Source organism: Hemibagrus wyckioides, linkage group LG25 (assembly GCF_019097595.1).
Source record: "Hemibagrus wyckioides isolate EC202008001 linkage group LG25, SWU_Hwy_1.0, whole genome shotgun sequence".
NCBI classification, from domain to species: Eukaryota; Metazoa; Chordata; class Actinopteri; order Siluriformes; family Bagridae; genus Hemibagrus; species Hemibagrus wyckioides.
The window spans coordinates 13503337-13560891 of NC_080734.1; the positions used below are offsets into that span (position 1 = coordinate 13503337).

Here is a 57555-nt window from a genome sequence, read left to right on the forward strand (position 1 = left end):
AACAGCCAAAATCAGAAGAAGACACTAGTAAGATCATAAAAGGAAGTGAACAAAAACAAGAAGAATTACATTCTTCACACAGTACAGTAGCAGAGGGTAGAAGCAGAACAGAAATAGATTTAAGTCAGATACCTGATGTAAAGCAGCCTGATTCTTGTATGATACACATGGACAGTGACACCCAAAGTAGTCATGGTGTCCCAAAAGTTCATACCATCCTTCTGGATGTTGTTCAGCCTACATTAAATCTCGAGAAGCACCAGCCAACTGATGATGATGCCTTTGGTCCTAAAAGGTCTGCTACTCAATCAGAGGATCTGAAATCAGATAAGACAAAATCTAGTGAGGATCTCATGCAGTCACTGGATAGTCGAGAGGAAATGCAATCGCCCATGCAAATAAAACCACTGCAACCAAGTGAGAATGAAAATGCTAATCTCCAACAAGTCCAAACTCCTGCTGGTGTTGAAGATTCCTGTAGAGGCAAAGATGTGTCACATCATCAAGCTTCTACATTATCTGACATTGATTCTTTAGAGGCAGATGTGCAGCAAAATCAGACAGTTCATAGAAAAGGTCCTGATGCCATAACCATTTCCTTCCAGCAAAATGATGGCTCTATAGATCAGGACAGAAAAGAGAGACAACAGAAATCAACTGCAGATGAGAAATGTACAAAGAAACTGGACACTAAACACTCTAAAGGAAAAGACAAGCCTTTTCCCAAGCAATCTAGTCCTACTAAGAAAGATCACCAACAACCGGAGCACGAAAGGGCATTCCCAACTGACAGACAAGAATCAGATAAAGAACAGCCAAAATCAGAAGAAGACACTAGTAAGATCATAAAAGGAAGTGAACAAAAACAAGAAGAATTACATTCTTCACACAGTAAAGTATCAGAGGGTAGATGCAGAACAGAAATAGATTTCAGTCAGATACCTGATGTAAAGCAGCCTGATTCTTGTATGATACACATGGACAGTGACACCCAAAGTAGTCATGGTGGCCCAAAAGTTCATACCATCCTTCTGGATGTTGTTCAGCCTACATTAAATCTCGTGAAGCACCAGCCAACTGATGATGATGCCTTTGGTCCTAAAAGGTCTGCTACTCAATCAGAGGATCTGAAATCAGATAAGACAAAATCTAGTGAGGATCTCATGCAGTCACTGGATAGTCGAGAGGAAATGCAATCGCCCATGCAAATAAAACCACTGCAACCAAGTGAGAATGAAAATGCTAATCTCCAACAAGTCCAAACTCCTGCTGGTGTTGAAGATTCCTGTAGAGGCAAAGATGTGTCACATCATCAAGCTTCTACATTATCTGACATTGATTCTTTAGAGGCAGATGTGCAGCAAAATCAGGCAGTTCATAGAAAAGGTCCTGATGCCATAACCATTTCCTACCAGCAAATTGATGGCTCTATAGATCAGGACAGAAAAGAGAGACAACAGAAATCAACTGCAGATGAGAAATGTACAAAGAAACTGGACACTAAACACTCTAAAGGAAAAGACAAGCCTTTTCCCAAGCAATCTAGTCCTACTAAGAAAGATCACCAACAACCGGAGCACGAAAGGGCATTCCCAACTGACAGAAAACAATCAGATAAAGAACCGCCAAAATCAGAAGACGACACTAGTAAGATCATAAAAGGAAGTGAACAAAAACAAGAAGATTTACATTCTTCACACAGTACAGTAGCAGAGGGTAGAAGCAGAACAGAAATAGATTTAAGTCAGATACCTGATGTAAAGCAGCCTGATTCTTGTTTGATACACATGGACAGTGACACCCAAAGTAGTCATGGTGGCCCAAAAGTTCATACCATCCTTCTGGATGTTGTTCAGCCTACATTAAATCTCGAGAAGCACCAGCCAACTGATGATGATGCCTTTGGTCCTAAAAGGTCTGCTACTCAATCAGAGGATCTGAAATCAGATAAGACAAAATCTAGTGAGGATCTCATGCAGTCACTGGATAGTCGAGAGGAAATGCAATCGCCCATGCAAACAAAACCACTGCAACCAAGTGAGAATGAAAATGCTAATCTTCAACAAGTCCAAACTCCTGCTGGTGTTGAGGATTCCTGTAGAGGCAAAGATGTGTCACATCATCAAGCTTCTACATTATTTGACATTGATTCTTTAGAGGCAGATGTGCAGCAAAATCAGACAGTTCATAGAAAAGGTCCTGATGCCATAACCATTTCCTTCCAGCAAAATGATGGCTCTATAGATCAGGACAGAAAAGAGAGACAACAGAAATCAACTGCAGATGAGAAATGTACAAAGAAACTGGACACTAAACACTCTAAAGGAAAAGACAGGCCTTTTCCCAAGCAATCTAGTCCTACTAAGAAAGATCGCCAACAACCGGAGCACGAAAGGGCATTCCCAACTGACAGAAAACAATCAGATAAAGAACAGCCAAAATCAGAAGACGACACCAATAAGATCATAAAAGGAAGTGAACAAAAACAAGAAGAATTACATTCTTCACACAGTACAGTAGCAGAGGGTAGAAGCAGAACAGAAATAGATTTAAGTCAGATATCTGATGTAAAGCAGCCTGATTCTTGTATGATACACATGGACAGTGACACCCAAAGTAGTCATGGTGTCCCAAAAGTTCATACCATCCTTCTGGATGTTGTTCAGCCTACATTAAATCTCGAGAAGCACCAGCCAACTGATGATGATGCCTTTGGTCCTAAAAGGTCTGCTACTCAATCAGAGGATCTGAAATCAGATAAGACAAAATCTAGTGAGGATCTCATGCAGTCACTGGATAGTCGAGAGGAAATGCAATCGCCCATGCAAACAAAACCACTGCAACCAAGTGAGAATGAAAATGCTAATCTTCAACAAGTCCAAACTCCTGCTGGTGTTGAAGATTCCTGTAGAGGCAAAGATGTGTCACATCATCAAGCTTCTACATTATCTGACATTGATTCTTTAGAGGCAGATGTGCAGCAAAATCAGACAGTTCATAGAAAAGGTCCTGATGCCATAACCATTTCCTACCAGCAAAATGATGGCTCTATAGATCAGGACAGAAAAGAGAGACAACAGAAATCAACTGCAGATGAGAAATGTACAAAGAAACTGGACACTAAACACTCTAAAGGAAAAGACAGCCCTTTTCCCATGCAATCTAGTCCTACCATGAAAGACAAGAAAAGCAAGAGTGGAGTGAACACAGATCAGACAGTCACTACAGACGATAGGAAAATTGAAATGACAATCTGCAAAGAAATGAATGAAGGCAGCTCTCTGCATCATCAAACAACTAGCACAAGGCATCTTGATGCTACAGAGACAACTCGGGATGCATGCACAGAAGAGGATGTGCTGCAAAATCCTGGAGGTGATAAATCAAAAGATCTCGTTAGCAAAAGTGTTTCTTACCAGCTAAACACTGTGTCTATAGATGGTGACATGGAAGACAGACATAGAAATGACACTGATACAACTGAATCCACAGAATCCACGACCGTCTTCAGTTTAGATGTTAAAGCAGTGGATGCTACAAAAAGCAGAGATGACATGGAATTCCCAGAGATTGCAGATAGACAGCTGAGTGAAACAAGGAAACAAGGAACCAGCCATACCACTGCCACAGACATTCATCCTTATGGTTTAAAATTAACAGACTTCAACAGCACCATTCAGGAGCAAGTTTTTAATTCAGGAGATATTTCAGAGACATCCAGAGCTGAGTCACAAATATCTGCTGCAGTTCCATTAAAGCTGGAGTTCAGCATCCATGCAGAAGCAGAATCCAAGGATCAGGCTAAGAATACGGACAGCAGTGACTGCTTACAGGTATCATCATATGCATTCACTTTATTTGCTTTACATTGTAGTCATTCATCACCAGTGTGGTCCTCCATGGCAAAACGGTGGGAAAAAAGGCAGAATTGTTGAGTTTTGTCACTGAGTGTGGGATCAGACTCTTGTCAGTTCTTCATTTTAACTGTTCTAGGTGAAGCTTTCACGGGGGTTTTCAGAGCACAGAAAAATGTTTCTCTTTATTGGTTTGACATTTATAAGTCTTTTTTTTAAAGGCAGAATTTTATTAGGTGATCCTGCAGCTATATTTGAATAGTTTTCTGAAAAGGTCATTTGAAATAAATTACAAACATTTAAAGTGTGAATAATCTTTTTTGGTGTACAGAAGTTCCCAGGGAACTTCCTATTTAAAAGAAATTCTCTCGTTGCCATTTCTTGTGGTAGTTTCTCACTGTGACTCTTATAATGCCAAATATAAAAGTATAATGACTTGATATTTAACCTTCAGTAAAGGTAAAATGGGCATTCTGAGCATTTTTGACATGTGAACTCCTGTTTTTGTCACTTCTTTTTAGTGCAGCATGCATTTAATAAGCGTGTTTTAAAACAGTTAGTTGGATGTGTTATGTCTATAACATAACACATTCAGTTAGGTCTGTGATGAGGCCTTGCAGCTGGCAGTTTTTGCATGTGAATGCTTGATGTATTATATTGTATGCAGCAACTAGTTGTACAGACCTGCAGCACAGCTGCTCTCTGGGTTGCTCAAGGCACACCACACCCCATAGGAAACATCCAACTCTCAACAAAGCTCCTTTCCCGCTTCACTTGCCACTGAAAAACATGTATTTACATGAGTTAGGAGTTATAATTTTAACCAAAAAAGCAGTAAACTTTAATGTAATGCAAATGTGTTTACAATTATTTTTAAATGCTTAGACACAAGATATGTCCAAAGCCAAAAACAGAAGTGAAGGAGATCCGTTTGAAGGTTTCAAGGATTGCAGCAAGCAAACAAGGACAGCAAACCAGCCTGCTTTTGCATCAGAACTGGCCACCTTATTGGATATGAGCACAAAGGTTCACTCTGTACTGGATACAAGTGATGTTCCCACAGTAAGTGTTAAAGGTTGTAGTAGAAACATAACTATACAGCAAATATTTTCAGCGTGTACTTACTCTTGTTTTTCATGTTTGCAAATAAGTGCTTAACATATCCCAGATTCTAATGTGTGTTGCTCTTAAATAGTGTAAAGAGGTAACATCATGATGTGTTTCTCAAGTAGATAGGCGTTGAAATATGCTTTCAATTCTGTATTATGATCATTAAATATCTGATAGTAGCTCTGGAAGGCTGCACAGGAAGCAAACTGGCGTCATAGATTTCCTGTCCTCGTGTAAATTCAAGATTTCAGTGGCTATGTTTGTTGTTACATGTTGCTTTTTTGCTTTTTTCAGGGATATAAGACTATGGAGGCAGCATGGCTTCTACAGCCATTACCTACAGAATTGGAGAACCAACTAGGAAATGCTGTTCTTAGGATTTTGAAATGTCGATATAAGCCAGCCCAGCTTAGCACTGAAGTAATGAGTCAGCAACTTCAGGAAGCAGTGGTATGCTTGTTTTATGTTTATAAAGCAAAGATCTAATCAGAAAAAGCAACTGGGATTAGCATAAAAAAGCTTTTTATTGATCAGCATGCTTTAGGCTTTGGGATGCATGATATAATTACAAAGTCCTGAAAATTCCATTGAGTTATTTAGAGAGGCAGTAATTAATCAATTATAACCAGATATTAATCCTTAATCTTAAGTCTTTAATCCGTTACAACCAAGCACTTTAAAGTTTACATCTGTGATTGGAAAGTTGACATTTTGATAAACTGACATTTTGGTGTGTTTCTTCAGAGCTGTAAGCAGTATGTCGAGGAGCAGTTGGCTTCACAGTCTCAGTGTGGAGGCTCGGGTCTCTCCCTGTTCAACCAGAGTATGACGGAGAGATGGAGTTCAGCGCTGTTGGATGCTACAGCCACAGTACAGGTTAAAGAGGCTCAGCTACAACAAGTCACACAATATCAGCAACAAATACAAGCCATCCAAGATACACTTCAGGAACTGGAAGAAGAGTTGGATTCACTGAGCCTGTGAGAGTTTATATAATGTTCAAATAGTGTATAGATAGTTTAATATGTAACAGTTTTAAAAAAAAGTCTGTATTTTTTCCTCTTTTTCTCTGTTTCTATAGGGTTTATTTGAAAAGCAGTGCTGTTCAAGCAAAAAAACTCAGTACATTCATCAAGCAAATGGATCAGAAGAAGAAGATGCTAGAAGAACTGATGCATACATGTTGCCATGTGTCACCGTATTTAGGAGAGGCTGAGGGTGCAGTGGCATGTCTAATCCAGGTTAAGAATTTGCAGAAAAAGTGGGAGATTTTGGAGGGGACAGCAGACAGAACCTTAAGGCATGCCAACCACTGTACATCAGAAGCTTCTATATTAATGAAGGATGCTAAGGCACTTCTTGGTGAATTGGAGGTCCTGCACACAGCCTCTTCCTCACCTTTGACTCAGATAAAAGACTGCCAAACAGCCGTACAAGAAATGCTAACATTCAATGAGTTTGTGGAAATAAATGAACGATACCTGTACCTGGTGGAGTTCTCACAGTCTCTTTTCCAGTGTCCACTAGGGGAGAAGGAAAAGGAAGACATTAGCAATGTTTTCCAAAATCTGAAATCTCAGTTGGATTGTGTCCAGGAGAATCTTTGTGCTAAGTCATCCTGTCTCAGTGATCCCCTACTGACAGAGATCATTGATACTATGAAAAGCTGGTTTGCTTGGGCAAAACAAGCAGATAACAGAATCACCAGGAAAAAGAAGTTATCTCTTTTCTCAGAGGAAGCCAGTCAGCAGGTTAACAGCATGAAGAAACTGCAGTCAGAAATATCCTCCAGGCAATTCACATTGTCCTCTGTGTTTATGAAATTAAAAGAACAGATTGCACGACTTAGCCAGGTGGATTCTCATCATATGTTTTCTGCACTCCAGACTTTAGAGAATGTCTACAGTAAGATCTCAGAGGAGGCAGAGAATGTTTCTGCAGATCTTAACCAAATGTTGCATGCTAGACAGAAACTGGACATGCAGATTTCAGATAATAGCAGGTGGTTGGCCTCACTCTTAGAGAAAGAATCCAATAAAGCTGCAGCAATCCAGCTCGGAAGCTCTATTACAGACTTGCGAGTCTACCAACAAAAGCAGAAAGCCACTTTAAAAGAAGCTGAGAAGAGGCTAGCTACCATTCAGACACTTCTGGATGAGACAAAGGACATGAGTCAGGGTCTCAGTACTGTAGACACTTTCCACCTTATCAACAAACTCACCACCTTGCAAGAAGTGGTCATTGGGGTTATAAAATGTAAGGAAATCAAATGTTGGGAGCTAGAGGAGATCTTGAATGCCCAGAAATCATATACAGAAGAATTTTCTGCCATCCAGAAGAGTTTACGTCAAATAACAACTGACCTCGAGAAGCAAAGATATCCTGTAACACAAGACTCACTTGCTACTTGTGTCCCTGTAAGACACATGCTGATAAAGCATTTTTCTCAAGTGCTGGAATTTCAGCATTGCCAGGAGAACCAGAGAAAAGACCTTCTACAGACTATTATGAGCTTACAGCAGAAAATGAAGCTGCTGGATCAGCAGAGCATGGAACATGAAGAATATCTGACATCTAAAAAGCATTTGGAAAACCACTTTGATGCAGTGAAAAAAAGGGTTCATGAGGTCACAGATAGCAGCAGGAATGTTGATAAACGACTCCATTTGGGTCAGACTCTGCTAGTGGAGATACCCCTGGTGAAGATATACTGTCAGGAGACCGCAGAGCAACTGGAAGCCATTTCTGGTGACCTATTCCCATCACAGTTGAACTCAGAGCGGCAAAAAATTCACAGCATGCCTCAAAGTCTTACTGCCTGGGAACATATTGTTAGCAGTGATGTTAAAAACCAGGAGGACTCCCTACTGGCTAGCAGCTTTAGCAATCTAAGGGAGCTGACTCCAATAACTGAACACTTTATGAGAGTTGAAGAGCAGCTAAAGCAGAACAGCTGCCTGGATCCAAGTTACCAGGCCATTACTGTAGTACTACAAACATACTTGACACTTGAGAGGTCAATGACTTCTGTACTGCGAACATTGGAGAGTTCCAAAGACTGTAAAGCCATTGAAGGCTATGGAAAAACCATCGACATAGGAAGAAGAATTTTGAACGACTGTAAAATGCAGACGGTAAACGCTTTTATATTATTTTATATTATAAGGCTTTAAAGTAATATTCTTCCTGTAGCTTTTGGTTTAGTTTTTTTTGTTAATTAAATACATCTGTATTTGTTGCAACATGTTAAATTACAGTAATAGGTGATATTAGCTACTGTGTGTACACAATACAGTGTATTGTGTTTAGAAAGTGCTAATATGTGTGTGTTTGTAGGAAAACCTTCTCAAGGCTAAGGAAGCCCTGAAAGACTATCACAGAGCTGTCCGGCGAGCTGTTGGACTCCTTCAGCAGATTGAGACTGATCTCTTGGTTCCATCTGCCAGCTTCCAAGACTCTAAAAAAGAACTTAACCACACTCATCAAATTCTTACTAATCTGTCAAAAGGATTCCAGGATCATGTGACTGAGATACAGGAACGATTACCCTCACAAGCATGTTTTTCTCCTCAAACTGAGACTCTCCACATTCAGTTTCTCAGCTACCTCTATGTGACTCATGCCAAATTGCATGCACAAGCACAGTTTAAACTGGAGACCCTTCAGAGGTAAATACATATAGTACATACAATACAACTATAATTACAAGTAGATATAAAAAGGATTGAGGTAAATTGAGGTGAAAAGACTTGTGTGAATCCAAGGACATAACAAAAAACTTGTGGTATTTATTTATTTTTTTTAAATCTTGTGTAAGACAATCAATTGGCTTTAAATTCCACTACAAACACAGAAAGATATATCTGGAACACCTATTAGTCTGAGCACAGTCAAATTGTGCGTATCCGTAATTGTTTTTGTTTGGGACTCTTTCAGGTGCATAATGGAACAAGCCACCCACAAAAAACAGCATGATGATTTCAACCACCTTCTTCGAAACTTTGATGCCCAACTTACAGACAGCTTCAGCCACAAACCAATTTCTTTGGAAGAAATAAAAGACCAGCTTGACAAAATTAAGGTCAGTTAAAATTGTTTTTAAAAGCTATTGTAAATGCATCTACGCAAAATAATCTGCCATATGACTGATATGATAAATAATTAATATGTGAAACTTCGTATAAATCTGTAGGTGCTTCAGGAGGAACTAGTAAATGTGGGTACAAGGCTGGAGGAGCTGAAAGACCAATGCCTACTACTGAACTGTAATGTAGCTGCAGAGAAAACCCTGGGACATCTACAGAGGCATTGGGCCTTACTGCAGTGGCGGCTAGACACACTGAAATCCAGAGCAGCCCATGCAGAAACACAGTGGGTGGAAATTATGTTAAGAGTAAGTTCCTGCAAAAAAGAACAACCCAAAGTCCTACTTAAAGAACAGTATTAGTATTAGTTTGTAGAACTGAAATGACAGAAGATTTTTTGTTGTTAGATCAAGAGATCCAGGGAAGCTCTAGACTATCTTCAACACAGCCTCTCTGAGATCTCCAAGATGAAGGGATCTCATGGGAAGCTTCAGGAGATCCTGGAACAAACCAAACAGCTCCAAAATGAACTGGACCAAGAGCAGCTTACTTTGTTCTTTCTTCAACGCTATGAATCACGACAATTGAGTGCCTTAAAATTTCATAACACTCCCAGTATGATAAGCCTGGAACTGCAATCACTCCTAAGCCGTTGTCAAAGGTATGGCCATGTACAGTTGTAAATTCTTTGCAAAAGTGTGCAAAAGTTTATTTCAATGTAAAAAATAACACAGGTAAAAGAGTGACTGATGCACATTTGTGTCCCCAGCCTAAAAGAACAGAGCAGTGAAATGAGACAGGACATGCTTTCTGAGATCCAGGAGTGGGGTCGCTTTCAGGAAGAATTGAAGGGATTGCAGCAGAATGTTCTTTCTCAGCTATCAGTCCTGCAGAGTCAGTCAGATCCCAGACATATACGGGTTAGTGCTCTATTTGTGAACACCACTGTGCTGCTTTAGATGGTACACAATGATGACATCTACTTTGTAACACTCTTAATGTGTAAAAGCTTGACCAGTAGGCAAGAATACACCAACACCTACAACCCCCTATACACAGAAATTAAATACTGCTGTGCTTGTGTGGTCAATAAAGTAGGCAATGAAATAGAGTCTGTTATGCCTGTTAGCTTTATGAATAACACAATAACATACTAAATCCTTTTCCTCATAATCATGGCAGTTAGTAATATCAACTTTATATCATCTCTGAGGATATCGTAGAGGGGATGTCATAGCTTAGTGGTTAAGGTGTTGGTCAGAAGATCAGAAGGTTATGAGTACCAAGTTTACCAAGCTGCCACAGCTGGGCCCTAGAGCAAAGTCCTTAACCCTCAATGTAAGTTGCTCAGTATAAGGGCATCTGCCAAATGCCAGAAATGTCAACGTAAATAATGTACACCACATGATCCTAATCCTGGTCTTCTAAAACTCTCTGTCCTGCGAATTTTAGAGCTTTACACATTAAACACACTCAGCCAGCTATTAATCATGTTGTACATTATTTGAATCAGGTATATTGGGAACAGACTAAAAACTGTAAAATGTGCAGGACAGGAAGAACTCCAGGACCAGGGGTTCATCATCGCAAGTCTGCATTAGTCTGCATTAGTTAGCAGGCACAACAACTACAGAGAACAACACTGCTTCATTTTGATGTTTCAATTAAAAAAAATCCATTTAGTGTTAAACAAGTTGGATTTCAGTGACCACAGGCTTGTGAGGGTGGTGACAATATGCGTTAAGATGCTAACGGATTAATGAACCTAATACATGAACTAATAAATAAATATTCTATTACTTGTTACACTGCAATACTGATATTAGTGTATTGTTAGTGTTAGTATTACAATTCTAATATGAGTGTATTGTTAGTGTTAGTATTACAATTCTAATATGAGTGTATTGTTAATTGTGGATAGTAGCATCTACTCCCAGTAACCTGAGACCCATTTTTATTATTATATAGAAACATGACATTTAATTTGTGGGGTGAAATCACTTCATTCAAACAATCATGTAATGCAGCTGGTAATAACTTTGTTATTATTACTTAAAAGCTATTAATGCTGAAGTCGATTTTTTTAATATTAACCAATGACAACTTTTTTCAGTTTAGATTAAAAAGTTTAGTTTTAGTGTCTGTTGATGGCAACTGCTTCATCTGTCTGTCTCGTTCCGATAGGAGGTCAGAGCAGAGGTAGACGCTCAAAATGTCAGACTGCAGGACATTATGGACAGAGTGAGGAAGAGGAGCAAAGACCTACCTAAAGAGATCCAGAATCTACAGGACCAAATCACTCTGTCCTTAAAGGAGGCTAAGGACATGGTATGGGAATATATTTCCATTTTTATTTTTATTTCATAGCTATTAGCCTGCCGGTGGTAGCCTGTGTTTTGAATCAAGTGCAATTTTAACTAAACTATGACTGTAAAGTGGAAAATAGTTTCAGATTATAGCATATGATTATAAATAAATACAAATATCTGGATTTGTTCATGTGCACAGCAGTGTACTGACTAGTCAGAGAGACTGCAAAGGTTACAGTTAAGAGAAGAGAAATCATTCAGGGTTTTGGTTGTTTTTGATGTTTTAGGTGGGACAGGCTATGGAGAGCAGTGGCTCTCTTCAGAGAATGAGTGAACATGTGGACAAAGTGACTGTGGGTTTAAGCGGCATCCAGGCCCTTCTGCAGCAGAAGAGTCCCACTGTAAAAGAAGCTGAAAGCATGCTCAAGGTGTGTGTGTGTGTGTGTGTGTGTGTTTATCTCATATCAACAGGTACAAATGGTATAATTAAATGGTATGTTGTATTGTATTATATATTGTGTATTAACACTGGAAAGTTATATTTTCAGCCACTTTGGCAGGTAGTCTTTTGGTGTCCATCCAAAATAAAGGTGTACTATAAGGCATATAGTATGTGAGGCAGTCTGGAAAAACATGTCGTATGTCTCCAAGGATGAAAAGCCAAGAAAAAAGTGAATAAAAGTAGTGTTTAGCCAAAAAAAGCTTTTTTGTGAAATTACAAAACTAGTTAAAATAACAGAACAGACAGCATCTGAGAATCGAATCAGGATTAAAGAGGAAAATGATAATATGAAATTAAATATGTGATAAAATGAAATTAAAAATTAAAACTTGTAAACGGACAGTTTTTTTTTACGGCTGTCAGTGATATGCAGACAAGATAAAAATGTATTATTTGATGCAGACAAATCGTAATCTGTTTTACGAATTTAGTACAGAAATGATTTGAATTCATTATACAATTTAGGGGACTATTGATCTCTCTCTCTCTCTCTCTCTCTCTCTCACACACACACACACACACACACACAAACACACACACACACCATGACCTTGAACAGGATAAAGTAGTTAGTTGAGTGAATAAATAAATAAAACCATTAATTCAATTATTGTTTGAACAAATATTTATACAGGTAGATTTGTGGTGACAAACTTTTGGCTACTAAAAAAAATTTGGCAATTTTTTGGTGAAGCCACAGTGTATGGTGAATCAACAAAACTGTTTTCAAGCACTGCACACTATTATTTGAGAAATCCCTTAAGCCAGTTACTCATAAAAATACTGTATTTTAAGTAGGTCGGTATGTGTTATGTGTGTCCACATGTATAGCGGGTATGGGATGAACTGGACCAGTGGCACTCACGGATCACTGAGCTAGAGGCAGAGGTTCAGGAGCTGGCTGAGGAGCAGCCTGAAAGAGCTCACATACTGATGGATGAGCTCACCAAACCCCTCCAGCTCTACCAGGCTGTAGCCAAGCAGGCAGAGCAGAGGACTGCCTTCATTAACAGAGTGAGTACACTTACATAGTGTCCTGTCATCGTCCTGTACTTCAGAGCACACATGCCAACCCACACTGTCACCTCAGAGAAAGTAGTTAGTACAGGATTAGACTTTATTTGTTTTTTTTTCAGGAGGAAGTGAATATTGACACGGTGCTGTTTTTTTATGCCCTTGCTTATTTGCATCTGTGTGATTGGATTAGATCCCTGCAAGTCTCCAAGAGTATGAGGACATTCGGCGTAGCTCTACATGCTGGCTGGCTGAGACTCAGTCCTGGCTAAAGTCTCCTCAGACCTATACGACTGCCAAGTGTCTGCACAGCCACGCCAACTCCCTACAGGTCAGACCACTGGGACAATTAATTCTGGTTCAACTCTTTCAAGGCATACATCCAGATATGTCCATGGGTATTCTACTAAAATTTGTGACTGTCCAGATACACCTAACCTACATTTTAACACAATTAGTCATTAGTTAATGGCTATGAATTGATAAGCATCACTTTAAAGGAGCTGACTCTTAATATCTGTTTTACATATGTAGAATATGTACACTTCTCCATGCAATCATCTTAAACCTTCTGTTATTGTCATCACTGTTGTCATTTTGTTAAACAATGGCTTAATCAAGGACCCAGCCATTGGTGGTACTTGGATTTCAACCTTCTAATGTGTACCTGAATGCCTTAATCACTGAAACACCACCTTTCATGTCTCATTGACACAGAACCTGCAAGAGTTCATATTTAAATCTGAACTATGTTCTTTTATACATTGATCAGTTTTGTTACTTTTTTTGTATACTTTGTTCAGTCTTCGGTAAGAATTCCCCGGGGCTAGATCCGGACCAACAACTGAGAAACTTCAAAATAATGTAGTGATAAGTCGATGCTAACAGCAGTGCTTATTAGCCATATCTAATTATTAAGTTTTTTTGCCCTCAATAACAAATCCTTGAACAAATCCAGTGGGTCTTACTCAGCCATTGCACTGTGAAGGGCTTCATTTATTTTCTCTCACATGCTCATTTAATCATTTAATGTGAGCTAAGTATGTTGATTTCTTTTTATTCTCTGAACACAAAGTGATAATTGTAGGTTAGAAATGTGTGATTGCATAAATCAAGGCAAACTAATGGTCAGGCTGCACTCCTGCTCACAGTGAAAGGCATATTTTGACCTTCCAGAATTAGAAATGCTTCCACCCACTGAAATAATTATATTAAGCCCAACTAATAGGGGGTATAGCTTAGATCTTTCTATATAGGCACCATGGAAGAAAATGTTCTCATTTTGACTCAACTTTTGGAATGACTGCGAAAAGCATGATGTTTTTTATAAATTGGAAAATAAACTGAAATATGAATTTTATTAAATATATACAGTGGGGACCAAAGTCTAAGACCACACTGAACATTTTGAAAATTGTAAAACAACAAAAGGAATTGTGCAACATCTTGACTATTCATTACGTAAGCAAATTTGTCAAATTGACCATGTTAAATCTTTTGGTCAAATTTTCTGTGTATTATCTCTTCCTCTGAAACATGTGATGAGATGAAACACCAAAGGATTTGATCTAACATGCATCATTCAGGTTTTTGAACAAATTTATAAAGTCTGTGTCAGCTCAGTTGCAAATTGTCAAGATATCTGTAGGTTCATGTGAATATTTTTAAATATGGCAATCCAAAGCCAAGGAATTTTTCCTGACCATGCTTATTATTTAGGGGGAAAATAGGTGTATATATACAAATATATATACAAAGTCTAATGTTGATATTTTTTGTTTGGCAGATGGTGTTGGATGAATCAGAAGGAATACAAGGTTCTCTGGAGGCTTTTGGGCCTTCACTCCAGGAGATCTCAGCTGTATGTGACACCAGCACTTTGGAGCAGAACCTTTTGCAGATCCGCACCAGCATTAGCCACATGCAACGCAGCGTTCTGGAGCCACTTTCACAGCTCCAGCATGCAGCAGAAGTAAGCACCAGAGTCACTGGTTACACTTTGATGAAGATTTAAGACTGATTTTAACACCATACTAATATTAATATGAAGTAATTAAGACATTTCCAAGCACTTGATCATATGGCAGCAGTGCATAATATCATAAAGATACAGGTCAGAAGCTACAGGTAATGTTGATTAAATACATTTCGATTGCCTATTTAGGAGATGGATGCAATTGAAGGAGAGGTTAAAACAATGGAGAAGAGCATCGCGAAGATCAGAAGTATTTTATCTACTGTGGAGACCGAGAACATACCACCAGAGGAGCATCTTCAAAACAGACAGGCAAATCCAACCGCTGCAATAAAATAATTTAAAGCAACTGGTTAAGGAAAATGTACTCCCTACTGATGATGCTTTATATTTTGATTTACAGGTAATCCTAGAAAACCTGCAGGCCATGCAGAGGACCTTGGCTGAGATCGAGAGGTGCAGGGATAGCCTGGGTCTGCCTCGAGGAGCCGAAATCAGTCTCTCGGCCTTCCACAGAGCTGAGCAGCTTCATCCCCATGTCACTGAACTCCAGCAGCTCACTGAGGAGCAAAGCACTGCATTCAGGGTCTGTACTATTCTACACATCTCTGTATGTGATTCTTAGCAGTGGAAAAGATTATTTCTTTGGCACACTGTTGTGATTATATGAATATTACTATTAAGTTATTAACTATTAAGTATTTCAAGCATATAATGCTTTACTGCTACATGTCCTCTGAATATCAAGCACAGTCAACAGAAAAGCTTTAACCCTTTCTTTCTAACCAAAAGCATGAAACTTATTTCATTATATTATATTATATTGCCCAAAGTGGAGATCAAATCCGAGAGGTGTGTAATTACCTGGGGAGACTTTCACTGTCCCATTAGCCTGGTTAAATCAAGCCTGCAGTGTTGCTTCTTATCAAACTGTTTCTTTTTCTTAAAACCGCTGGTGGTGCTGTTGCACTCAGTTTCACAAAAAATACGAAACATTTCTCTGTAAAACATTTAATAACCGCAAATATGACAATGCAGATACCAAAAATGAAACCTTATATTGCTTTTTCATAATGCCCTAGATTGTTGTAATGCTTTTCCTTAAAATTCACTTAGCTAACAATTTTCATGCAATAACATTAGCGAATTTTCAATTTTAATGTTAACAAAATACCAAAGTAAAAAAAAGAAAAAAAGATTTGTATTGTTGTATTATATCCACCTGTACTGGATACATTTATTTTAAATCTATGACGAAAAATGACAAAAGCACAGCACTTAATTTTAATTTGATATCTTATTGAACACTGGTCAAAGTTAGAGCATGTTATTCACTCTTAATTCATAATGTTTCTTCATAATTTTGCAAATTAAGATAAAGATCATAGTCTTCTTCTTCTTCTTCTTCTTTCGGCTCTTCCCTTCAGGGGTGTCCACAGCGAATCATCTCTCTCCACCTATCCCTATCTTCTGCATCCTCAACACTTGCACCCACTAGCTTCATATCATCATTTATTACATCCATATACCTCCTCTTTGGCCTTCCTCTTTGCCTCCTTCCTGGCAGCTCCATGTCCAACATTCTCCTACCAATATACTCACTCTCCCTCCTCTGAACATGTCCAAACCATCTTAATCTGGCCTCCCTAACTCTGTCCCCCAAACGTCCAACATGAGCTGTCTGATATACTCGTTCCTAATCCTGTCCAACCTTGTCACTCCCAAAGAGAACCTCAGCATCTTAAGATAAAGATCATACTGGTTGTTATTAATTATTAACTGTTTAATTGATGGTGTGAACATTTTTAATGCAAGTTATAATTATTTATTAATGTTTTTTATGAATCCACTAATTACAGGTAACCCTTTTTACTCGTGTTTTATATTCTACTTTTAGTGTGATCTCTGTCTGACACCAGTCTGAACCTGAACAAATCACACTGCTACTGACCCATATACACAAAATAATGATGATTATGGCTAGAACCATGCCACCTTATAAAGGGTGATGTGGAACTGAAGGTTAAAAAGTGCACTGAAGTGTGTGAAAAAGAAGTGGATGGCTTTGTGCTAAAGTTGCATTATTTTTTCACTTTTTAATGCCAGTCACTTTGTGAAAATTGCAGGCTTTGTGGCTGGCCAGGCATATATCATCTTGGAAAAGAGCAACACTTCACTTAAATGTCAAGCCTGATTGATTTAAAACTTGCATGAATTTTGCACCTGACTATTAAGACTGATGCTGCATCACCACATATCAGCTCTGTGTATATACAGAATATGCACTCACATGAATGGTCTTTTATGATTGTTTATCTGTTGGCGTTAACTTAGACCTTTTAACCACATATGTCTGTCCTTGGCATTTTTATAGCTGCTGGTAATATCTGAGTCTCTTACATGAAAGCATTTTGAAAAACTCTGACCTCCAGAGATCTGTCTTGAGAGCTTTAATTATGTTTTGGGCCAATAATAAATGGGTGATTGAAGAGATTCAGTGAAGTGCATCTCTCACAGCAATGATAATTACAAAAATAGGAATTTGCTATGTAATATCTGGCAGAAACACTGTTTTGAAACATGTAAAAATTTTCTTTTAATATTAATAATGCAAACTGTCAAGTCCATTATCAACATATGGCAGAATTTCCCGTGTTTCCTCATGACCCTCCTCATGACCTTTGGTTCTGTTTGGCATGCTGGGCTGATATAATATAGAGGAAGCAAGCATCCTCTTGGGTTCAGAAGACGTTCAGTAGAAAAAATCTACAGGAAATAAGAATATTTGCTGGAGTACAAGTTTTACTTACTTATTAACATGAATGTGATTTTATCCTACTTTCCTTCAGACAATAAAACCTTGTGAGCTCTCTTTTTCCTTAGGCTGCTATTGGTCACTCCGTGGCTGTTATCTCGCCCTCTGATGGAGGAATGGTTTCCAGTCTCGCCCCTCAGTGCTCTGGGGACATGATGGTGAGTTCAGTGTCACACTGATCAATCAAATGCATTGCTAAGCACATTTCGGATATTCTCAGATGTGCTTTGAATAGGCGACTACAAATCGAGTGCAATCACAAAAACTCAGGCAGAACCATTTCTGTGAACTGACTTCAAATGATGGGATATTTTAGCTAAGGAATGAATTAAAGACAATGAGGTTGATGAAACAGTTAAACTTTGGCCACAAAAATTCTTGGAACTGTCAAACAGGTGCCTACGGAAACAGCATACTCAAAGGAAGAGGATGATGATGATTATGAGGATGAAGGCAGTCACTCTTCGTCCTCAGAGACTCTCACTTGCAGTGCTCCGGAGGTACAGGAGACATCAGTCTTTATGTTGGCTCTAGTTTCTCTGCCACACCAGAACTGCTGAAATTGCTTTTCTCTTCCACTTTTCACTAAACTTTCTAGACTGCCTATGGCTATTCAAATTTTCATCATTTCAGCTTTTTGTCTAATTACATTTTTTCCATGCTGTCTCTATGGGTACACAAATCAGATGTCCTTCACATCCTTGTCACATCCCTTGTGTTCACTTGCCGATTCTCAGACATTTTTTCATCTCTTAGGAAAAGCTTTTACAATTGAACAAATTACATTTCCTCAACTATATGATTAATGCATGATTCATCGCTAATGTACTGTTTTAAGAAAGATATTGTTAAATTACTGGAGACAGTGGAAGTGATGATACTTTTTAGAGGCATGCATGTGTTAAACTATACCTAGAGATTTCAGACTTCTTCTTTTATTACTGTTTGATTTTAATATATGCTGAGATCCAGTTTTTAAATAATACTGTATGTGTTTGTTTTCTTACATACAACAGTAATTTGCCATTCTAATTAACGCTGTCAGATTCAGCTGCTCACCTCATCTCTCTGAAGTATTCTCCAGTCTGTATTCTTCTGTTTTAATAACCTGTTTCAATTTTATTGCTTTACTTTTTTCCCCCAATTCATCCTGAATCCAGGACCAAGATGAGATTTCAGTGGGTGAAGATCCTGGAGAAACCAGTGCTGCCACTGTCGTCGAAGTGTCTATCACTAAGGTAATTTTAATAAGAATTGTGTGAATTGAATATTAGCACCTGTCTTGAAGAAATCTGGGTCTTGGTCTTAACTCCTGAAACTTCAATCTACAGGAATCTTTTACTGGAGCAAGAGAAAGACCAGTAGAGACTACATTAGAAAATGTTACTTTACCTACACCTATAATTTCAAATACAACAAACAGCAGGTCAGATGATGTTGATGGTGATACAACTCACGTGCCTGTTACAACTCCAGAGACATTATTACCTCTGACAGTCAATCCTGCTATGCAACTTAACATACTAACTAAAGAAACTGAGGAAATACTGGAGGATATTAAATATCAAGAAACAACAGCGATGCCAGAAGGAGTGACACATACAAAAGAACTAAAACCAAAGCAGATAGGGGCATCATCAGTAAAGCCTGTACCGGTTTGTACAAACGACATGGGCATAGAAGAGTCCAGCATTCAAGAAATATTAACTGATCAATTCAAAGAGTCAAGATCTGAACCTCCTGAGAAAGATCATATGACATGCTCTACAGTCAGTGAGGATCATAAGCAAGTTGAGACTAGAGCTCCTACGCAAGAAACAAAGAGTGTCTCTAAGGAGGACAAAGCACTGGTAACTATTTTATTACAATCACTATGAAGGTCTTAGTGTCTGACTTATTGTTTCAAAATATTTACATACAGTGTATTTATTGCTAAACTCCTACACATGGTCTGTGACAATTAAATACAAAGAAAATGACATAGTGGATTGCTCACTTTAATATTATTTTGGCAAAAACCTTTTTAATAGTGTTTAGTAGATAATAAGATAAATACAGCCCACTTTGTGTTTGTGCTTTTTACCTTCATTATCTGATAGTAGAGTACACACATGATAATAATTTCATTAAAAGAAAGAAAGAAAGAAAAAACACTTGGTGCTGTCAGATTCAGCTGTCCAGCTCTCCTGGCTTCCAAAGACAAGAGACAAAAGCTCTACCGTCAGCCATCCAGTCTGTTTTTAACAATCTGTCACTGTTTTATTCCATTTAAACCAGAGCCCTGATGAGACTCCAATGAATAAGGCTTCTGCTGAAATCACGGCTGACACTGTGGTCCAAGTGTCTGTCACTAAGGTACCTTCTTCTTTATATTGCATTAACGGATTATTCATTTATATTTTTTAGAGAGTCATGTGTTTTTTTAATGTTAAATTTACAGGAAACTCTTCCTAAAGAAATCTCCTCTTCTGAAAAGTCAGTGGAGTCTGTATGCTTGAAAACTGAGACTAAACGTGAAAATAGTACTGCATCTACACAAATGTTCATTGCTAAGGATGCTGTTCCTGAATCTGCCACCGTTTGTCCACCATGTCTTGATACATCAATGCCCGTAACAACTGATCCTGTTGTGCAACTTAGCATATCAACAAAAATGAAGGGTAAAGAGACTGAGGAAACACTGAAGGCAGAAGCAATGGAAAAGCCTGAAGGAGTGACACAGAATGATGCACTAAACCAAGAGCAGATAGAGGCATCTAATGTAAAGCTTGGACTAGTTAGTAAAGACAAGGACAGTGTAGGCATGGGGACTGAGTCCGACCTTCAGGAAATGTTGTCCAAGTCCAAACCTACAGAGAAAGAAACAGTGAGACAGTCTACAGTCAGTGAAGACCAACAGGGAGCTGTCTCATTCATGGCTGCTGTACCTGTATTGGAAACAAACACTACTCCTCAGGAGGATACAGCACTGGTACACTAAACTATTACACATAATATAGCTGATATTGATGTCAGCAACAGATACCGCATTGATTATAGTAGAGTACTTTAATTTGAGAAATGGTAAACATAATGTATAACTGATCTCTTTCTGCTTCTTCTACAGCAGCAGGTGCAGAAGGAGCTACAAGAGCAGAGAGATCTAATTCAAGCCATTGCTCACCACAGCAGTAGCTCTGATTTGGAGCAGGAGGACCAGACCAAGTCCCTGAAACATACAAGGTATGACCCAGATGCCATGTTTTGAAATTCCGCCACATGGTTGCTTTGCTTACTTTTCCTGTAAGCTGTAAAAATATCCATGACTGAGGAATCACGTTAACAACATTTTATGATTTGGCATCTTATAAATTTAGATCCGTTGGAGGGAGTCTATATGTTCCTGAACAAACTCCAGGGATGAAAGTGACCTGGGTCAAGCTTCTGTCCAGCCTAGACCTTCTGCTGGACTCTGTAACCACTGAGCAAGACAGAACTAAATTAGAGGTCAGTGTTAAAAACTCAAAATATGTGGAACCAGGAGTCTAGTCTTTACTGGACCCATTTGAGAGACATGAAGCAAATAGTTGTAGGTTTCTCTTCTAATAATTGCAAAAATGGATAAAAAAAAGTTTTTTCTATTATTTACTATTATTTAGCACTGACTGCATGTTGTCTGTTCTTTATGCAAATATTAATTTACATATCCTGTCCAATAAATAAAAGTTTTTTTAAGGTCTGCTTAAATTTAGGCAGCGTTGAACTAAATTTGTCCAAATAGAAAGCTGAACAAAAGTATTAATTTTACTTATTTGGACTAGGCAGACAGACTAATATGTGAAAAACCAGTCTGAGTACAGTTAACAGTTTTTTCATAAGGTAAAAGCCATTGTGTTGCGAAGCTATTATTCTGTGACTTTCTCTCCAGGTGAAAAGTGTAGGTGAGGTTAAAGTGGTTAGTGATACTGGATCCTCTATCATCCAGGAAATGCATGGGCACGTTGAGCAACTTCAGTTTATCCATCAGAAGAGACTCGCCCTGGACACTCCAGTAAGTTTGAAACTGTCCTATTGCAGAGCTAAGAGCATTAAAGATACTTACAGACATTTGGATTGGGTCTTACTTGCATACACAACACTTAGATACATACTTAATTGCATTTGTTGGATTAGATAAGTGATTATGCTCATCTGGCAGCTAAAACCTATTGCTGATTATTCCATTCAGGCTGGTATTGATGAATCTGAACTGTGTGAGGCCTTGAGTAGTCTGAGGCACACACTCACCAGAATCACACACACACTTCCGTCTACATCAAAGATGAGCAGAGAAACCAGCCAGCTCCATCTGCTCAATCTACAGGTAGCATATGTTACCACCTTAGTTAGGTATGTGTTATTAATATTTTGGTTACAGTAGTTTGACTCCACTCTTTTCCTCAGTGTCTGTCATCACAGCTGGCATCTATAAGCAGTATGATAATAAGCATGGGCCAAGAAATCACTCTCTCTGAGCTCCCAGATGCAACTTCCTGTCTGGAGCGAATCAGGTGCTGCATATCCTCCATTCAGAGATCCTTGTCATCTCAAGAGGAGCTGCTGAGTAGGCAGCTAGGTCATAGTCCACAGCTTCAGGTTTGTCCTTCACAAGCACCTCCAATGTTTTAGAGGTCTAAATGCTTCAGTATGTTGTTGTTGTTCTTCTTCTTTCGGCTGCTCACTGTTCGGGGTCGCCACAGCGGATAATTTGGTCCACATGTTTTGATCTGGTACAGGTTTTACGCCAGATTAAATGCTTCAATGTGATTAATGTTTATTCCATGTCATATAGACTGGAGAGCAGTTGCTTGAAAGTCCAGTATCTGTGTTGGAGGGTAAAGGAGCTGAGCACAGTAAATCAACCAGCTTTACTCAAGATCTGTCCAGCCTACAGGTACATTGTCGTTCTCCTTCCCACATCAGAAAGGAAAAAAACCTGTAGTGGACACTTATCCTCTCTTTAAGGTAATCATGGTATTACTGACTAGTGTGTCATCTTGTGCTATGCTTTCAGGGTGAGCAGGGCAAGGTGTGGAGTTTCATGAGAGAGGACAAGAGGACACAACAAGAGGTTTCAGCACTGCAGCGTTGCTATCAGGCTAATCTACAGGGCCTGAGGGATCTGTTGGAGCTGGGCTCTGAGCGACTTCAACACAGCCAAGTCACGCATCAGCACAGCTGCAGCCAACTCCAGAGCCTGCTCAGAGGACACAAGGTGTGCACAATCATGCATGCATGCATGAGCATCTGTCATCTTAGTAATTTTATTACAGTGTAGCCACAAAGACAAGAGAGATGGAAGACATTAGGTTCAATGTTTTTTTAAATTGTTGTCTTCATGTTATTGTCGTTCAAGCTGATGATAATTAACACTAGTATTTAATGTCTAGTATTAGTCTTTCATGTCTTGTACAGAAGATGGGCTCTAGATTTTGTCTTCTATTGTTAGTATCATTGAACGTAATTCATAACTTGTCAATGCTGCGTTTGTAGTTTTATCTATCTATCTATCTATCTATCTATCTATCTATCTATCTATCTATCTATCTATCTATCTATCTATCTATCTATCTAGACAGACAGACAGAAACAGATAGAAAGAGGAATCGATATATATAGCCTATATTTTGTTCAAATCATTCAATCGCCTTATTTATCTGACATTTAAAGTCTAAATTTTTTGACAGAGGTACTTCAAGGATTTGAGGTGGTATCATGCGATGATCCAGCATCTATCCAAGCAGATACCAGAGGAAGCACTGCAAGATCAAGAAGAAGTTCAACAGTTGGTCTCAGAGCTGGTTCAGCAGGCTTTAGTACAAGGAATTCAAATACAAGACAACTCTGAGGTAGGGATGTAACCAAACATGAATGCATTATTTAGCTTGAAAGCATATGTTCTACTTAGACACAAATACAGATATGAATATGAGACACAATTTTTCAGACAGCTTACAAGAAAAGCTTAAATAAATCTTGATAATTGATGGATTTAAGTAGAAAATTTACTCTTAAATGGCACCACAGAAAAGTGTCTGCTTTATCATAAGGAGAACGCAAGTTCTTGGTGAATCTTGATGATGCCACAGCCATCCAGGGCCGAAACCAAAGGAGAAAATTTGGCCATGCTCTTGTGGTACAAGATGGCCATACTCTCTGTAGCTTGTTTGTCATAGTGACACTAGCCAATCGTGGGAATGTGTAATCTCATATATGTGAAGAAGGCGGATAGCGTTGTATTTAATGTGAGGCAGCCAGTTTCTAAGGGATATGGTTGACTAGCTTTGTGTGTCTTGGAGGAAGCACAAGTTAGCCTTCACCCTCCCTAGTTGGTACTTGTCATATGTTAGGGGATGAGCTTGCTGGTGAGAATTGGCAAAGGACCAGTTTGTGGAGAAATAGCGGACAATACTAATTAATGTTGTTTAATAACATTGATGCAACATTTTAACTCACCTTTTAAATAATGTAAGAACATTGAAAGAACATTGAAAACTCACTTTTTGTAACAAGTGTAATTTCTGTATAAACATCCTTGCTTCAGGAGCACTCTCGATTTGAAGAGATGGGAGTGAAACTGGGGAGGCAGCTGGAAGAGCTGGAGGCAGCGATGCCCACTAATGATCTGAACTCAGAAACTGAACCACAACTACGAGACCGGCTGCAGGCCTACCAGGTAAGATCTACTCCTTAATATTTTCAAAAGAAGAATGTGCAAAATCCCATTTCTTTAATTACTGTCTGGATGAGGTCCTACAAGTGTAGATTATTCACACAAATCCCAATTTTAATAGACACAGACAACTTGATTTACCTAGTTATACTTTCCCTTTCATTTGCCTTCCCTTGATCTCTCATTATTGCATTTTTATCTGGTGATGTTCATCTCTATCTGTGCCAAACTCATTAAACTTGGTGATATGGAGGACACGAGGAGGTCCGTCCTGTTCAGACGAGTTATTTGGCACGCCCTCTGATGAACTAGTGCAAGCAGCTTTGGTAGATGAGGCATGAAGGAGATGGGGGAGAAGGGCCTTCTCTTTGTGATGGATTTATTGGATGTGGGTTGCATGGAACCCTTTTCAGCACACTCTATTCCAAATCAAATTACTTGGATAGGCTGTTGCCATGTCTGTGGAACTCCATGTTCTCCCAGCCACTTTGACTGCTCTTGTATTATTTCTTCCACCACAATTACGGAAGCTCATTTCTCAGCCCAATTGACTCATGCATAGTGGTGAGCGGTGCCTATTGGACAGCCGTAATAGATTTATGCTGAGCTTTATTCCCATTCCTCAGTCCTCAAGAGGAAGGAGTTTCTGGGGGGGTTGATGTTACCATAGCACTGAAAGGGATGCAGAGAGAAAGAAAGATTGGGGGCCAGGGCTGAGTACAGGTGATGAAAAGACCATCTTTATTTTTCTTTTTATCTTTTTTTCCTTTCTCTTTTTCTGTTCATCTCCTCACCTTTCACTGTCAGGAGTTGCAAAAGCTCCTTGAGGACAGCAGGCCACAGTTGGAGATGCTGCAAGCCCAGGCTTTGTTTCCTGAGACAGTGAACCATGCTGGTCCAATTTCAGAGCTTCAGAATAACTGGTTAGCTCTCCACAGACAGCTGGAGCAGGAGATCCAGCGCACACAGGAAATGCAAGTCAGCTATAATAGGTGTGTGTCTAATACAAAATTAATACCTGCTTAAGAGTTCTTAATCTTACTGTTTGTGGTTGCTCTGCCCTAACACAGCTGATATAATTATGAAATTTTACATTAACATATAATCTTGATTACCATGCGAATGTTTGAACACAAATATTTTCTGTAGGTTTCAATGCAGTTCTGCTGAATTGGAAGCGTGGATTGCTTCTGCACTCGCAACCGCGCAAATGTGGAACAATCTCTGTGATCCCACTCCACAGGATTCAGAATCTCTTCTGTCAAATATCATGGTGATTATAAGTCTACTTACTGTGTAAGTGAAAACAGATGGCTTCTTATCTGGGATTTAACTTTATGCTATATGTTTTAGAACTTCTTCAAGGAGCTGGAAAGCCAGTCTGTTCAGAAGGCCAATGCAGTGAGAGCAGGCACGCAGGTCCTGCAACTGTCAGACACAGAGGCTCATGAACTACGCCAACATTTGTTTCAGCTTGAGAAAGACTGGACAGAGCTCACTAATGCTGTACCCTCTGTTCAGTGCAAACTGCAGCAGGTAGGCTTCACTCACACCTTGTTTTTCTAGTCTCATGTCTGTCAGTTGTAGTAGAAATGGTATTCTGGAAGTAGGTCTGATCATAGCAGGTATATTGCTGTATTTCCAGCTTGCACTGTTAAAGCCATACGTCTGTTATAGTGTATATAATATATGAGTGATTAACATGAATAGGAATTCACATATTCATTTCTTACATTTCCTTATCTAGTCTTTCTTTATAATGATTAAACAGGTTTTCTCTTCAGTACAAGAAAACATGGAGTTATTTCTAATGGTGATATGATCATTTCTAATACGATAAATAGCTTTAATTATTCCTAAATGATAATAATGTAGCAATGTAGTGTAGTACAAAGTCTCAAGAGTCATCTTTCTTCTATGTTGATCATGCACCTCTTTGAAGGTGTATATTACACTTGAAGGGTACTTACGCAGTGAGTAATAAGCATTGCATAAATGTGTTATAAAGTGAAGAAAAGCCTTTATGACAGGCTTATGTTCAAACTATTAAAGTTGACAGAATGAAAACCAAGCTCCTTTTTAGACTGTGCCTAATAAACACTTCATAAAATATGTATGCAATGCTTATGAATGTGTTATATTCCCTACAAATGAAGTGATACCAATAATTACATTTTGTGTGCTTTTGTAAGCAATGTGCATCACACTAAGTATTTTCGTCATGCTCTGGTTCCATGCTAGCTGCTGGCAGTTCTAGGTCAGAGTAAGGTCAGGGTTTATCTGTCCTCCTGGCTGGAGCAAATGAAGACCAGACTGGAGGAGGAGAGCTCAAGAGAGCATCATGTCATGAGCTCTACCGAGCTCACCATGCTTTTGCAGAATCTGAAGGTATCACTTTATTCAGGATAGTTACCTTTACTTTAATTTAGTCTCATTTAATGGTTTAAATACAGTGTGTAAAGCCATAACTGCACTATGGTGGTATTCCTCAGGACTGTAAAGCAGAAATGACAAGCCGACAGCCATGTATAGACTTCCTCAACCACTCGATAGAAGAGACTGGCTTTGCAGATGATGCAGCTATTCGTAATGAGCGGTTGACCCTTGCAGAGCAATTGGGAGCTCTCAATCTTGATTGGATCCTCCTTCAGAGAAAGATTGACATCAAGGTATGTATAGACTGCAGTTAGTACTTGTCATTAGTTATTCTTAATATACTGTAGCTCTTAGCACAAAAGCATACTTTTTGTCTCAAGGTGCGAGAAATAGAGCACACGATGCAGGACTGTGCACAGAGAGAGGAACATCTGCAGCGTCTCCACAGCTGGATCTCAGTGCAGGAAAAGAAGATGAGAGTGCATGGGAGGCCAACTGGCAGGATACAGATACAGCAAGCTTTAAAGGAGTCTGAGGTCTACATTTCAGCGAATTGAGAAAACTACTTTTTAAAGCAATGATATGCAAACACAAAATAAACAACTTAATCATTTGTGTCCAGGAGGAGGAGGAAAAGTTCAAGCTGAAATCCAACGAGCTGCTGCACATGAGAACTCTTCACATTTTAGGGCAGAAAGATGGCCAGCACCCAGGAGATCAGGCATTCTCGTCACAGGTGGAAAGCACCAGTGAACAGTGCCAGACTCTGAGGCAACAGGTATGTCCTTATCCTACACTGCACATGGAACAGGAAGGGGGAAGGCTAACACATGTGAAACATGAAGCCCGTCAATCACAAGCCAGCCGATTTAGCAATACTTCAATATCGCACCTGTACTCTAATCATGAGTCTCATCTCAGCTCTTGTCTCTTGCAAGAAATATAGAGAACTCTGCAAAAGAAAATGTGTCATTTTGTAGGATGTCCATCAAATTTCACAGGTTGGGCTATGATCAGCAAGTGGGATGCTGAAAGAGTTAGATATTCTGCTACTGCTATCATATGACATGATCTCTCCTGCTGCAGATGAGTGCTGATCGGGCTCTTCTGGTCCGGCTGAAGGAGCAGTGGGCTCAGCTGGACGCAGGACTAAGAGATGCAGCGCTGCTTACTGTCAGCATGGCCAATAAGCTGGAATGCAGCAAGATCCCTACGTTGTCACTCCAGCAGAGCAAAGAACATGTAGATCAGCTTCAGGTAAGAACAAAATTTAAATGGGGAGTGGCTAAATCGTATCACCTAATAAAAAACTGAGCTGCAGTTTAAGGTGTGATGCTTGAGAGACTCCAAATAACCCTGTAAATATTTCTGACTTTAATGGTACGAATTATCCACAGGAGCTTCAGATGGAAGTAGAAAGATCAGAGCAGACTTGGACGAATTTGGCCAGGCTTTTATCAGACCTGAAAGACAAAATCCACCCTGGTGCTGCTGTACTTCTGTCTGATGAATTGGATCAAAGGAAAACACGGTCAGTAAGCTAATTCTACAGCACAGGTCCCTTCCTCTTTGGCCACTTTATGTAGCTTTGACGTTAACTGTACTGTATTTAAACAGTCAAAAATGTATCTGTTGCCATTTTAATAAGAATTGTTAAGAGCCAGCACATAATGCTTACCTTTACAAAAAAAAAAAACCTGTTTTCTAGTCCATTCCACTGAAGTGTCCATGCCTCAGCCAATAGGTGACACTTACAGGGTCTGTCTTATATCATTTGTGCTTAGATGGAGAGGAAAATAAAGGATCATATATAATATCTGTGCAGTAAAAACTCTACAACTCTAAAACCAAAACAAGGGCAGCTCAAGGCAAGCCTCATCTTGCCAGTATGTGGACGAAATAAATGCATTTCACTTAGAATTAATCTCTGCCCACAAACAAGAAAACAAAAGACCCACGCACACGCATAGCAATGAATTTTCTGATGAATCAAAAATTCCTTGTGCTGTAATGCTGCAAGGGAAGCATGTCCCAAGCATTACTGTTGCTCATATGACTGACAAGCACACGTCCTCTAGAATGTATTAAAAGGCATTTAGTCATCTGAAGTTGCTTTTCTGTTCTTTCCTTTCTCCTCGGCCCACTTTCACTCTGCAGAGTTTCTTGCCGCGTTGATTTATGGAACCAATGGGGGATACAGGTTCCTGGAAACAGTAAATCTGCCAGGGCTGACTCACATAGAGAACATAATATGAACCTTTGTTCATATTATGTCTCAAAAAGCTTTTAATGACTACTGTACACTTTTATGACTACAAATTATTAATATTATGGATTTTTCCACACTAAAATTGATTGTACTTTTTGCTGTTGCTTTTGGATGACTGGTTTGGTTAAACTGGTTTGGAATGCTTGAACCTTTGAAACAGAACTGTCCTCGTGTAAATTATATAACAGATTCTATGAGCACCGATTTTTTGTGTTTGAGATTGTGAGAGAGTGTGTAAATTAGTGGTTTAATGGAGTTTGTATCTGTCTTGGTATGGGTTTAGTACTCTTTATCAGTATTGGTAGTGACATGCATGCTGCATTTGGCATTTGCATGCAACTCAGAAAGGGGAAGCCGGTTTTGTTAGCAACAAGCTAGCCAGCTAACTGTGATGAGCGATCTATGTTTTCCTCCTTGAAACAGTGATGTGTATAGTCAATTTTTTCTGTTATCCATTTAATTGACATTTTCCAATTGAGATTAAAAACAGAAGAAATCTTTCTGAATACAATGCCTATATAATGCCTATACAAGATTTAACAAGAAAATGTGTCTGTTGATTGATCTAAATCAAGTAAAGTACTATATATACAGCATAACTCATTTAAAGAGGTAATTGTTTACTGACAATGTGCCATGTTATGTTGATGTCACTTGTTGAATTTTTAGAGAAAGTCCAAAGAATTTTTTAAACCTGGTTGAGGTTGGAAATTGCGAGTTACAACCTATAGTCAAGTGCAGCAGTAAAATAACAATGGATGTGTCCTAAACAGAAGGGTTTTTGCTTTCTTTTGCTTTGTTTTAAAAATTAAATAGGAACCCTGTTGCTACGCCCCAGGAAATGCTTGAAAATGGTGAAAAAACCAACCCAGACCTAGAATTGCCAACACCAAAAGCTGTGAATTCTGGCTCTGTCAATTTCTTAACCTCAAATCATTCAAGAGTTATGTGCAGAACATTTTTAATCCCACTTGTAGGGTTAGTATTTGTCCCGCCATCATTTATGTCATTTAAGCCATATTGTGGTCAACTTGCTCATGCCTGCATGAGCATAAAATAAAAATGCCCCGCTCACATGACTGTTTTGTTTGTTCTCTTTAAAAAATAGTGGACCTCCTACTGTCCTACTCTATATTTGTATCCTTTTAGTACACATTATCTGTTCGATGATGTATTCTTATGTTGTTGCATCCCTGGTGTAAAGTGAAATAGCCTGTGTGTGTTTGTGTATCAGGTGGGCGGATGTGGTGTGTGACGTCAGCTTGGAGCTGCAGAAGGCTCAGGTGGAGCTGCGTCTCTGGCAGGAGTACAGGCTGTTATATGATGGCTGCTCTGAGCGTTTGAACCATTACTGGGAGCAGTGTGAGGCATTTTTAAGCCTTCCGAAAAAACAGGAATATGACGTTGAGCTGCTTCAATGCAGGATCAACAACATCCTCGTGAGTGATTCAGAAGCATCTACACCACACCACAACAAAAGTAGTTTTTATTCTACTTAAAGACACCAGTAGGCATGATGATGGTTAAAGGAAAAAAACATGATTTACATACTTCATACTGATGACAAGATTTAGAATTATATGAAGTTAAAGATCAAAATAATATATAAATTAGTATATGTAAAGAGCAGGAGTAAGATTGAAAGAGTTTTAAGTACTTAATGGTTTTTGGGCATCCAGTGTATTAGTCTAATAAGGACTGTGGTGCTTTTGAGCCTGGAGGAACATTGAGTTCTGAGTAAGAGAATGGCGTTGCTTATAGGACTAAAAATACCTCCAGGGTCTCTAGCCCTGCTTCACAACCAGCCAGATTGAAAACAGATGCATACCTCTCTAAAAGGGAAAATTCAAAGAAGTACCCTGACTAATAGGTTTTTAAAAAAATGTATCTGGTGTGGTAAACAGGATACTCTGTAGGAATATAGTTCAGAGTAGGAGAACATTACCTGCTAAACTAGAACTAATCGAGTGGGAATTAGGATATTATTTCATTTGCACAGTTTACGCAAAGTCTCTGATATGAAAATGACTTGACCATTAGTATGAAAATGTATCACCATATTGATAGTGTAAAGCTGTGATGCTGAAGGTAAAAGGTCTATTCATTACAGCATGTGTTTGGATGTCAATTTCATATTTCTTTTTTATTAAAACATTTATTTTATTTATGCTTTATATATTATGCTTCTCTTCCCTAGGAATTGGAGGAAAAATTAGAAGCATTGCATGGAAATGCTGGAAATGTATTAGAGTCCTCTAAGCTTCTCCTGGCACAGTTAGAGCCTCAGGCAGCTACTGTGATCCAATCCGAGGCCAGGCTTCTGTCACGTGACCTTGTGCATCTGAGCCAGGCACTAGTTAAAACACGGGGACAGCTCCGGGTAACAGATTTAATTACAGTTCCACAAGTAACACAAATAATATCAGTTTGCATAACCTAGGGAATACCAAGGTAATAAAAACACTGATGAGTGTACATGTTTACATATTCATGTCCCATAGGAGGAGCTGGAAGATCGTGTCTGTTTCAGTACTGATTTGAAATCACTAATGCAGTGTCTCGAAAGATCGGAAAGTGTGTTGACGTCTCCTAATGCAAGCACTGAACACCTAAAGGTGAACCAGTTAACTCCACAGTTGTGGTGACTTTCAGTATTTACAGTTAATTATAAACTTTTTAACCTGCAGTAATTTGCTTCTATCTTTATTAACAGGTAACTATAATAAGTCCACATACATATTAAACATAGGTGTATTTAATTCAAAGATAATCGAATAATAACAGGAATAGTTGATTTCTTTTTAAAGACCAAAGATCAAAAATGCTTTTTGTTTGTAAAAAAAAGTAATTATAATAAAATTAGCAAATAAAGGTTAAGGAAACCTGTAAAATGTAAAATGTCATCCAAACGTGACATATATATTTTTTATGTGAATTATTCAGTAAAAAAAATTCTCACCTAATCCCTTCCACTATGAATTTACATTTTTCTTTCTCTCCTTGTGCTGTGTAAGCTGGCTCTTCTGGAGTTGAGTGCACGAACCCCTGACCTTGGAGCTCTGAATGAACAGAGCCTCAGATTGTCGCTTGCTGTGTCTGATGCTAATCAGCTGCAGGTCCTCAATACACAGTGGGTGCAGGTCTTCACTCAGGCCATGAACAGACACAGGTGTGTGCTGCAGAGATTATTATATATTATATGATATTTTTTATCTATTTTTTATCTGTGTACCTTTGTGAAAAATCAGTGCCAGTGATCTAATGCCAGAGATTGGTAGATGGTATCTTCACTGCCTGAGACTTACTGTTAGGTCTTTGAGAAAGGGTTTTAACTCATTTGCTTAGTTGCATGCTTGGTAATTAATTCATTCATTCATTCATTCATTCATTCATTCATTCGTCTTCATTAATGACTCTATCCTGGTCAGACTTGTGGTGGTTTAGGAGAAGACTGGACGTGAAGTGAGAAAATGGGGCATACAGACATTTTCACAGACACTCATTTACAAATAAGGGTGCAAATGTTTGTGGAAACAGAATTCCCAGTCTAAGAACATATGAAACTCTGTATAGACAGTAACCCAATCTCAGTAGTATAAAGACATTTTCTAGATGAATAAATGTAAATCTCATGTAAATGTAAATCTTGAGGTCAGCTTTGGTTTTTGCACCTTTTTATTCTGTCAAAACAGAACTGTGATTATGTGCTAACCCTTTCTTTAATGAAGTGTGTGACAAATGTTGTGTTTTTTTAGGGAAATATATAGTGCACAGTTGTGTGATCACAGCTTCCAGCAGAAGTGCCAAGCTTGGATGGATCTACTGGAGAAATTGGAATCCGGGCTCTCCAGCGACATTTCTGGAAATGAGTCTTCTGCAAGAGAACAGCTTGCTGTACACCAGGTTAGATGTGTTTTTCACTCTTTCTTCCTCCGGGCACTTTATGCTCACTTAATGTTTAAACAGCTGTCAAGTTTTACCGATGATTACTCCTTGATGTAAAATCCGGCTATGAAAGAATGTAATTATATATATATATCATCATGGCTGATTGCTAAAATCACTGAAATTTTAGTTGAACAGATCCCCGTTTAGGTTTCTGTCATTGTATTTCTACAGAAGCTGAAGATGGAAGTGCTGATTGGCCAGCAGCTCCTCGATGCTGTGGTCAGTGAGGAACTGCGGCTTTTGAATGAAAGTCAGGTAGAAGACAGGTGAGATACACTGAATGAAAATATCAGCACATTCCCTCAACCTACATCATAAATAATCATTCAGACTCATGATTATTTCCTTATTAAGGTTTAATAATTAAGAAAAACTTTTATTGTTTATAAATTAAGTCTTTTGAACAGCAGTTTTATAATCATTTATTTCTTAAAACTGGGTGCTTATCTCAGTGTACACTTTTAGTCTTATCTGATGTTGATTTCCTCAAACGAAAATGTAACAAATAATTACACCACATAAAAATACATATTCAGACAGCGAGGCAGACATGCAGCAAAATGCAAGTACACAACCAAAAAAGTGCTGAAGAGTTATGCTGAAGATCAACAACAACTGGAAAGAGGGTCTGCAATAGAGTTTTATATAGTATTAAAAAAATCATGTCCCCTATGTTCTATTTCGATGTGTTTATTTCTATCTTCATACTATAAAGAAATTGGTTTAGAATTGCTTTTAAGAAATGAAATATAAACGATCTTATAAATTACACTTGGTTGTATGTAATAACTGGGACAAAGCAACACATCTGCAAATCAGAATACTGTATGTTAGCTCTTTTAAGTGCTCCATTTATATTATGTTTTTATATATTCATATACAGTATACATATACTAAAATAAATAAGAATAACAAAAGTAGTATACAGAGCTAAAATGATTTGCCTTATGGTCCCCCTAAATGTAGCCCAGAAAATGTCTTAACACAGCCTTATGTTAACAAAACATCTATAAGTGTTTTTTCACAGGATGAAAACTGAAGACGCCACAATACTGGGATGCTAAATCAGAGATTATTTTGGTTTCTGTGATGTTCAGGAAAGGTCTAATTCTGAGGTTGACCCAGCTGAAGGAGCGATGGCAAGGAACACTGTGTAGGGTTCAGCAGCGTAGCAGGTGCCTGGAGCAGCAAACTGAACAATGGAGGCTGTATAGAACAGGACTGAAAAGACTTTGGAGACTTCTGAAGGACTTAGATCATTTATTGTCACCTGCTGGATTGGCACCATGCAGCTTTCAACAGCTTCAACAATCCATTAAGGACTATGAGGTAAGACTGCACAGGAGAGTTTTGTAGTGTGTCAGAAATCATTCTTTATATTTTAAATCTAAATTCAGAGATAAAGGTTATGTGGATTGAATGAATTGTGACCCACACTATAGCAAATTATCTTTCCAGGAAGATTTGCATCAGGTTGTCAGGGTCTATGTGACTACGTGTTTTGCAGCTGTTTTTTTTTATGTTTATTGCTCAAATAAATTGTTCCCAGCTAAAACTGAGCTATATTAAAAACACATTCTGTGGGAGCAAGGAGGGCAGTAGTGGAACATTTAATATGGGTAGATGTAATTGATTTGCCTTCTGTGGGTGGCACACCAGACAGCTGCCTGTGGACCCTATATCTAGGAAATTAATCGAATTATGCAATAGTTTCATCTTTGTTTTCCACAGCAAGCTCAGGAGAAGCTGAGCAATCATGAGGCGCTTTACACCCAGACTGTGCAGGTATACAGGCACATCTTACCCCTGGCAGATGTACAAACACAGTCTGAGCTGAAGGCTGAAATTGGGGCTTTGCAGGAAGCCTGGGAGCAAAGGAATGTTCTGCTTGTGAAAAGGAAGGCTCTCTCTGAAACTGTCAATCAGGTATGTGATCAAAACCCTATACACTGGAGCTCATCCTAGAATTTCTGTGAGATTAGATGGTGCAGTCATACAGGCAAATTTAAACCTAGGGTTAGAAAATGTCTATAGATCGTATAGGTTGGACTTGTTATGTAGATGCAGACATATTACAGCAAAAGGTTGATCCTTGGGTGACAGATTATGTTATATGTTGCTGTGGGATTCAAGATTAAAGCAATAAACCAGGAGAGATGGTTGTTAAGGTGTTTTTAAGGGGCTATAATCCAGTGTTTGATGTCCAGTGGCTAAATATTAAGGTAGTCTATGGATGAGCAATGGCTTAAGTGGAAAGGTTTCATTATTTTTCTTAAAACTGGAGCTTTAATACAGAATTCTGTTACTGTGTTGTGTTCATTGGTTCAAAACAGAGCTCAGTCGATTCAGCTTCTTACATAACATGAAGGCATTCACATTAAAGACAAATAAAGCTCTAAAGTACACCAAGTTTTTAAAAACATGACAGGGTTTTTTATCTACATCATTAGGGGTTAAACTCCTTATGAACAAAATTCATCACTGACAGACTGAATCCTTTGTTCACCAAAATCATGAGTCTGACCTACATACTCGATTTTAGTCCATTTCTCTACTCCTGAACAGCAAAGGATTGAATTTGAGCCTTCATGTTGCACTGTTTCACTCATGAGCCTGACACATTAGTGGAAATGAGTTGCAGACCACAGCTACCAACCCACATTGTAATTAAGATCATCTACAGTTGGGATCGATTTGCATAATTTTGCTAAATCAGATCTCTCCATGAATAAAAAACACTTTTTTCCTGAACTATTATTTAAATGTCATTTTCACTCAAGCTCACTAACATGAATAAGTCTATTGTGCACTACTGATGAGTGATTATTACATTATTCAGCTCTTACACTGTGATATAATGCCCATGTTACTACCATAAAATCAATTTAGAAATATACATAATTCTATTTAATGAGTTTATCCTAAACCTGACATTGTTTACCCAAGTAGATTTTGTTAAGATTGCATATTTTACTTATACAGTAAAAGTATAATTCTACTAAAACTATTTCTGATTGGAATTTTTATGCTAAATCATTCTGTTTGTATTTGGTAGGCAATGATTTTGGTAGGTTTTTTTTTTTTTAAATGAATAAATTTATTTATATAAATTTACCTCGTACTTTCCAAATCCCAAAATCGGTTTCTTCTGTTTTGTTGTAGAACTGGAGTTGCTGTGAGGATGGACTTGCTGATAGTGCGCTCCATCTGAGAGAGATTGCTGTCAGACTGAAGCAGCCACCACCAGATAACACAGAACTTCAGGAGAAGCTCATCAAGGTACTTGGTTTTAACTGGAATAGTGTCTAAATCAGGCGTCTCCAACACGTGGCTCCAGCCCACTTCTGAGTAGCTCACCTAAAGTTTCATAGAATATGTACAAAATTGATAAAATCAAACTCAATAAACCTTTTTAAATTTTATCAAATCAAACTCACAGACATCCCACCCCTTTCTGTTCTGACTCTCCAGACAAATCATGCTCCTCTAGTGCATCCATCCACATCACACACAGTTCAATCCAACTGTTCGTCAATCAATTTCACACACAGCACCAAGACCGGACATGGAAGCGTTATATAACATAAATCTGTAAACACAAATTGAAGTTTGGATAAAGGATGAAGAAAGCACATGGCAGATCCTTTTAACTTGGAAGCTGCTGGGGATTCGACATTGTTAGGAATAAAGCCACACTGCTGCCAAAAGCAAAACCACTGAATGACTTTATCCTGCTGCAGGAAGAGTGTGCTGTAGACATTTCTTATTAGTGCAGCTGGTGTTTCGGAGTAAATTGCTCTTTAATATTTCCCATTAAAATTGCATATAAAAAATATTTAATTCAATACAGTCATATACAATTTCAGGTCTCTGTTTTCAAAATTAATCTCACCTTCAGTGTCAAAATGTTTACAAAAAGTGTCTTTTTCAGTCTTGCTGAAGACTACAGGGTATGTGCCATGGGTCTGTCAGCAACAATTTGCTGATAAATAACAGAACCCATGCGAATGAAAGAAGACTGTCAATAATGACTGATAAATCTAGTCAACAAACCCTTTGTGTTAACTCAGTTAACTCCACTCAGCAGGTAACATGCTGCTTATGTGAATTTAAATTGATTTATTGTAAAATATTACTGTTCGGTATTGACATTTTTTTTTTTAAAGTTAAAAAATTATTATTCAACTGGTTCGGTTTATGGGAACAAGCTATTTAATTAAATGTTACTAATAATATAAGACGAGTAGTACCTGGCCACCTTCCTTTTGTCAAAGTAGCTCTCAGAGGAAATACAGTTGGAGACCCCTGGTCTAAATGCATTGGTGTTGGACTGATTTATAAGGAGGACACTCCAGAGTTGTACTGGCAGAAAAAATCTTGTGTTAAAAAAGCACTAATCAGCAGTAACGAAACATTTGCACTTTCTGCCTCCACACTTCAAAGAAGTTTTTTAACAAGCGTTAACACTTCATGGCCATTAAGAGCACACTTAAATTGATGGAATCACAGTTTTGAAGTTGTGTAATCTTGTCTAATTTTTCAAAGTGATTAAAGGAGGAGTTTTGTCATTATGTGACTCAACAGAAACTCTTTAGCAAAACAAAACATCAGCTGTAGCTCCAAGACGTTGAGGAAAGAATCACCTCCCCTACTGGTCTATTATACATCAGTAAGCGTCCCTCCCTCCCTCTGCCCCTGCCCCCTGCCCACTCATCCGCATTTCCCCCTTTCCGCCTCCTTTCCTCCCCCCTTACAACCATCAGGCCTTAATCCTGAATGCTAGTGACAGAGTGACAGAGAGAGTGAGGACTAGGCTTAGCGTGCAGCAGTAGCGGGGATTCAGCTCAGTGTCGGCTGCTCTGTTAATGCAGGAGGACGAGAACTCTTTGGAGCAGTGGGCTGGAGGACTGAAGGCGCTGGACACCATGAAGACAGATATCTCACAGTATGTGCTGCCCACAGACATGGTGCTTCTCCAGGGACATTTGGAGGAACTGCACAGCCAGTGGGAAGAACTTTGTCTGAAGGTGAGTGAAAGAGAGAGGGAAAAAAGAGGAGGCAGTGGTGGTGGTGGGGCAAGGGACTGCTGTGCTGCCACACAATGCACTCACCGTCAGGGCCTCTAGAAATGAGGGGGGGAAAGAATGCACAGCCCATGCATAAGAAAAGAGAGGGAAAGTCTTAAATCTGACTTATTCTGTAAACATTTTTTAATAAAGTTTTTTTGGAATGGTGAAATAATTGTTTCAATTATTGGATCAATGCAATTTAGTTACAGTGTAACTCCAGCGGTGTCTATGCTACCAGATATTTACAAAAAAGTCAGGGTCTTAGAAGTCTTTAATTGTAGATTAATTGTTAAGTGTGACTAAAGTTTTAGGAAAAAAGCTAAGAAATATTTTCAAGTCGAAAAATTTGTACATCCTTTGGAAAAAGCAAAGAAGGTGTGTTATGTTCCACAGCTCTTCCTTTGTTATTGTAAGGAGCAAAAAAAGGTGAAATTGTGTTTGTCATTAAATTATATGGCTGCACACCCTTGTTTCAAAAAATAATTTGCACACCCTTGGGGAAAAATAAAGGTCCACAGCTGTTCCTTTGTTATTGCAATTAGCAAAAAGGTGAAATAGTGTTTATGTCATCATAATGATACTACTGTAAAGTTTGCATCTCCCTTTCTGAATATGATATAAATATTTTCTAATAATGTCTGTGCCTTAATAACTGCTTCGAAACTCTTTTATTACTCTTGACTTCTTATAGACTCTATTCCCTTTAATATTCACCTCCTGGTCTTCTTCAACATATCTGCTTTCTTCACATCTGCAGGCCAAATTTCCATCTTCTTTATTTGGTTCATTTCTCATCTATCTGTTGATTTTACCTTGTTTTGAACTGTTGTCTTTTTGCACAATACACCCACATGTAATATTTAACATTTCGGAAATTGTTTCTTGTAGAAAAATTATGTAATTGAAGTTTAATTTTCCTCTCTTAACCGTAAGCAATGGGGGTGCAGTTTTATTGTTTTGATTTTTGGAGCATGCTGAGAACATAATGTAAGTTTTAATATAGAGAGCAGATGACTGTCCTGCTGGGATCTAAAGTTAAATGCCTCAGTTGCTTACCAATGGAGAGAGGTTTGAACAAACATTTGGCTTGAGTAGTTAACAGTCATGTAGCCTTCTTATGTAGAGATTATAAGAAAGATTGTAAGAGTGTGTGTGTGTGGGGGGGGGGTGGCTTAGATGACAACAGGTTGCAGGTGGAATCGAATAGCAGATGGCTAAGCAGGGCCGTGCTCAAGCTTCTAGGTCTAGATCTTTTGTGTGATTGTGAAAAAGCCACAATGATTAAAACAGTGGGTGTAAAACGAGCCTGATGCTTTGACCCTTGTGGAGCTGGAATATATAGACTCAATTAACTAAGCAAGCAGTTTTTATCTAAATAGAGCTGGTAACTTTCACTTGAAATCTCTTAGTTGCACTCTGCTTATAAATATGTTAGCAGTTAAATAGCTGACAAAGATACTGTAAATTCACTTGCTTTCAAGTTCCCAGGTGTGAAGTTAATGGAACTCTGAGAAAAAGATGCACTTAAGACTCTGTGATATTTGAATGACTGAGGGACTGAGGGAACTGAACCGTTAATATCCCCTACTGTGCTATGGTGCTTGCAGAAACTAATAAAGGAGCCCTTATTGTCAAGCCATGCATGTAGCTGTTGGTGCTAAATTGACTTTTATTTATAGCTGAACTGTATCTCACCTATCTAACTCCATGGCATGCATGTTTTTTTTGGAAATAAAAAAAAAGAAAGAAAAAACATATGTAAGGGGTTTTGAGCTTTTAGTAAGAGGCAGGCCTTCACTATATTTTCAGAAAATTTTTGATTGTGTAACATTTTTGATGTGGGCTGCATTTTTGCCCTGTCCTCTTAAGAGAAGGCTTTTGAGCATTTCTTGAAACCGTAAGGGGTACTCCTTTAGTTTTAGGTAAGATTAGACACTAAAGGTATCATGGTGATGTTTCTTACTCTCTATTAACTTCTTAAAAGAAATTCAATTTCAGAGTAATCAGATTTTATTTACATAGTGCTTTTAACAATAGTGCCAGCTCGATATAATGCCAGATTTTGATTTAGATCCCTAATGAGCAAATAAGAGATGACAGTGTCAAGAAAAACTCCCTGAAATGATACAAGGAACAAGACACAAGAGATTTGAGCCTCTTCTGAGCTGTATACTACAAAGGTGTGTGAAGGAACATACTGTGAATAAGAGACCTGGGCTGAGCACAGGATAGTATTTATGATTACAGCAGCAGCTCTTATGTAGTTTTTTGTTTTCTACAGCATCCGGATGAGATTTTTCCCATGATGTAAGGGTGATACTTGGGCGTAAATTGTTTCGGATGTGTGTTTTTTTTTATGGTATTCCTGTGGGACCATCCACAACCGTTAGAAAGTCGGATTCCCAAATATTGAGAGGACAAAATCAATGATTGTTTTTGTTTGTCTGCTTGTCACACTTTCTGATAAATCTCAATTCACACTGAATTTTTCTCTATGTGAAGGTGTCCAAGCGTAAACAAGAGATTGCTGACCGTCTGAATGCATGGACCATTTTCAACGACAAGCACAAGGAGCTTTGCGAGTGGTTAGCACAAATGGAGAGAAAGGTTCTACACAGCAGTGATTACTTGAGCATCGAGGACATGGTTGAGAAACTGAAAAAGGTAACACGAAAAACATCTAGGGTGGAGCATTTGCATGCTGTCATTCTTCTTGTTTGTTTATAAAGAAAGTAGGGTATGGGTTTGGGGCATCCTGAGGCAGGACTGGGTACAGGATTTTGAAGCTTTTTGATTTAAGGTTTGTAGAAATTTCATTCTGCTATAATCTTTCAAGGTAAGAATTGTAAATAAGCCAACTGTCATGTGTAATAAAATGTCTATGAAAGGATTACTGAGGAACCTAATTAGGTGCTTTATTTTATGCTTTAACAAATATGTAACTTCTTTTGACAAATGTACATTTATTTTCTCATTTCATCTTGTAATTAGACAGAACTCTGTAGGTAGTTAGGTCAAACAACTAAATATGTCAAATTAAAAGGTCAGCACTAGTCATTCATGTAGTATATGGGACTCTTTTGTTCCTTCACAATAATAAAGCCTCTCTCTCATCATCTGTAAGTGTTGCATTATACACAGGACACTCATTAGCACATAGTTTACTGTAGAGGTCATTCACTAGGTTCACAGTGGCCCAGTGATCATCAGAGACCTGAAAGCAGCCATTGTTTTTCCAAGCCGTCGTTACTGGCAACAGCCAGTGGATGGCTGATCAAAATGAGCAAGGCCAAATTGAACAAAACAGGTGAAGCCCCAAAAGCTCAGTAGCTATAGAGAGAAAAAGTGGAAGGGTCAGCAAGGAGTCTTTGCTCCTCCAAATTCAAATGAAGGCATCTTGAAATATTCAGTCTTTTATAAGAGGCCCTGCTGAGAGCCGAGCCACAGTTTTGACAGCTGCTAGGCCTAGATCAAGGCTTTGTTTGAGATAGATTCGTTAACAAGTAAAACATCCCTTTTGAATGCTGTTGGAGCTCACTATTTCTATCTCGCCAGGACTGCATGGAGGAGATTAACCTCTTCACCGAGAATAAGAGCCACCTTAAGCGGCTGGGGGAACAGCTCCTATTTGCCAGCGACCAAGCCAAAGAGGTCAACATCCAGGGCGTCCTGCAAGATGTCAGTGACCGCTGGCAGCATCTGTTTGACAACATTGAAGCCAGGTGAGCAAACTAGGGTCACAATATAAGAAGAGTTGCATTATTAGTCTCGTGTATTTCTATAAATAATACATGTCTGTGTCTACTCAGAGATGCAGCTTCCAGCAATTACAAACTACTCTTAATAGATGTTTTTAAATTAGATGATCCTAGCTTGTGTAAAGCAGTATAGTGAAAACTACTTATCTGCTAATACTGCCTGATTAATTATCTGCTAGCTAGTTAGCCACAAGAGTACAAATGATAACTTGATGTCTAAAATAAGCTTCAGAAAACTGAAACACACTAAACCCTGCAAAAGTAGCATGTGTAAACACAGAAAGGAACTTTCTGGGCTGTTTAGATTTTATTTTATGTATCAAGCTTTGATATTACATAGAATCTATGTTTTGTGTCTTTATACCCTGTGACCAAGTGAGCTTTTACACAAAGCTTTAAATTTTTCCTGACAGTTGGTATTGTTCCCCAGAGATAATTGTTTGCATTTGTAAGAAATAGAACCAGGAAAATGATCTTTGGCAACCTAGTTTTCTACTGAGGTCTTTCCCTTCTGTGTATCACTTCAGGGATGTACTCAGACATGAGGGTGACATGGACAGTCAGACAGATGGTACTAGCAGTGGAGGCAGGGAGATTTAGCTAACATTTACTAGTGTTGGCTTTGCCATATGGCTTGCCTGGATATTGCAGCCACTCCTCCTCTATGTGGAGCCCCATTCTTGTTCATGTGTGGGTCTATGTGGTGGGAAGGGGGTGAGAATACGAAACATGTCATGTCATATTAGCTATGTGACACAATGGGGTCAGGTGAGTGTACACTCAGCTGTGCAGCAGGCCCTGTTCACAAGACCATACTGTCACTTCTGCTCTCAATGGCTTCTGATTGTACCATTGAAATGCACTTTGTATAATCCCCGTGAAGCACAAAGCAGCTGTCAGCCGCTGGCAGAGATGGCTGGGTATGAGCAGAGAGCAGAGGCACAGTTTCCGGTTGAATTTAGGGACAAGCATAATAATAGACAGGATTTTATTTGCTGCTTCTCATAAAGCATCAGCTCTCAGATGCCAGAGCGAATTTTTATTACAGAAAATTAGCAGCTATTATTGTGTTTAAGCTAGGCAAACTGGTATGTTAAAATGCATAAACATTGTTGTAGTGTTAATTGTCTGTTTAAATTTCTTTTTAAAGCACTTTGAGCTGCATTTTATGCGTATTTTACAACAGCATTTATCCTCACACCACCACCATTCTTCTTCTTCTTCTTCTACCTATTATTATTATTATTATTATTATTATTATTATTATTATTATTATTATTATTATTATTATTATTATTATTATTATTATCATCATCTTTCAAATTCAGTTTAACATCTCTTCATATTAAACATTTGTACAAAATCCATCAACATTACACATGTTCTTCTTGACAAAAAAGCTAAAAATGCCTCTTGACAATTTATAATCAGGTTATAATACATCTCTATTCCTGATCCAACTTTTGAGCTGCAGTCTTTGTGTGCTCTGTGTGTGAAGTCAGGGTAACTATGGTTACTTGTTTGAGTGGGGATATTGGTGGTAGTGCATCGCCATGTTGCCATGGTGCCTGTTGAGAGACATGGAGACACCTTGGCCGGTGCAAAGGAGATGAAAGCCTTTCTAAGGACAATGAAGAGAAAACTCCAGTGGACATGCTCTCAAATGTACCTTTGAGTGCAGTGGAGTCTGTTTTGGGTTTATAAGAGAATGAAACTGTGTTACATCTGCCACCTAATATCTGTTTTCAGAGTGAACAAGCTGAAACAGTCTCAGGCTGCTGTGCAGCAGCTAGATAAGAACATGAGTAACCTGCGGAGCTGGCTGTCCCGAATCGAGGCAGAACTGACTATGCCTGTACACTACAGTGTCTGCAGTGGGGACGAGATCCAGAAGAGACTGGAAGAGCAGCAGGCAAGTAACTAGTTTTAGCTTTTAGGGCCTGAAAATATGGACAACAGCAACTGTTTATTTACAAGTCACCAGAAGCAACAGTAAAAGTCAGTGTTCATTGTGTCAGCTCTGCTCCCTACTGAAACGGGAGGATTTATAGAGTCTATCTATCTATCTATCTATCTATCTATCTATCTATCTATCTATCTATCTATCTATCTAGCTATCTAGCTATCTATCTATCTAGTTTACTCATAGGTTAGTGTTTTCTGGCACTGTTAGTACCGAACAGTCCCTTTAATATCAATACATCTGTATGTTCAGGAGCTGCAGCGGGACATTGAACAGCACACAGTGGGCATAACATCTGTACTCACTTCATGCGACATCCTACTGCACGACGAAGACGCCTGCAGCAACAACACTGAAAACGATTCAATCCAGCAGACCACTCACAGTCTGAACCAGCGCTGGAGAAACATCTGCTCCATGTCCTTAGAGAGGAAGATATGGTAGGGACTAGACCTGTGGGCATAGCATATTCACATGCACAATTATATATACTAAACATGTAATATTGTCTAACTTTGCAGGATTGACGAGACATGGAGGCTGTGGTGTAAGTTTCAGGATGATTACTCACAATTTGAAGACTGGCTAAACTTAGCTGAGCGCACTGCTGCTGAACCTGAGTCATCTGATGTCCTTTACACCATGGCTAAAGAAGAGCTCAAAAAATATGAGGTGAGATTTATCTCTAACAAGATGCAAATTATGACATATTTACAGTGCCATACTAACAGTGCAATGTAGAGGCGAGAAGTAGGACACAAGTGTGCACTTTATTGTGGATTATTATATCCAAGAATCATAGGCCAAGTGTATATGTGTATTCAAAGCACAGGCAGGTAGACGTAACCTATTAATAATAGTAATAATAATAATAATAATAATAATAATAATTATTATTATTATTATTATTATTATTATTATTATTATTATAGTGAGAAGCAAGGGAAACTGACTGTGGTTCAAGGAAAAAGCTGTGGACTTAATGACACTCACCAATGTTATAAACACTGTATATAAATAAATATAGAACAGTTTAAGACAGTCACGCAGTAATCCAATGACAAGATAGGTCTAATATAGAAACCAAAGCAAACACAAGCATATTCATGTTCAAAGAAACCAGGGCACATGACAATATATTAAAATCGTACTGAACTGAGAATACTGATATTCCTCTTTCCAGTAAATATTGAATGGTTTGCTGTCATACCTACTTTTCTCTCAGGCTTTCCAGAGAGAGGTGCATGAAAAGCTGGTCCAACTAGAAATGATTAATAGCCAATATCGACGGCTAGCCCAAGAGAACCGCACTGACTCAGCTAACACTCTGCGGACCATGGTGCACCAGGGCAACCAGCGCTGGGACGCTCTGCATCAGAGAGTGGCAGCCATCCTGCGCAGACTGAGGGTGAGTCCACCACATAGCATTAAATTTTCCAGTTGACCTCATTTATTAGTGTTAGACACACAAATAATGATCACTATATTAAGTCGCATTATAGCTCCTTGGACAAATTCTCCTGTCGTTTTTTAATTCTTTAATTACTTGGGTGTTTTGTGAACTGAATTAACGAACTGACACTTTTATGAAACACATATTGATATATTAGCTTCAGTAATACTACAGACTACAGGCCATGGTTTGCATTTAACAGTTTCACCATTTCACCATTTTCTGTGTCTCTGCAGAACTTTACAGCTCAGAGAGAGGATTTTGAGGGGACACGGAAAAACCTGCTGGTCTGGCTGACTGAGATGGACTTGCAACTTACGAATGTGGAACACTTGTCAGAGAGCGACATCGAACACAAGCTGAAAAAGCTCACAGTAAATATAAACTTCTATTACATGCTATAATCGGCTTCGCCATTCCTTTCTCTTTTTTTGGTGCATTTTTGGTGAGTGATGTCCTTGACTGATTTTTGTTGAAATCTTTGAGAAAGAGTTGCTCAGGAAATCAGTACATTAATTGGACTAGTTATTACTCAAACTGTGAATAGTAGAAATAGATATTTACCCTCACAGTAGCATATACAGTATAGGTACACAACTATACTAGGCTTGTCTAGTGTTATTAATAGACCAAAACAGTTTATTAGTATGAAGTAGGGCTTCCTTTTTTGTGAGCAATTCAGCATTAATTCACCTTAGGGAATGACAGCACAGTGGCCAGAGGGATTCTGAGCTGTTCCTCTTGCAGAACAATGGCCAGGTCACTACGTGATGCTGGTGGGGGGAAAAGGTTCCTGACTCACTCTTCCAAAACACACTAAAGTGCCTCAGTAATGTTCAGAACTGGTGACTGTGCAGGCAATGGGAGATGTTCAACTTCACTTTCATGTTCATCAGACCAATCCACCACCATTTCATTGGTCTTGCTCGTGTATTGGCGTATTATCATCCTGATACACGGCATCACCTTCATGGTACAATCTTTGCATATGATTTTATATCGTGTGTCAAAAAGGGTTCCTAGCAGGGTCTTTGGATAGTTAAAGGTTTTTGGCTTCCCAAAGTGCTGTACTTGGAATCCTCTCTTGTAGAGTTTTACACTGTATGTTTAGAATTCCCTTCATGGGACATCCCAAAGGTACGTGAGCAACATTTTATTCATACAGCTGTGCTCCTGTGTCTCTCTATGTGTAAAGGGTCTCAAGAAGAAGATAACTCAGAACACAGATAAGATTGACGCTCTGATTGTGTTCGGTGAGGGTCTGATTCAGAGGAGTGCTCCACTTGATGCTGCACTTATAGAGGAAGAGCTCGAGGAACTGCATTCCTACTGCCAGGAAGTGTTCAGCCGAGTGGGCTGCTTCCATCAGCGCCTCACCAGCCCTCAGCCTGTAGGCTACACTCCACTATCTTCAACTGCATTACACTCTCTGTCCTACATATTGGACAGATAGATGCTTATATATTCTATTAATTTCTTATTAACTGTTTCAAAAGGTGTTAGTTAATGAATAATTCACTGTGACATGTGGGGGTTGGTATAAACCAACCTCATTTGAGATGCATTTCATGTTCGCAGTATGTGCAGAGTGCATTCAGGCATTCATCTCTAAATATATTACACAAAAATAATAACAATCAGTCTGTCTCAAGAACTAAAATGACTAAACGTAAAACGAAAGAAAGATTTTACTAAAATCCCACAAAAAACTAAACCCCAATAATAAAACTATACTAAAATGTATTAAAAAAAACTATACTTATGTATTAAAAAAAAACTAAAAGTAATATAAAAGTGAAAACATATTTAATTTTTTAACTATTGGCTTTTTTGACTATTGGCTTTACAGTCCACTCAAGTGAGTGGATAGAGTGGACAGTTCTGCAGGCAAAAGCATTTTGTTGATGAGAAAAGTCAAAAGAAATTGGCCAGATTGGTTCAACCTGACAGGAAGTCCATCAGATAAAAATAATCTGAGGATACATTGGGTGCAAGTCCATCACAATTAGACAGGTGAACCATAAAAGCATTGTTTGGTCCTTTTTTGATTTTCAACTGTCCAATTTTGCTGAATGTGTGCCCACTGTAGCATAAGATTCCTGTTCTTGGCACAAACAAACATGCCATTGCCAAGGCACTGAGACAGAATTTTTCCTCATTCTAATATTTGAACATTAACTTAAGCTCTTGTCTTGTTTCTGCATGAATTTCACTTTAGCCACATGATTTATGAGTAGTAGTATGAATGTGCAGATGCTCCCAATAAAGTGGTCATTACTTACATACTTTTTCTTTCTGCATTGTCAAAATCTCAAGCTCTGTGTCAGTGAAGATTCTGATGTAGCTGAACCAAGTCATGACACATCCACCAGCCAGTCCTCCATGTCCCTCCTGGTCCCTCCACAAGAACGATCAGGCTGCGAGACGCCACTTAGTGTCGATTCCATCCCCCTGGAGTGGGACCACACCGGAGATGTGGGTGGTTCCTCGTCACATGAGGAGGAGGATGATGCAAGCTTCTTTAGCTGCCTCTCAGGTAACTAACTTAGGTTACTATCTGTACGATGGGCTAGCATGCTGTTCAAAGTCAGGCATGGGATTTTGGTAGATTGAAACTATATTTTGGAAGTGCTCACATGTAAATAGATTTCTGCAGGGATGACGTTTTTTGCAAAAATGTTGTTTTTATAAACTGTTATCAGATTTATGGGTTCTGATTTGTGAGGTAATTAAAGAAGTCTTTATTAGTGCCACACATGCAATACAGCACAGAGGAATTCTTTTCCTTGCATAGCCCAGCTTTGAAAGTTGGGGTCAGAGCGAAGGGGCAGCTATGATACAGCACTCCTGAAGTAGAGAGGGGTTAAGGGCCTTGCTCAGGGGCCCAATAGTCTCAGCTTGGCAGTGCTGGGGCTTAAACCCCAACCTTTCAATCAACTTAACCACTTGAGCCACCACTGCCCCCTTGAGCAAAGCCCATAAATGACAACTGCTCAATTTGACCTTGTCATACTTGCAAATAGGTTTGGAACGGATAAGCACCAATCAGAGGGAATAATTTCATGTTTTATTTGATGAATATTAATGCATGTAATTTTAATGTAAATACAACAAGCAAAAACAAATAACTACTTCACTGTGGAGAAAAAGGTGCATCATAAATTCCATAATCCGACTGCAGTTAAAGCCATTCTGATCTCTGTCACTGAAGTGATGATTTTCTATTCTCAAACTGCACCATTGTCAGTATGAATGCTGAGAACAAAATATAAAATCAAACATTTTACATTTTTTGCAAATAACTTTTATATCTTGTAATTTTATTTGACTAACTGATTGTAATTTTTTATGTGTTTGAGTACTCTTATACTCAAAATGCGTATGACTACTTCTGAGGTCTGAAGTAATCTACTTCATTTCCTCAGGTGTGGAGGTCACAGAGAGCTCCGAGGCCTTTGTAAAGTCCACAGTACAGTCTCTTGCAGCGAGCTCGGGTAGGCATCAGTCATCTCCAGAAGTGGGCTTTAGCGGGGCATGCTGCACACTCACCTTCCACTACTTACCTATTGCTTACTTCTCATTGCCTCCTGTACAGTTTCCTAAATTACTAAACCATGTTTAGGGGCACACGGGGCATCAAAAAAAACTCTTTGTGTACTCCTTCTGGCTCTGGGTACTCTTTGTCTTTCTCTATGTCTCTTGTGAATGAAAAAAAGCTTATTCCTGTCCTCCCCCTGGTCCAGCTGTCTCTGTGCTCAGAGCATGAAAGCTTTAACTGAGTGTAGAGAGGGGGAGCTCAGTGCCTATCTTGCCCACAAGAACGAGAGGAGCAGAGGGCATGGAGAGATTAGACTCCTCACTCTCAGCAGACTTAATCCACACACAGTGTCTCCCAGTCCACAGCTGCTGCATGGCAAAAACACTGATAGGCATGCCATGATAACGCTGATGATGACACATTTTCACCTCAGGAATGAAGAGGCAGTGCACCATCAAAGCATCACTGCATGTCCACATGCTGCTGATTATGGAGTGATCTAATGGATCTTTCTTTCTTTCTCTCTCTCTCGCTCTCTCTCTCAGTCCCAGGACAAGATGTGGCAACTCACAGTTGGCACTCACAGGCTGTTCCAGATACAATCGCTTTTACCCTTCCTGATACGAAAGAAAAACTCACACCTGATCTTCCTGAACATGAACAAGGCTACGTAAGTACATGCATGTGTAAATCCAAGTCAGCTTATGAAAAATACCTTTGTAGACAAATAGCTCATCTCTGAAAGAAATCTAACCTTAAGCAGAAGCACTTAACTAGATTTATATTAATACATATATATATATATATATATATATATAAATATATATATAGCCATAACATTAAAAACCACTGTGAATAACGTTGATTATTTCATCGAAATGGCACCTTTGATATATTGAGCAGCAAGTGAACAGTCGTTTCTCAAAGCTGTTTCTGTCTTTTACTGCCTGTCTCTCTAAAAAGTGAAATAAGTACTGAGACATGTTTGAGAGTTTATAGCCCATTCAATTAGAATCAGATGCAACTGTGGCTATGCATGTACCTGGGGTTTTAGCTCTTTTAAATATATTATTTAGACCTACAGTATTTAAAAACTGAAACAGAGATCCTTCAGTTGTTTGCGAAGTGCTTGTATGGAACTGTATCTGTATATCCTGTTGACACTAATCACACTATTATCCTATTTTCCTGATGATGGTCAATAGGTTCAGCTCATGTCTGAGTGCAGCAGCAGCATTAAGAATGTGAAGAAGGTCTCAATCATCCTCAATGATGATGAACAGCAGGGGGGCCATGGAGGCCTCACTAGCCTCACAGCTGCAGAGAAACAGTCAAGTAAATAACCTTTAGAATTGTATTCACCACATGCACACAAGTGCCTAATGTAGTATGATCATTTATAGTTTACTTAACACTACACCATACAATATACAAACATACAAAAGGTGAGTGTAAGCTTTTCAAAAAATACTAAATATGTTTTCCAGGCTATATGCACTATACAATTCTTATTACACATCTGTGAATGAACATACAGCAAGTCTTACATAGGAAATGTCTGTAAATGCTGCTGAAATAAACATTTGATAACACTTTACTTAAATCCAGTGCTCATAGGATAACATGGCTCAAGTTACACATAACTGACACACTGATGTAAACCTACATAAACATTATAAACATATAACAAATGTTTATATGTTCTAAAAATATAAATGTTTCTTCTGACTACTGTCCAATACTATGTTTGGTCATGCTGATATCAGAATAAACCTGTATACATTTTTATTTAGGATTATAACAGGTGTCAAAAGGGCTGCAGTATGTCAGGAAGTCCTGCAAACACCACTCTTACAGAGTCAATGCAGTTTTATAATAAACACCATCTGTTAGAATTTAGGACAGTTGCGTAGAGTCTTATGTAGGTGTCATGTATCTATAATTGTTTAATATTAAGGCTGTGTACATTTTGTGCTTTTGCTATTATATAAGTATTCTGCACTAATACTTCACACATATTCACTTTATCCACCCCTCAGTCTCCATGATTATGCTTCCTTATCCTGTCCTCTGCAGGAGTAATTGAGCGCTGGGAGCTCCTCCAGGCGCAGGCAGTCAGAGAGGAGCAGTGCTACAGCAAAGACCGGGAACAGCTGACGTCTGACCTGCACAACATCACTTCCTGGCTGGGCCAGGTCATCCCTGAGCTGGAGAAATTACAAAATGAGGAGACGGCTTGTGTTAGCGTGCAGATCATGGAGGCCAGGGTCAAACAGCTGAAGGTGTGTGCTCACGAAAGCTATGTGAAATGTTAAGACGTTATTGATATATATCATTAGACTTTTCTCTATACATTGATAGCACCACTCATAATGATCATATAATAAAGCAGTTTAAAGCATAATACACATTTATTTTTATTACATACTCTTTTTAGAGTCAAAATACAGTACCAACTTGATTGCATTTATTAAATTATTAGGTTAATGTTGTTTATTTAATTTAAAGGATAGTATATGTGCAATTTAATTGTTAATTGATCTTAATTAATCATGGATTGTCTATACACTGATGTTAATGTACAGTGATATAATGAAGATGGAAATAAGAAAAATATCAGTAATGCACTCAGATGCTATACCCCTCCTCAGGTCCTCTCATCTGTATATTAAAGTATTTTCCTTAACATGCTGAAATGTGTGTTGACCAGTTCATCTATCCGTGGACCATTTTCTCACTCTACCCTCCTCTGCATCTTACAGGACATGCAGAAGGCTTTTGCACGCTATAAGACGCTGATGCTGAGTCTGAACCTAGGTGGGAGGGAGCTGCAGGGTGAAACAGGTCCAGAGGTGCAGCAGCTACAGGAAGACTTGTGCAGCATGAACCGAAGCTGGGACGAAGCCTGTGTAAGTGTGGAGGAGTGGGAGGACAATCTGCGAAAGTCCTTCATGCATTGCCAGGTAAGAGGCCTAAATAAAGTGATGTGTGTAAATCTGGGTGCTAGTGTTTTTGCAGTTTTTGCAAATGAACTGATGTGAGAGTGATATGAGTTTCAGTTCATTTTTGTGTTTCTAATTGTTTAGAAAGTTAGGTGAAGTCATTTTGTGTTTTGTTTTAGACTTATCACACTCCTGCAGTCTTCTCCTTTGCTTTATTGTGTTAAAGACTGTTTCCTTCCACTTGATAAACTTGCGATAGGGCAGAATGTTTTTCTGTTGTGCCACTCAGAAGTTCCATGATTTAGACGTTCAGAAAATGTTCACCTAGGTCATTTCATTTTTCATTTTCATTCTTATAGGAGTTCCATGAGACGTTGCACTCACTCTTGCTGTGGCTGGCCCATGCAGAGAGCAGAAGATTCACTGTTAACATCCATGACCCATCTGTACAACCGTCTGTGCTGCATGAACACAAAGCTGTACTGATGGTGAGACTGAAAGCAGTTCTGACTTAAAACCTACATGAGCATTAACTTACTTAATTTGTTGGCCTGAAGTATATGAAGATCTAACCAGTAACATTATAGTGGAAGATCCTTACCTTACTAATGCTGAGTAGAGTCCCTTAGGTAGTTTATGGAATATGAATAATGTAATATACTTGTGTATTAGAGATTAAGAGTCTTCAGTGGCCCAAAACAGTTCTGTGAAAGTGAGCACTCTGGGTCAAATTATTTTTTATGAGCACTAGACACTGATGAAGAACGCTTTAAATAATGTCTGTTAGATTCAGTAGAAAATGATGGACTTGGACATGGATTTTAAAACCTGTCTAGGATATTTTGAGATGATCATGCATCTCAATATATATATATATATATATATATATATATATATATATATATATATATATATATATATATATATATATATATATATAATATAATCTATAAAGTATGATAAATAAAAAAAATACTAAGTATTAAAACACAAATTAAGATCTGTTTATTTGGTAAAATTATTGGGAATCATTCTGTTTTTTCATGTTCAGTAATAAATAGCATGTGCTAATGAGCTGTTCTGCCCCCCCTGGTGGTAGGGTCTGGAAGAGGAGCTGAATGTCCGGCAGAAGCGAGTGTCATCTCTGCAGGAGATCACCACTGAGCTGCTCCCTGAGTCAGGGCCAGAGGATGACTTTGAGGCCACAGAGAAGCTCCACGTCATCCGTAACAAATTACAGCTGCTGCTGCGTCAGGTCAAGCAGGACCTCCAAACTGTTCAAGAGCGCTTGGTAAGAACAAATTAGACTGATTTAAAATAGCTGCTACATTAGGGACTTGAAGTTATATGAAAAGTAAAAGCTGCCCTACTAAGGAGTCTAACTGCATATTGAAACTGGAGTCTAAAAGCCCAGTAGCTAGATTACTGTAAATGTGGCTGTTAGTGGTCTAATTCAGAATGAATAAAAAGGACACATATGAATGGGGTTATGATGAAACATGGAGCTGGCTTTAGACCAACATTTGTTTGACACATGGCCTTCTACTCAAAAAAAACAAAAAACATAACATTGATCAAATAATTAATGAACCGACGATTGCTGGAAAGCAGACAGCTAAATGAAATTTCCAGAACAGGGACTGACCCAAATTAAGCTCTGTTTTTTTGTTGTTTGTTTTTATTTGGTGTTTTGTGATTTATTATATGATGGAGAAAGCTCAAAAGCCAAAACAGGAGATGTGTTGTCTGTTATTATTATTATTATTATTATTCGACAAATCCTGGATGAACAAGTTGAACAGATCCACATACACTATTATCCAGTGCTGTCACATGAAGATTTCCTTTATATTGGTCAAGAAAGTTTACAGAATGGTTTTAAACAAGTACGTTCATACACTACAAAATCCTGGCCACATTTGTTGTAACCGTTCATTCATTTGTGATGAATCATTCCTCTTGCTATTGGGCATGCCACCTCCATCCAGGGAATTAATGAACAAACTAAATTTACATGAGCTCCAAATATTTTTCCCATCTAATAATTATGCTAAAAGCATTATTCTTATGATGTAGTCTAGTGAGAGTGACAATAATGGCAAGCTGAACCTCTTGGACCGATAAACAGATAAACAGTACAGATAAGAATAGAAAAAAAAAAGAATTTCACTGTACTATACTCATAAATGTGACTGTCTTCTGAAGAGCTAGTCGTGCCCTGGTTTTTTAAAGGAGTTATATAATATCTCAGACCTGCACAATAAAAGATTATAAATTAATAAATGAATCCAAAGCATAAAGCACATATTCAGTTCAAACAGCACTTAAAACAGCTTTGCTCAGCGCCAGTTTCTCAAAGAGTATCATGAAGTTAAAATCATTTAAAAGGAGTGTGAGTGCTAACAAAAGCTGTGTTAACATTCAGCTGTGTCTCTTACTAAGATTGGTAAGAGCTTGGTGCTAAATATTTAAGTGCTTATACAAATACAAGTAGAGCTTCATACTGTAGAGGGTTATATTTGAGGGAAAAAAAATAGTCATCTTTGGGATAAAGAATGTCTCTAAAACTTTTACAAAGCTATACAAAAAAACATAATTGAATTGTACAGCAACCTTGATGCTATTCAAACTTCAGTTCTATTCAGTTTTATTTACATAGCACTTTTAACAGTGCACAATGTCACAGAGCAGCTTTACAGAAAATTATTCTCTGCTACAGGACTCCCCTGAGGCACTGGCTGTGAGTAAAGAACAAGATCCTGGATCTTCATCTGTGGTAAGCTAGCAGGAATTGTAACCACTTCCTAAAATGCAGAAATATTTTTACTAACCCATAAAATACTTATTATTGAGTCAGTAATCTGCAATAAAACCAATACGCAAATGGATTTATGTAGGAATTTGAAAATACAGACTGTTGACAGGTTTAAGGTGTTATATGTATAGATAGGTGTTAGATGTATATTTAAGTTATATTGTGTTTGTGTGTGTGTGTGTGTGTGTGTGTGCGTGTTTGTAGGAGCTACCAGCAAGCGGATCATCCGGTGCCAACAGGTACTGTACAGCTCACTTTTATTGAGTGTAACACATTGGAAATAAAAGGCTCACATCTCAGCTCTGCAGAACTTTTGGAGGAAACTAAGTGCAGTATTGTGTTACTCTTGACCTCCCTAACACACGGTACGAATTTGGTGTAAATTGAAGAACGGTGAATTTTTCACCCCCCCAAAAAAACCCACAAAGGCTAACCCCTTACCTTTTTTAGGGTAAGAAATTTGTCGTTCTCCGATCTTCACCACCTTCACATTGTGCATTATTGAGGTCAGGAATAAGACAGTAGTGTAATTTGTTTCATCCTATCAATCTCTGAAATTGAGATATAGTATACTATAACATAACGTGTACAGTGCAATGCTGTACTATAATATGTTATACTATATCTTTATTTTGGAGCATGATAGGACAAATCTAATTGCACATTTGTGTTTGCCTTTGCCTAACTCATAGTACAAATTTGGTATAAATTTGAGAACACTGATTTTTACATAAAGGCTAACCACCTACCATTTTTGTGGGTGAAAAAAATTACATTTTCAGATCTTCACCAAATTCACAGTGTGCATTAGGGCCATCAAATCTAACATAGCAGTGTAATTAGTTTTATTCTATCATGCTCTAAAACTGAGTTATAGTATAATGTATAATATATTTTAGCATTGCACAGTAGAGTACGGCATGAAACTGTGAAAGTGCAATATAAATGAAATAGAAATACTATTGTGTAGCACTGTAAGGTTTAACAGAATAGCAAAGTGTTGTATATCATAGCAGTTAAATAGATAGTCTATAGTATAACAGGTTAAATCAGTACAAAATACTTAAGTGCAGTACAGCAGATACTATATGCATATTTTCATTATCTACTATATTATATCAATAACTGATGAGATTCTTAATGAGATTCTTTTTGTTCCAGGTTGCAGAACAGAGATTCATCCCCACCACGGTCTTTCTTCTATCGTGTCCTGCGAGCTGCCTTCCCGCTCCACCTCCTCTTCATCCTGCTGCTGGTTTTTGCGTGCCTGGTACCTCTATCTGAAGATGACTACAGCTGTACTCTATCTAACAACTTTGCTAGATCGTTCTATCCTATGCTGCGCTACACTAATGGACCTCCTCCAACTTAACACACATATACACAAATACTGACCAAATACTGGTCTGCTTCCAAAGGTGACTCACAAACACTACAAGCACTCGGTGTGGGAGAGCATAATGCTACTGTCCAAAAGGGTTTTAATAATCGTATTTATAAAAGTGATTCTGTTCTATTTATATTCTGTTTCCCTAAGAAAAGCCATACTACTGACAACTTTTTTTAAAAAAAGATGAACTCCAACTATTATTACGTATGTATTCTTTTACTAAATTGATGTGAGTGGGAATGTTAAGAACGTAATCATTCTAAACAGAACCCTGTTGAAACACTGGCTTCCAATCACTTTTCAGGGTTTCAATATTCACTGAACAGAGAATGATTTCTTTTTATTATACATTCTTTTTCTGGGTGAAACATGCATCATTTTGATCATTCTGTTCATTTTTTCAACGTAAATCATTTTGATAGACAGAGAGAATGTGTAGTTGTGTTTTATGCCAAACAGTATGTTTTCTTCACAGAACCAGCATGTTTTAATGTAATTCCAAATTTTTTCATTTGTGTGTATTTTGTTACGGAATTTTTTATTTTTATTTTGGGTAGGGGCACCTCTAAACATGTTCTTTTGTTTTTTACTTAGGCCATGAAAAGCTATAAAAGCTGTAATTTGTATATTTGCTGCTTCAAGCCTTATTTTTCTTGTAGACAGTTGATCATTAAGAGCATTGACTTTACTGTGACAAGCATGGACTCTAAGAACTTATTATTGTGTACTGCAATTCATTTCTGGACTTGTTTTTTCCTCTTATTTGGTAATAAATATTACATTGTGCAACCAAAATGTGATGAGAAATGCCAATTTATCCATTTTTAATGAAGTCTGCAATCAACTTAAGAATAATTGGTTCCCTACAAGAAAATGGGCAACGCTGACTGTAAATTATTAGCCACATAATGAATATTAATAAAACACACACACACACAAAAACAGTGTTACACAGTTTTTAAATAGATGTAAATGCTTGTATATGAATGGAGTCTCAGTATACGTTATGCAGATTAACACAGATTTTTTACCCCAAAACACACTAACCTAGAGGCTAACCTCTTACCATTTTTGGGGGGTGAAAAAATTGATGTTGTCAGATTTTCACCAAATTCACAATGTGCATTAGGGAGGTAGACACAGAAGTGCATTTAGTTTCATTCTATACTATTGTGCTCAGGTATATTAAATCAAATTTGAATGATTTTGTATAGTAAAAAATGGTACAGTGTACTATAGCAGTCATTAAGCAGTAGATTAAACTTACTATAGTACAGCTGATGCAATGATCATAATTCTATCCAAGCTCATGCACTGCATGTATCTGTTAACTGATGTTAACCAGTTAAATGTATAAATTTGTGCGTCCCAAACCTGTACATTTTCCTGAGTATAATGCATTGGAAATAAAAGGTTCAGCTCTTAGCTTTGTAAAATGATAGGACAAAACTAACTATTGTGTTAGCCTTGACCTCCCTAACACATGGTATGTAAATGTAAATGGTATGAATTTGGTCTAAATCTGAGAATGCTGAATTCATTTCGTGCATTAGGGAGGTCAAGACTAAAACGGTAGTGCAATTAGTTTCGTCCTATTGATCTCCAGAATTGAGCTATAGTATTATATAACGTACAGTGCTATGCATACTATATCTCAAATTTGGAGCATGTTAAAATAA

At 38.3% G+C, this 57555-nt stretch overlaps 1 protein-coding gene across 4 annotated transcripts; it reads left to right on the forward strand.

Moving 5' to 3' along the window:
* Positions 1-2582: 2582 nt before the first annotated feature.
* On the forward strand, positions 2583-56671 carry LOC131345868 (nesprin-2). 4 transcript variants are annotated; one of them, XM_058378988.1, is made up of 70 exons: positions 2583-3833; positions 4740-4916; positions 5259-5414; positions 5709-5944; positions 6046-8098; positions 8301-8632; positions 8901-9045; positions 9157-9357; positions 9457-9710; positions 9819-9969; positions 11234-11377; positions 11646-11786; positions 12692-12874; positions 13068-13205; positions 14661-14846; positions 15039-15161; positions 15253-15435; positions 17733-17822; positions 18060-18164; positions 18825-18902; positions 18996-19514; positions 19942-20019; positions 20105-20635; positions 20771-20886; positions 21021-21150; positions 21572-21694; positions 21872-22006; positions 22087-22278; positions 22475-22576; positions 22697-22897; positions 23370-23531; positions 24227-24358; positions 25163-25347; positions 25505-25628; positions 25709-25891; positions 26597-26743; positions 26848-27024; positions 27112-27267; positions 27354-27509; positions 27818-27988; positions 28129-28262; positions 30235-30439; positions 31198-31380; positions 31502-31615; positions 32015-32169; positions 32756-32903; positions 33120-33214; positions 34046-34277; positions 34680-34874; positions 36111-36227; positions 37820-37975; positions 40520-40681; positions 41573-41739; positions 43525-43687; positions 43991-44178; positions 44260-44410; positions 44964-45146; positions 45428-45565; positions 46387-46581; positions 47508-47727; positions 48617-48685; positions 49275-49399; positions 49935-50064; positions 50806-51011; positions 51492-51692; positions 52031-52159; positions 52771-52962; positions 54391-54447; positions 54691-54725; positions 55648-56671. In XM_058378988.1, exons 1-70 carry the CDS (start codon positions 2589-2591, stop codon positions 55856-55858), a joined length of 14697 nt encoding a protein of 4898 aa, XP_058234971.1. In that variant the 5' UTR covers positions 2583-2588; the 3' UTR covers positions 55859-56671. The 4 variants fall into 4 exon arrangements, with proteins under 4 accessions (XP_058234971.1, XP_058234972.1, XP_058234973.1 ...); XM_058378989.1 differs by having other exon boundaries at positions 20774-20886; XM_058378990.1 differs by lacking the exon at positions 48617-48685.
* The last annotated feature ends 884 nt before the right edge of the window (positions 56672-57555 follow it).

What these genes read in the sequence shown, in the direction of transcription:
- LOC131345868 (XM_058378988.1), top strand. Translation starts at nt 2,589, where the DNA reads ATGATACACATGGACAGTGACACCCAAAGTAGTCATGGTGTCCCAAAA. An exon ending in ACCAGCTTGACAAAATTAAG is followed by an intron (nt 9,046 to 9,156) that starts GTCAGTTAAAAT and finishes ATAAATCTGTAG; the next exon opens with GTGCTTCAGGAGGAACTAGT. An exon ending in TCGAAGTGTCTATCACTAAG is followed by an intron (nt 18,903 to 18,995) that starts GTAATTTTAATA and finishes TTCAATCTACAG; the next exon opens with GAATCTTTTACTGGAGCAAG.